The sequence below is a fragment of the Argiope bruennichi genome, chromosome 6 (genome assembly GCF_947563725.1).
Source record: "Argiope bruennichi chromosome 6, qqArgBrue1.1, whole genome shotgun sequence".
In the NCBI taxonomy this organism is placed as follows: Eukaryota; Metazoa; Arthropoda; class Arachnida; order Araneae; family Araneidae; genus Argiope; species Argiope bruennichi.
In genome coordinates this window covers 52,261,040-52,333,128 of record NC_079156.1, presented here as the reverse complement: position 1 = coordinate 52,333,128, position 72,089 = coordinate 52,261,040, and the positions used below count along the sequence as shown (strand labels likewise).

Genomic DNA, 72,089 nt, shown 5'->3' with positions numbered 1-72,089 from the left:
AGATGAACAAAAAGTTTTCTCCGGAAATTATAAGTTCTTTTCCAGTCAAAGCTTTGAATAGAATATATCAGAGATAATATGTTAATTGGGGTGGCCAGTTTATAGCCTTGGCGAGTAAATAACAACGAACAGAAAAGAGATAAAGGGGCGCTAATTGTAAATATAATCTGAATGTATACAGGGTATAAGGAGAGTTTTATTTACTGTGTACGGCACATATTATTATCTTTTAACTTATAAATGTTGTGTGCCGTCTATATGTAATTTAGTATCCAAGAAAAATGTTTGGAAAATTAATTTATCTCATATTTTAAGAACCCAAAATAAGTCAAGTTGGCAAGAATGTTTTTTTTTTTAAATCTAGAAGGTTTGTACTTTTATTTTAAACTCATTTAATAAACCGATTTAATTTTAATTAGAATAAGACAATACCAGAAAATACACGACGATTTTTAAAAAGATATTTCTATTTTTAAATCAAAAAAGGGTGTTATCAATCATTTGAGAGAACAATTGTAGAAATACAACCCAAAACTGATTCTTTGCTTTATAAAAAACAACTCATTCTTCTGTTCTGTTTTCCATTCTCAAAAATTTTATAAATAAAATGAAAACTTCAATAGTTTTTCTAAATGACTTCATACATTCTTACACGTTCTAAACAAAATCGATAGTTTCTATTTCTTCCTTAATTGCAAAACTAAATTAATTGCTGAAAAAGTTCATACTTTCCTTTTATTCAAACCTTAATTAAATTAAAAGACGTCTTTAAGCAACCTTTAATCCCTAAACTAAATTAAATTTTTCTTCCATTTCCTAACAAAATTTCTTAAATCAAAAGCAGAACAAGAAAGAAAGTATAAATACTTGTGCCGATCAGAGCAACAGTCATAAATTATGATTATGTGAACAATGTGTTGAATATTACGTTACGGGATATTTTTATAAATGGGCCACGGGATAAATTGCTATTAGCTATGTTATTTAAAAAGTTAACATTGATCCTGCAAACACTTCCATACTTTCAGTGTAAAAAACTTCTAAAAGGGTAAATGATTTCATGAATCAAGGTTAAATGCAATCCATATAGAAATAAGCAGGAATGGTCGCCCAACATTTTCTCACATATTCTCTAATAAAGGTGTTATACCAGAGAACGCTTTGCATGGTATTGGCGCACAGCCGTTACACACTATTAACCTTTTTGCGTGAATTGAGTATTTTTGCTGAATCTGTCAATCATCCTTGAAGAGCTATATGGAACCAACGGCCTGGCATCGGTTTATAGCATCCGAAATCGAATCTATGTATTAGATGCATTTTTCTGAATCGATTGAAACAAAAATTTGTTTAAAAAACTACACTTGTAGTCACAAAATCTCATACCAAATTTGATATATTTAAGTCATTGCGTTTTATGAACTATCGTGTTCACATGTTTCTTAAAATACAGACCGACAGAAAGTAAACCCCTCATTAGATTAGCTCAAAATTTGATAAATGTTTACACTATAAATGCTAAATATGTATGATTAATTTTATCATCTAATTTTCTTCGTTTTGTAGCTATCATATTAACTTATATTCGAAAAACTGGACAAACAGATTTTCCCTATCAAAATTTGATAAAAATCTACAAATTTAGTTTAAAAATCTTATATCAAAAATTCATCCGTCTAACTCAAAGCGTTTTTGAATTAGCTTTGTCAGACACAGACGGGCATTTTCCGAAAATGTGGTTTTCGAAAATGTATGTGGTAATTAGTCAAAATCTAAAGTTCAGATTTTTTGACGATTTCTATACTTTCTCTATACCATGTAATGAGAAAGTAAAAAATAAAGGTATAAAAAAAGTTGGATTTTACATTAAGCAAAGTAAATTCTAGTTTTGTTCACAATGCACATGTTGAAAGGAAAGTAGATTCTTTTCTATCAAATATAATTTTTGTCTAAAAATTAGCCACATTCCAGCAGACATGTTTTGATTCTGAAAAATCAATAGCAGGTCATTTTTAAATATGGGATTGAAAACAAAAAACGAAATGGCATTGTTCGGACTGAATTCTAGGTATTCGTGTTACATGAGAAAGACCCAAAACTGTCTCCAAAAATGATTCATTTGAAAACTAAGAATAAAAAATTTTCTATGTAATTTTATTAAAAAGTAGCAATTGGTACAATGAATGTAAAGAATTTCAGATAAATATCAGATAAACAAATTCAGCTTATTAATTTAGTTTTTAATGATGGCTCGTTGATATATAGGGGGTAGGTTGTTTTGGAAGTAGAATGCAAGAATAAAATTTTGAGTTTGGACTTGAACATTGTCAAAGTAAACTTGGATACAATATTTGGTAATAAATCACTTAATAAAATCAGTTTTTATTTGTACATTATTAAAGCAATGAAAGCTGTAGCTAAAAGAAATGTAAATGACATTTGAAACAATACAAACATATCTTAGACGATAAACTCGGGAAAACAATGGTTCTCATTTCTCTGGCAGTCATAGCAATGTGTTCCGTTCTAAAGGCCTTATCTCTAATGATGGGACTAATTCTTAGGAGGGGTTTTGTCTTGGCCTGTGATTACCCTCCAAACTTCAACTATCCACCTCTGCTCTCGAGACAGAAGATTATCATTCAAAGAACGACTCATACTTTGGAAGAGAACTATCTAATTATCTGTTATATTCCAGTACTCACATCCTGTTAAGTTAGGTTCATTTTCCTCTTACAAAATTTAAATGGTACGCTGCACTAATATAAATCGCTTGAAAAGGAATTCCGCTATTTCATGTCATATTAAAGTATAAGCTAAGCCTTTTCTACCTCCCGCACACTTCTGGAATGTTATTATCATCACAAAATATGAAATTCGAAGACAATAAATTTGGCATCATCAAATATTTTTTTATAAATAGATTCTTAATCAGAATATTAATATTTTAGCATCCCTTTAAATTTACTTTTGAGTAGTTTCGATAAAACAACACACCTCTCTTTTGTTTGTAGTTATTCGGGCTGAAAGAATGTTTTAATTTCAATACTGTAACGCTAAGACTTAAAATTTTTGTTTTTTCCAAAAATTGTTTATTTATAAAAATAAAAAAATATATATAAATAAATCGTATTTCTTCATGTATTTTATGAAAAATAATTTAAACAAAGAAGTAAAATCTATTCTTAAATTTTATTTTTTATGAATTTTAATATTAAATTAATTAACTTTTCACGAAAAAAAATTTGTGATTCATCACTGTTAATAAAAATGGCTATTAATCTATCGGCTGAATACCAATTTCAAGAATTCTGCAATAAATATTTTCATGCTGCCATCTGTTGATCATTTGTGAAATCAGACGTCATGTAATCTCGAACAAGTTCTATTCAATTCTTGAATAAAGCAATAAATAATCAAAATTGATTTAAAATCCATCAAAATCCTTTTAATTGCCCTTAAATACAAAGATTTCTTAAATATTTCTGCTTTTTATTTATGTCACATTTTTCTGTGAAATTTGATTGGTAAAGAAATCATAGAACTAAAAAATAAATTTGTACAACTTTCTAATATTTTTAATATAACTAACAAATTACTTGTCATTGTTACTTGTTGTCATTACTAACTCATTGTTAATTATGCTAACAAATTAATTGATAAAAGTACTTATAATCTCTTACGTAGTTAATAAAAGTAAGAATTAGCAAAAACGTGAAAATTCAGGTTTTGATTTCTGATTTAGTATGTATTTATCACCTTTATTTACCAAATTATATTCATCTTAGCCATGCTTTGTTGTCAGTGTCAATAATGTTTGATTACCTCAGCATTTTAATTTTATTTTTAACTTGAGGAAAATGCACATTGAACGTAAAAAAAAGACACATATATTTCGTCATATAATATTACAAATTATATATATATATATATTATTCGTCATATAATATTACAAATATAGTTATTTTTAAATAATAATGTTAGGTTTCAGGGCTTCAAAATGAATAAAAATAAAGAATAAAAATGAGAAATTAAATAATAAAGAATAAAAATAAGAGAAGTTAAATAATAAAGAATAAAAATAATAATAGTGAATTAATAAATTAATAGCAATAATAAAAATGGAAATAATGCTTCGGCACTGGATAAATACTTTACATTGTCTGTTGTTGTTTTTTTAACAAAGTTTAAATGTTAATCCTATTTTATTTAAGTGCTATTTATATGAAAAATTAAAGAAAAGAATTAAGAACTTTGTAATGACTCAGTGTAAAACAACAACTTATTATTTATTTTCATTATTAATAAAAGTTTGAAAAATAACAGTAAAATTAGTTATTTGACGCCAAACTTTCCTATTGCAGTTAATGTTCCTAATTACAGTTAAAGTTCCAAAGATTTTAGGAGAGGTCTCATTTTGCTTCATATTTTCAGCTTCAAGGAATTTTTAGATCTTTCTTCTGGCGTGAATAATTAAACTCATCTATTATTATATAATTGTTACTTTTTGTTTACTCATCTATTATATAATTATTGTGAAGTTTTTTTTTTTCTTTGTTTATTTGTTTGAGAAATTAATGTTTTTCTAGAAAAAAATCATGCACCATTTATTAAAATAAAATATAAATTTAACATGTATAATTTTAATTAATTAAATATTTAATGCTATGATTATTAAGGATTAAGGAGGCTATTAAGGATATTATTTCTATTTAACATGACTCAATTTCTGATATCAAAGAAGATTTTGTAATTTCTTTAAATGTAATAGTTTATGATTTAATTAATCAAAATTAATTAAAAGCAAATTTAGAAAATCTGACATGAATGAGCATATTTTTTATAGAAAATTTCAATGAAATAAATGCTTTAACTACCTTCTTTGTTATATAATTCGTGCATAAAATAAAAATTCCTATTAAAACATCATTCCGCAGGCCATTTAAAATAATTCAAAATTTTTATTTAGTTTTGATTTGACTAAAAGCATTTTCATGTGCTTTATTTTTACAAAATGAATCTCAGAAATATTTCTCAGGTGTCATGTTTAAAATCACAATAATAAATCTGAATTAAAATTATTTTTGTTACCAATTTAGAACAAACCATAAATGTTATTTCTTTTAATAACAGCAATAAATAAGTTCTATTGTCAAATTTTTAAAAATAAAAGTGTAATGTATTGTGTTTTTATTCCAATGATATCAGTTTAATTTCTAAGCCATAAACGTCTTTCAGATCCTGATCCAAGAACAGAGAGAACTCGAAACCTGCAAAAGAACTTTGGAGAGTGAATCCGTTCTAAAACCGGTTCATACCAAAATAAACCGCTTCAGACTCAAATGGAGAATTCTAGTCGCCACTGGCGACAGAAGGTAATAAATAAAGGCTATTAGAATCAGTAGAGGAATCGCGGACGAACCCCTTAAAGAGGGGGATATGGAAGTAGGTCGTTCAAAGGGGTTAAATGGACCAAGGTCATCTGCGTATTTATGCAGAGCAATTGTGAAAAGAAAGTTCGAGGAATGTGGAGATCGACTTGGAAATATCTAAGAATAGAATATTGTCAGCGATGCATAATGTCTGCTGATTCCGTCTTTGTTGCTTCCCTTCTATTGAATACCTTAAAAATATGCAATAAACAACTCTATACTCATGTTTTTATTTCAAAAAAAGTAATCAATTAATACTTTTAATGTTTATAACTAAAAGAAAGAATATGCAAGGCAAAAATGTCTGTAAAGGAAATGCTTTGAATTTCTAGAATGTATATAGAAGCAGTTTTGAGATAGGATAATTTTAAAAAATGAATTATTTCCATTTATTTTGTTGTATGTATAATTTTTTAACTCCTAACATTGTTACTTAATAAAAAGTTTTGATTGGAAATTCAATAAGGTATTATATATATATATAAGTTATCAGATACATTTTATTAAAGCAGAGTGGCATTAAATTTCTACATAAAACAGAGGTATTCTATTTCGATTATGTGTGTGTGTGAGGGAGAGAGAGTACATACTATCTTATGTATTTCCTTTATAAAAAAAAAACAGTTCTTTGTTGAAAATGGAGCATTTACCATTAAGGAACTCAATACCCATTTTTGTAATAGATAAATAAAAGAAATGTGTTCTTTTAAATTATAATTTTAGCAAATGAAAATAGTTAAGGGATAAATCTTTGTTTCTGCAGAAAAATTTAGCAAACTTATTTAGCTATGATATCAGTTATATATCTTCAAAAGAAAATAGTGATATATAAAATACAATGGGCATAAAAAAATTCCTTTTGCAAAAAATACACTATTTAATAAAAAAAGGTGAAAGAGCTATTAATATCTATATTAAAGGATGCATCTCAAAACACAATTTTTAAAGCCTTTGCCACCAAGAAACGGGAAAGATTTAGAACCCTGACACCATTTATATACGCTACAATATTAAATTTAATACTTAATCTAACTTAAAAATCTGTTCAATATATTTACGAGAAATCACTATTTTTATTTTTTTATTTTTACTTTTTAATTATTTTTAATTTGTTTTCATGTTGTAGTTTTTTTTATTCGTTTTTATTTTGTTACAATTATGAAAAACTGAAATTGCTGTTTTATATATTAAAGATAATACTTATGAAATTTATGCTTTGAAAAGTCGTTTTCCCCTTCCCCAATTTCTTTTGTGTAATGAAAACGATTATTACAGGAATTTCAACTTTAAAAGAGTATCTCAAAAATTATTCTAAGCATCGGGGGGGGGGGTAAAGAAAAAAAAAGGGTTTCAGGGATTCTTTTGTTTTTTGCATTCTAGATGGAAAAGCATTTATTTATTTATTCTAAGGAGCAATTATTTTCTTGTACAAGAAGCATACAAATAGAACAAATAATCTTCAAAAAAAATTCGATCTTCAGATTCTCACAAATCATCACGTTTTAGCCTCTCTTTAATCCAAAAAATACATTTTATGAAATGTGTTTATTTATGTGCACGATCATTCAAAATGCTTAGAGCTAGATGGATGAAATTTCATTTGTTTCAAACTCCAAATTTACAGACCTCTATCAAATTATGAAAGAAATCTGGACTCAGTAAGTCTGTCCTTCATCACATTACATAGAAATTAAAATGTTTACTTTTACAGCCTACTTTCAGTTTTCTGAAAGACTGAAATGATTAGAAATAGATCATCAAGACAAAAAGACAGATTAACAAGCAACTTATTAAAGAAAAATTATTATATTTTGTAATTGTTATTTATTTATTTATTTGGACACACAATGTAAACTGCACTATAGCAGTATTTTTAGCATTTTATTATTGCAGAGACATTGATCTAAATCACTTATGTTCAGCTGTAAAAATTCCAGTTTTAAACTATTATTATTATTACTATTTTGCATTTATCGCAAATCTTAATTTTCCAAGTCCTAGTGGGCACTAATAGACCCTTGTCCCCTTTTTCATGTTCCGGAATTGCTGGCCCTTTTGCTTATTTTAAAACATCCTTTCTTTCCTCATCCAGCATTTTCTTGGAACCTGTTTCCTAGGGCTATGGTCAATTCGCCATCTTGAACAAACGTGTCCTTCTCTGGTTGACTGGGGGAGGGGGAGTCAGAGAGATTAAGTACAGACGAGACGGGGGAGATTATCTTTAACACTGGGACAGACCACCCTCCCAGTATTTACTTTTACCCTCTTTGTATTTTCCCCCTATGCCAGGTGTTTCCCTTCTTTGGATTGTCTTTGTGAACAGGAGAACTTAAGGATATCGCTTTCTTCCTTATGTCTTGCTGTTCTGTTATCATCGTTGAAAAATAGTTTTAGCTGTAAAATCCCATCGAATTTTAAACAAGTATAAATCGGCTGTTTTTTAAAAATAAGTTTGCAATTATTGTGACTATTATTTTGCAATTTTTTTTCCTCTGCATATAGTAATTTTATTAGAATAAAATACAATGATTTTTACCTAAAATTATTAGGGTGTGATCTTCGAAAAAGCACTTTGAAAATACAACTTTTCGTCACTTTCATATTTTGAAAATAAAATTGCCTTTTGAATAATAAATGATGGCAAAATTTAATTATTTGGCAATAACGTAGTGAGAAGTGAGAAAGTAAACATAAATGTCCTGATTTTCAGCTTTCTGGAATAAAATGAAACAAACAAACAAAAAAATCATTAAGTCGACAGACGTAGCAAAGACGAAAAATAAGCAAATAAATGAGATGAAATATTAATTTAGAATAAATGAATGAAATTTTAATCTTAGAAATAGAATATTAATACTTTCATTACTCTTCTATCATTTAATAATGATATGCATAATAGAACGATTTTACATAGTACCGCTACTAACATTTCCTTTGTACAAAAATTCAAATAATTAATAAAGTAATATCTGAATACGATAAAGGATATCAAATTATTAAATGAAATAAATTCATGTTTTCGTAAATAGAATGAAATGATTAAAAACATAAATATTTCTGGTAACAACACACAGATAATTAAACTTGATAATTAAATAAATCTTGTTATTTTACTAATTGAATAAAAAGTTAACAAATTTTAAAACTTTTTTATTTAAACAGTAAAATAGATAATAAAGTAATATTTGAATATGATACTAACATATCAAATTGCTTAAGGAAATAAATTCATGATTTCTTAAATAGAATAAAATGATTAAAAAATAAATATTACTAATAACAATAGACAAAGAAAAACAAACTTTTTAATTAAATGAAACCTATTATTTTACTTTTCAACTAAAAAGTTTTAATAATTTTAGAATTTTTTTAATTAAATGGTAAAATTGATGATAAAGTAACGTCTGAATATGATAGGATATCAAATTATTTAATGAAATAAAGTCATAATACCTTAAATAGAACAAAATGATTAAAAAGAACAAAATATTACTGATAACAAAAGACATATGTAGATAAATACACTTTTTATTCAAACACGAAGCAAGAGAAAATGGCAATAGGTATGCTAACTTACGATTTTTTTTTTTTCCCCTTTTTCTCGGCTGATATTATTTATCTCTGATTTTAAATACATAAAAAAAGAACACAAATATTGCCATTAAGCCTTTTCCAGAGCTTTCAGACGATTTGTTCATCTTGTAATTATTCCGGGATTTTTATTCAAATAAATAGAAAACGATTAATTTAAATTTTACTCCTTTTCCTCTGGTGTATTGAAAATTACTCTTCTTTCATGACCAACTGGTTCACTCCATATTACTTTCCTAGCTCTTAAACTATGGATATGAAATACGTAACCTTTAAGATTGCACTTTTGTTGTTCAATAATGTGAATTTAATTACAATTATAAATTTAATTAAATTGAAATTTATGTTAAAAAATGTTTTTTTTTTTTTTTTTTTTTTTTTTTTTTGTATGATTGATCACGAAATAAAGTATAAAGCACAAAAATAACTCTTAGATTTTAAATCGTGTTAAATTTAGAGTAGGAATTTTTTGAATTACTGTTTGAAAATAAATTCAAATACGGTAGCCGATCATGTTTTTAATTCTAACCAAGCTATTTAAATAATACTAACCGTCAAAAATTTCTAAATAATAAATTCTGAGATAAATAAAATGGTGCTTTCATTCTAAATCAGAATATGTAAAAGAAAGGAAATCTGCATTACAAAAATGGCGATATTAAAATAAAACCAAAAATTATTATATAATAATGTAATAGGAACGAAGCAAAAAAGCAAATGCACGCTAAGGCATAGTAAGGATTATTGATTTCGTTGCCGGAGCAGGAAACTATATAAAACTTATCAAATAATTTTTTTTAAATCCCTTTTTTATTTGAGCTTAACTTAAAGAAGAAATTTCATAAAAGTATCATCCTCTTTCTCTGCATAAAATTGTGGAGCTTCCGTAGGGCCCGAATACCTTGGGTGGGTGAACAATGGGTGTGAAATATAGATCTTTGGCGTGAATCTGGCACTTTTTCTATATATAGTGCATGCATACGTATTTTGGAAGTATTTTTGCCAGCTACCTTGACAATTAATTACCTAATTGAATCCCAGCATAAAGATTAGGAACCATTGGCAGGGCTGTCAACGCTACGAGCACTCAGATTTTTATTTTCAGAGTTCGGCACATTTAGAATTTTGTTTTCTGTATTGTTGGGGGGAAAAAACGGAAGATGCATTTTGGAACACCCTTTTATCGGCCGACTTAAAAGAAAATAATAATAATAATTCATTAATAAAAAGTCACAGGAAACAATTTTATTCAAAAGATTGCTCTAAAATTCATATATTTGAATTATTGCATTTTTGAGTTATCATGTTTACGTGCACTCGAAAATACAAATCGACAAACCGTTAGCCTTTTTACAGATTAATTTCAAAATCTGATGAGAATCTATATTTTCAGCACTGAAACTTTGTACTAAATACCATTAAAATAAATTTATACTACATTTTAAAATTATTATGTTTAAATACATACGATGTACAGACTAGCAGAAGCTCACTTCTTGATAGTTTTTGTTCAATTTTTTTATTCGAATTTTAGATCTAAAACTGCGGACCAAATTTTATTTTGCTCAATCTTTGTGGTTTAGAGCTATCACGTTTACAAACACGCGGAAATAAAAATTGGTATATTGTAGATCCCTAGATTTTTTGTATTGAAAATCTGATGCAAGTTTACATTTTAAATTTTAAATCTGTGAAACCAAATTTTAACTATCTAACTATTTAAATTTTGTAATTCTCATATTCACACATGCATTTGGACAACTAGACAGACAGATCTCCAGAGAATAGATTTCATTCAAAGTTTGAATAAAATATACGAATTTGGGTGTTAAGATTATATACCAAATTTTATCCATCTAGTTCAAAGCATTTTTGAGTAATCATGTACATAGACAGAGCGGAAAGTAGACATAATTGCAAGAATAGGTTTTTCGGATTTTTAGGATTGCATGATTTGCATATGATTTCTCATTACATAAACTGTATTCGAAAAAATAAAAATTTTAGTAAAGCAAAAAAAAAAAAAAAAAAAAAAAAAAAGGAAAAAGAAATTAAGGTGGCAATAATTACTATGAAACATATAATTTTGTGTCACACGATATTGTGAGAAATATGTCATAAAAACGTTCATATTGCCAAAAAGTAGAACACAAAATAAAATATCAAAGGGGGAAAAATAAATTAATAGAAATATAATGAGTTAAAATACGGAAGTGTATATTTGTCTTATCTCTCCTGCAACAGTAATTATTATGAAAGTTTCGTCTACTGCAACCTGGATGATATGATGGATAATATGGTCACTACAAAACTATGAAATTAAATTAATATTCCTTCGAAAGTATTAATATCATAAAAACTATATTTTTAAATACGTTAAAAGAAAGGAAAAAGTTATAAGACAGTTAAATTAATGTTGTTTTAAATGTAATAATTTATTTTAATTTGATACTGTAAAAATCATTCGTGTGAGATAACATTTTTAAAAGATATAACGAAAATATACCAAACTCTTATTTAAGTTTTAATTAACTGATATTGAATTAACTTTTGGATTTTGGCAATTTGAAAGTAATTTTTCTCTCCTTTTAAGAACATATGTGCCAAATTTAATAGAGATTGAACAACTGTGGATTGATTTAAGAAATGCACTTTGTTTAAGAAATACACACTACTTTATATAGATATATTTGCCAATTTAATTTCAGTTATGTTTCCTGGAGGTAATTTTTGCTTTAGTCATTTTTCAAAGCTCTGTTCAAGGTATTGAACAAAATTCGAAATAAAAAATACATGTCGTAAGTCGCTGTGGTACTTTTAAGTTGAAAATGTTACGCAGGATTAAATATAAAACTTTCTACAATTGTTTGTTTGTTTCTTATGGCACTTGCCACTGACAAGCCCGCTGTTACGAAGACAGCGATTTAAGCCTGAGGGGAACGTCTCTTATTTTTTATAGCAGCGCCAACTAGGGCCAAGAGTACGACTTTGCCACTCACGCATCATTCATTCGCTTGCACAACCCCTTTTTACAGGAGGGCACATTCACACATCTCACAGATAGAACAACAGAAGAACAACCATGCCCAAACCGGGACTCGAACCCGGGACGCCCAGATCACGGGGAAGACGCGCTACCCCTATGCCAGGACGCCGGCTTCTACAGTTCTAATCCCTATCTATTATCAATATATATCTACCTTGGGCAAAGATAGTATATAAATTTTTAGACAATAATTAATTAGTTAGAATAGAAAAACTATAAAAGAAATGGATATGATAAAGATTTTTGTCTTACACCACTTACTGTTAAATAAAGATAAATTTCTTACAGAAGAATTTACTAACCGACTTTTTTGACAACTCGAATATATAACACTAATTTAGTAAAGTCAACTTATCTTGATGTACTATAGATTATCCCACCAATCCAAAATGCTGCTTTAAACTATATTTGCATAACAAGCTAGGAGCAATTTGATTGGTTATCTATGCAAAAAAAGGGGCAAAATCAGTTCATTAATTGAGAGTGAAAGAACTTTGACCTGCCTTTTTTTTTTTTTTTTAATAAAGAATTTGCAGTGAAAAAGTGTTTTTGAAATTTCTCTCGGAAATTGCAGTCGGAGGCCAAGTGACCATTAAGTACCCATCTAAACTTTTTGTGTATTCAAAGGAATTAAAAATTGAGAAAATCGGAACAGTAGTTCAGACTGGGGAATTGTTTATTTGGTTTCCGAATTATTTTAAATATATAGATGAAAGTAAGTTTTAATATTTTAGAATGGTATTGATGGTAGGTTGAAAAGAGAATTCTGTTATTATCCCATGAAAATACATTCCATGTTTTACCTTTAAACTCATTTCGAGATTCATTTACTTTTTACTGTCTCAAATGCATAAAAATATGGCCTTTAAATTTCATTCGACTTATTTTTAGAACTCACTTAGTCCGAAATAGTCTCTGAAATTGTATGTGAACATAACATGTACATGTGAATGTGAATATTTCTTGGGAACTAAACACTGGGGGTTCCGCGTTAAGCTGACCACCTAACCGGAACATATGCCTCGCATCCCAAGGCTCTCAATCATGAAAGAAGATATGGCCACTATAGACCTTGGCTCTCATAGGGCTGTCGTGCCACTGAGTTTAGTTATTAATTCATTCAAATACTCATTCTTTTAACTTTCCTTAGCACGAAATTCCCAACAGCATTGCTTCATAATGCTGACCGATAAGCAGAATATTGGACAACATATTTTGTGTTATATTAGATAAACCCGAGTTCTGTTCACAGTAATATCCGAAGTATTCTCATTATTTTTGTAATATGCTCTGATAAATAATTTTACTTAGTCTAATTTCATATGAAGCGGTACTACGTATGAATAAGGCCTTTCTTGGATATCTGAAAGCTTCGCTTTGAATATTTTTATTTCCAAGTTTCTATTCACATCCTCCTATTTCATATCAAAGTAAGCAAAGTACACTTTTCTGGCCAAATCTAAAATACCCCTTTTTTTCCTACATAATTAGCAAAAATGTTGCAAAAAAGCAATCCGATAAATAAATTAGTCTGGTCGTGTACTCGCCTAAGGTACACGGGTTCTTTTACTGTGATTGAAAAATTACTCTCTTTGAAAAAATGAACTATAACATTTATTACTACGACAAGACAAGTTATTCTATATACATATTAAATTTAAATGACTGTATTTCCGAAAGAAAATAGTTCAGAATCTTTTCAGCTGCTGATTACAACGTTTTCAGTTTTTCAAGTTTTTAATACCAAATTTTTAAAATTCCAATACGGAGTTGAGTTGTTACTCGCTTCGTCAAAGATCGCGGATTCACACGACAAGTCTTTTGGAACCCATCCGCAACACAAATAAAAGCAAAAAGCAAAGTTGTTCGAAGATCGAAAATATATACCAGCACGATGTTGAATTATGAAATGACATTGATAATGCGTTAGGATAATGGTAGAAAGTGGAAGAGGAATATTGAAGGGAGTAGATGTCGGCACATGTGCATCAACAGGACAGCAATCCAGTTTTATCTTACTTTCGCTGTTTCGCCACAAGCACTTTACAAAGGCCAAATACGGTTATAGATCCACAAGAACAGAAAAAATATTCTCTAAAATTGCATTTGTAGTGGAATCTCTGAACCGAGCTCGAGATACAGCAACATTAAGTACAAAAAAAAAAAAAAAAAAAAATCGCCGACAAGCCATAATGGCTAGGGAAATAAGAACAAGTCTTTCTATGAAATTTGAAAGCTCATCCTAAGATTGGATGCAGATATTCCATACTATAACAGTTTTTCAACAATTAGGTTTTCTTTACTTTTTAATAAAAATATTTATGATAAAAAGAATAAACTTAAATAAACCTCTATCCTCAATCCACAGTAACTAATGAATCCCATAATAATCACAACTATAGATCTATTCTTCGATTTTTATTTTAAATATTAATGCTACACTTATACTTATTCTCGTAACTATCAGCCACAATTAAGGGTAAGAATTTTTAAGAGGAAATCGAAAATAAACACATAAAAAAATCATTGTTAGACAATCATAAATATAATAATCACGTGATCGTTCATTTACGTCATAGCATTTCAATCGATGCTGTTGCTGTCTTTCCGGAAATACGGTTCGAGGTTAAAATTCGAAGTCGTGCATTTGTTGTGAAACAACGTATAACGTGCAGTAGAAAGTAGATGGATACCATCATCAGGTCGACGAATGGTTTATGTCAGTGATGAGTGGTCATTGACTATTCACTTATGTGATCATAAGAATTTTATTTTTCGTCCAAGTTTATTTTCGTATTGAATTTTATTGTACATAATGTCTTATTTAAGCTCTGATTACAGAGGCAAAGTGAATAATTTGTCCTTTAACCAGGATAATGGTAATACTTTTTTTTCTCTCTTATAATGTTCTTTGTTTTGAGCGAACTACGCGCTATTATTTGTCGATGCATTTGAATTAACTGTTGATTATATTAGCCTTCCTTTGTTTCTGCACTATTGTTTACTTTATAATTAATTATATTATACCATTGGATATATTTAAGCAGTCTCTTATTTCAATTTCTAAATAAGAGTTCGTCGTTCATCAAAGCATTCAACTTGTATGGTTTCAAGTATCATTTGGGAACAAAACGTAATTTTTTCACGATGAAATGTATGATGTTTATTCACTATTAAAAAAAAAGAAGAATTATTAGGGAAATTGCTAAAAATTTTCAAAAAAAAGTATCGATTTATATATAAATATAATAACGGAACAGTACAATTTTCATTATAACTGATTATTTATTGAACTTCAGGAAGAAATTTTTCTTTCCAGATTACTGAAAATTTAATCTATTGTTTGATATTTTGCTATAGAATAAATTTCCTAATATAATAATCTGTATTAAAAAAGTGTGTTGGTGATTGCTTGTCTTATGAAATCGATCCTTTGTTAATGAGATTTCTCGAATTATTTAAATGATATACACTCGTAATTGTTAGATTAAGCTGTCATGGAAACTGAAGTCATTGATTAATTAATATAAAATAAAGCATGACTTTGCATTATCATATAAATATAATTCAGTTAATTTTTATTTTAATTGTATCTGAATTAAAGACTAACCGAAATTGCGTCTGATTTGAATGATCACCAAAAGTGATTTTCAAAGCACAACATTTTTTTGAAGTTGTGGGAAAAAAAAGAAAAGTAATTATTGCAAAAAATATCCTTGAAAAGTAAGAAAATTTAGAAATAATTTACTATACATAATAGAGCAAATATCCCTTCAAGAATCATTATGCGTAATGTTCATGTTATAATTACAGTTTAGAAAACTTTGGAATTCTTTCTAGGCACTGAAAATATTAGTATAAAAATGGCGAAATTTAGTTATTATGCATACTTATTCTTTATTTGTGAATAGTCTAATTAATGCTTCATCTGTGCTAGTCTAATTCATAGTTTCTAGCATCATAGTTTAAAAAAGTTTTTTTTTAATGAGGTTCAAAGTTTTTAAAAAAGAAAAATGTAAAAGCAAAGCATTTTTTAGAGGATTTATTTATTGTAATAACCATTGTGATAAAAATTAATGAAATGAGCCAAGAAAGAAAGGAATATTTTCTTAATTTTTTCTGTCCACTCTAATAGGATTTTAAAAATTTCATTCACCATATCTTCACTGAGTTATTGTACTAAAATATGAGACATTTTTTTTTTTTAAATTTTTGATATGGGGTCAAACTTATTCATTGATAAATTTATTTCTTAAAACATTGTCTCAATATTACCTATTTTTTTTTATTGCAAATATGTAATTATCTAAAAGGCAAGAATTTCTGTGGATTAATTCTTAAAGGACACTTTTCCCCCCTGGCATCATATTCCAGCGCAGTTGTAAATAATTTAAGATTATAATCAAAAATACTTTTAAAAGTACTGAATACTGATATCTTCTTTTTAAATATTTATGCATATTGTTTTTATTGAAAATGTTTGATAGAGTCTAACTATTTCGCATGTTACTGAGGTTTTGATTAATATAGGTTAGAATTAATTTCAAGTGGGATTAATATATATATATATCAAGTGGGGTTATATATATGTGTGTGTGTATTTGTATGTAATACCAGTAATGTATGGTTAATGTTGAAATATCCAAAATTGAATTTTTGTATAACTGGTACATTTTCCAAATATGGTAGTTTTATGACTTAATTGACTGTATTTTGAATTATGTTCAAAGTATTTGAATATAGTAATTCTTCTTTTTTTTTTTTTTTTTTACTGTAATGCTTTATGCATATTGCATGCAAAAAATACTACTGCTTTGAAGTAATCTGAATACATTTCTTAGAAAATTTGAAAGCCTTACTTAGTTATTTTTCTTTTATGTAAAATAATGTAACATTAATTGCAAACTAAATGTTCTATTTTTATAGGCTGTTTTTCATGTGCAATGGATGATGGAGCCAGAATATATAATGTTGAACCCTTAAGGGAAAAGTTGCATTTAGGTATATTTTATTTTTGTCCAGTTGGAGATATTGGATCAATTTTATTTTGTTTGTTTACTATTTCAGAAATTCATCTCCAGCTGCAATGGTTTGATTATTGGAAATATTTTCACTTTTTTTTATTTGTTGCCAGACTGTAACTTCTATTTTTTTATTTTAAATAAAAATTATTCTTGATTAAGTAATATTCAATTTGTTTTTACACTTGAAACTATGTGTTTGTTTGTTAAAAACACTAGTTTTTCTAAAATGATACATTCATATGGTTTTTGCTTAATTTTTTAAAATTGACATAATTTCTATTTTAAAGTTAATTATTGATTCAAATGAAAAATAATTTTGCAAAACTTGTAAAAGTGCTGATTTTTTATTATGGGTTATGAATAAAATATAGTAAAGAGTGTAAAATTCAGTAATTTACATATAAAAGCAAGAATTGACATTAGCAGGGTAAAATAAATATCCTTTACAGAATTTATTTACATATTTTAAAAGAAGTGTTACTTGCCTAATTTCTAAATAATTTTTACCAATATTTTTTTAATTGAACAAAAATTTTAGTTATTAATGTCCTTATAGCCCTGGAATATCTACTACTTTTATGACTGATAGTTTAACATTCCATTACATTAGAATGTTATGTTATTTAGTTCAATATTATATATCTAGTGTTTTCATTTATTTTTTAGATGCTGCAACCGTGGGCAGTGTTTCGCTGTGCGAAATGCTTAATCGAACGAATATTGTAGCCATTGTTGGGGGCAGTGGTCCTAAGCAGAAGTATGCTGACAATACAGGTAAAAATAATTAAGTTTCATTTTTTATATTGAATATGTTAAAGTTCACTAAATGTATATTTAAATATTTCATACTTCTTTTTTTATCTCATCAAATTATTTTTATGTTCATTGCTGTTGTTGAAATTAAATTCTGATTACTGGCTAAGTTTAAATATAAAACATATAATTATTTTTAATAAATATAATTTTTTCAAAGAATATTATTATATGCTTATCTTTCTGTATTTTGTCATAAAATATAGTAGAAAAATGTATAAAATTTCACAGTTCAGTGATGCGGGTGTTATTCTGATATAAAATATTTTCATTTATCATAATTATGATGGCTAAAATTGTATTTATCCCATTTTCGGAATGAAAGATCATAGACTTGAAATAATTTGCCTTACAAAATTTGATGTGCAAGGCACAAAGTTGTTTGAGTTTTATCAATTTCTATAAAATCAAATGCTCTTTTTCTTACATCAATGACTTGTGATATGAAAACTTAGATATAGGCTGTTGGCTCTTGTGTATTCCATCATTTGTCCTTTGATGAAAAATGTAATGTCTAGTCCCTAAACAATTTGGTGTGATTGAAAAATAAGAATATTAATATAAAAAGTTAGTTTGCATTGTCATATATGCAGATTTCAAATATTTAATGTAGTATTATCTATATAGTTTGCATAAAAGTTATATTCATATTATGTATATTCTATGGCTGTGATAAAGCTATTATCACTGTTGATATTAGCTTTGCAGGCAGCCTATAGTAACTTCTAGGTTAAAGTGCTGGTAGCATTTGTACAATGTGCCAGTCTCGACCACTAGATACATATTTAGAAATAATATATTATTTTTTAGCAGTGTTTAATAATTTTTGTTTACATGAACTTATCTTTCAGGATTTGGTAAGTATATTTACACAATTTCAAATTGTCCTCATCCTGTTTGCTAGATAATGCATTGGTTTCTGTTATGTGGTCGGTGGTCTTATGTGGTCTTTTCTCTAATCATAGGCCAATTGCTATTTTTCAGATTATTAGATATTCATGTATTCCCATTGGAGAAAAATGTTTTAAATGAAACAAAGAATTTTCTTATTATAATTATTTTGTTTGATAATAAATGTATTGGTGAAAAGATTATGCAATTTAAATTCTTATATAAATATAAATATTTTAATTATAATTTATATTTTTATGGTCCTTTCTCTCATATTTCATAAAATACTGTGGCCACAGTCATATTTTAAACCAAGTTTTCCCTCTTCTGAAGTCAAAATTGATGGAATTATGAAGCATTGAATTTCAATGTTTTAAATTGAACGACTGTTCAACTACAAATCTCAAAGAAATAAGTTGATGGATTGAAAGAGTTTCCTTGAAACAATAATTGAAATCTTCTGTAATTTTTTTTTAAATGTTTGGTTTGTTTTATTAAATATGGTAGATAGAAACAGAAGATGGTTATTTTGAACCCTGTTTTATTATTGCTATTTAGAATTTTCTTTATATATTGATTTATTAATAGATTACTTACATTTTTTTTATTTCAGTTAGTTTTTTGTATCAGTGTCTTTTGAAATGAAATATTGAACTATAATTTTTTTGCATAAAAGAATTCTTAAATTTGAATTAGATATAACTTTGTATCCTTATTTGTCTTCTTGTCTTCCATTGTAAGCATATTTTATCTTTGGCATTAGAAAAAAAATAGCCTTGGTTAGATTTATTGAGAATGTTAGATGTTCAGATAACTTTTTTTTAGTTTTGATTTTAATAATTTCTGGCATTAATTGTTATAATTATGCACATTTTTTTGTCTTCATTTATTTCATCACAACTGTAGTTCTACTTTGGGACAATTTGGCTAATAAATTTGTTGCTGAAGTTACATTTTCAACACCAGTTCTGAGTGTTCGGCTAAAGAAAGATAGGTAAATCTTTATTTCCAGTAAAATTACTGTATCAAATAGTTTGAATAAATTAGTTTGTATTAAACTGACAGATTATTTTCTTTCCAAAGGTTATTTGTAGCTGTATATTCTAAAGTACATGTGTTCAGCTTTCCTTGTGATCCAAGAAAACTTTTTTCCTTTAATACAGGAGCTAATCCTAGAGGTATGGATTTTGATTTTTATGATGAACTTACATGTTTACTAAATGAATAATTATACAATAGATTACAATGTTACACAAGGTACAGTGTTCTAGTGAATATCATTTTAAAGTGATAGCAACAAATCCAAATTATTAAAAATGTTTTTAGTCACCTTGTTTTCTGAAAATCTATGAGTTTTAGAAGAATTTGCAAGATTATTTAAATTTCTTTAAGTAAATCACTTTTCTTTTACATTTAAAAGTAAAATTTTATGTTTGTAATTATATTTGCATTATTTGTGAGTTTTGTTTATTATACCATGAATAATATTTTAGTATTAAATTAGTTGAGTTAAAATGGATGATGTGAATTAACATTATAAAGCTTTTTTTTGTTGTTGTTGTTAAAAACTGTATTAGATATAGTATAGTGTTGCAGAATGTTGTTACACAATTTGTCAAATTAACTCATTTCAAATAAGCACATGCTTCAAAAAGTAAATTTTTTTTTCTCTTAATAACTCTGCATTTTTCATTTAAGATTTTTATTTAAAAATAGGAATGATAGCATAAATAAGTTAGTTTTTTTTACATTCTTTTTTCTTTGTATGGATTTGCATATCTTTTTATGGTTTGCTTGCAATATTTCTTTAGATTATTATTAGTTTCCTTTTATTAATATTTCCTTATGTAAACAGTTATTTAAGTATAAAATATAGACTGAAAGAGAGATAAGCTTAGTATCTGTAGGTATAGTGTTGCCGCTGCAATCTGTATTTTCCACTTATATTTAAAGCAATTATATAGAAGCTTATCAAATGTGGCATTTTATTTTAAGCCTGTTTAAGAAATCGTTAGATTGCAAATTTTAATTCAAATGAATTTTAATAAAACCACACTTTTTGCGAACAAAAGTTTTAAATGCTGGAATATGATCTAAATTGATAATTTTAGCAACTAATTCAGTTTCTCTCTCTGTGTGTAACGTTCTTTTGTTTATCTTTTGTTCTCAAACTTTTAGCTTAAGGCCAGTGGGTGGATGGATTTGAAATCCAGTTTCATCAAAAGTCTGCAGTGTATGAATATTTTGGTGTAGAATAAATCATTTAGTCAAATTTTGTTTATAGAAGTTGTGCTGCCTCAAATGTCTTTTTCATTCTGTCGTTTAAAACTGCAAATCTGTCCTTATTTTTAGGGATGTTTTATTTAAATATGTAATTTGTGTTAAAAATTTTTGGATTAATTGCAGGATTACTTCAAGTTAGTCCTTTTCCAAGCTCTGAACGCCAAGTATTAGTGTTTCCTGGTAGTTATGCTGGTAGCATTCAAATTGTGGTAAGTCTGATTATCTTATTTTCTCATACAATGATTTGTAAATATATTTTGGGAATTAACATGAACATATATTTTAGGATTTATCAAAGATAAATTCCACCACTTCTGGTGCTCCCATAGTTATAGATGCTCATACTACAGAAATTGCTTATATTGCTCTTAATCGACAAGGCACTCTTGTTGCTACAGCATCAATAAAGGTACGATTCTATGAATCTTTTTTGTGATTACTTTTACTTATTAGATAGAATTTGAACTAATGTGCCTTCTTTTCTAGGGTACTCTTATTAGAGTATTTGATACATTATCAAGACAAAAAATTATTGAATTGCGACGAGGGTCTGATTCAGCTGCATTTTACTGGTATGGCACTTTTATATGAATTTTATAGTTAGGAAAATTTCAATGCTAATGGACTTATACTGATTTGAAGAATATTTCTTTGGTATAAGAAATTAAGAGACAGTATTTTTAAAAGTTTTGAATTTAAGTAAAAATTTTGTCCTTAGTGTATTTTTTGTATTTATAATTAAAATTTATCATTGCTTAGCTATTGCAACATTTCAGCTAATAAATTTGATCTATGAGTAAGATCATTGTTCAAAAAAAAATTTTTGATATAAAAATTTTTAATTTAAATTAAAAATTTGTTGTTATTGTCACGTTGAAAAATATAGTAATTTATTTTATAAATCATTTATTAAAGTATTCAGAACGAATTAATAATCAAAAATGGTAACAAAATGCATATAACTATTGTTTAGAGTAGAAATAAATGAGATTTGATACATTATCTAGTATGTATATTAAGTATACTAGATAAATTTAAATGAATATCTAGTTTCTAAACCATTGCAGATAAGTATATAACCTCAGATTTTTTTTTTTTTTTTTGAAATGAAGTAAAGAATTTTTTTATATTGTTACAATCAATAAATGTAAATGTGAAAAAAAAGTTAGACTGAATTTTTATATAGTTGCTTTTTATAACTTGGTTAGTTTTGATATCAAAAGATAACTTTTTTTTGTTTAAAAAATATGTATTTTTTTAAACAATACTGATATGAATTTTTTTGAACAACAATGATTCACATACTGATATGTAGAACGTTTTGTTAAATATGTGCAAGAGGACTGTAGGAATGTTGTTTAAAACGATAAATGTTAAAATTATACATTAAAATAATTCTTTACTTCACTTGAAGCATTTTTCCAATGGAAGTTGTTGATGATTTAGAAATAGCTATTGGGCCACAATTAGAGTAGATATTGCATACTTTTTAAAATGTAAGAAAACTAAGAGTTCACAATCACAAAGAAAACTGAATTAAAAAAAAAAATGTACCTTCAATTAAATTTTGAAGTAATTATTTGTGCTTTCAAATTTTCTAATTCAAACAATATTTTCAAAATTTATTTTTAAATGGTTACATAGTTGTCAAATCTCAAATTTAAATAAATTAAAAACCCTCTGCCTTTTGGCAATTAACTTCGACATACCTTACAGTTTATTATATTGTCTGGAACAAAGATATTTTTTTCATTGTTTAAATCCATTTAAAAATTAAGAGAATTAGATATTACTCTTTAGTGCAAATAAATAAAATGTTTTAGTTATTATGTACTTGGAATATTTGATTAATATAATGACATTTATAAAACTAAAAATTGCTGAAAATAAAGCAGAATTGAGATGCATAACAGTTATTGCGTGATTAGATAAATGTTTTAATGAATGCAACTATTTTAATATCACTTTTATATTTTTATTTGTAATTCATCATTATAATTATGATTTCTTAAATATATTATTACATATTATCAATGTGATCTTTGATAATTTACAGATTTTTTTCAATTAATGTATGATTTTAAAGGTATTGCATGGTTTTATCTAAGTATCTTGAAAAATTTAAAGATGATTGTTATATCATTTATTAAATTAAACTATGTAAAAATATATTTCTGAATTAAAAAAAATTTCTTTGTAATGTTTTTGATTTTTTAATTGTATCTAAACATTACATAATTGAATCAGTGTTGTGAAATTTAATCTCTTGTTGCCTTACAAACCAATATTTTATTAATAATAATACATAATGGAATTTTGTAAAATTTGCAGCTCAAAGTCTTGATATAGGTGCAATATTCTTTCTTTACAGTATAAATTTTAGTTGTGACTCAGACTATTTATGTGCGTCCAGTGATAAGGGTACTGTTCACATTTTTGCTTTGAGACAAGCCTCTTTGAACAAAAGACTTTTACCGTAAGTATTTGGTTTCATGTCCTTCTTTAAAAAAATAATATTGTTTCGCAGTATGTTATTAAAGATTCAAATTTCAGTTTTGACATCAATTTTCTTTCACTTTTAATGATTTTTTTTAAAAATTATTTCCTTCTAAATCAGAAATTTCAAAGAATTTAGTATTGAAACACTTTTATTTGTATGCATATTGTCTGTTTTTAAAAGTGGTATATTTTTTAACAGTAAATGTATGCATTTTTATATTGTTTTAAAAATTTGTTTAGAAAAATATATTCATATTCAATTTTTAATTACTTCATATCTTACTAAATAGATATGCTTAGTAGGTTAAAAATCATTGCTTTAGTTCATTCAGGATGAATGATGTATATGAGCGTTAGCACTGGATTCTCCTTAAGGCTGAATGCTACATTTCTGCAAATGTTCCTGTATTGAATGATCGAGACATTTATGCCCCAGACTTTTCGATGTTTACTACTTTAAATGTTTACTATCAGATGAGGTTACTTGTCCGTGCTTCTTTCAAAAGTTGGTTCTATGCATTAGTTTTCTGTCTGCACAATTAGATTAGGTTCAGCCCAGTGTCTGTGAATCATTGTGTGCAAATATATAAAGAATATATATTTATTTAGATTGGGATTTTATGAGAAATATTCTATCACATATTTGAAATATCAATCTAGGATTATTGTAGGCACTTTTAATTATAGTTAAATACACTGTTATTACTTATTAGTATTAAATGGTGTTTTAATTAACACTTTTTGTTATGATTGAAAAAATATATTTTTATTGCATATTTAAAATTAGATTCATAGTTATTTTATATAAAAAGTTTCTCTTTTTACAATATTATATGAAATTTCATGTGCATTAAGTTTTGCAAGAATTATTGCATGTCAGGTTCCATGCAACCCTCTTTTTCTGTAAACATCCGTTCCTGATTTTGTTGGCAAGAATTGGAACCAAGTTATTTAAAGGAATAGCTTTGTTTTTAGAAAATGCTGTTTTTTTTTTTTAATTGGTTGTGTTTAATATGGAATATGAATATTTTTTCCCCTGCAGTTTTACCGGAAAATTATCAGCTGCATGGGTGGGCTCGTATGTTTCTGAATCACAATGGGCCTTTGCAAACTTCACAGTTCAACAGGAAAATAAATGTATATGTGCTTTTGGGCCCAATTCAACTGTCTATGGTATGTAATAAATTTTGCTTATTGACTTTATGCTAAAATTTTATTGAAAATTGCCTATAGTGACTATCTGGTTTGTCAAAATTAATATTTACTAAAAAAATCCAATTAAATGAATATTTTATGTAATTTGATTACAATGGCTTTCTCACAAAGTATTGTTCATTTTCAGATTTTTGTAAACTTGGAACTTTAACTATTTAAGAAGCCTAAAACTATTTTATTCATTGTGCTAAATAAGAGATTAGATACTCTAATTCTCTGTCATTGCACCTGAAACTTGAATTTAGAAAAGACTAGATAATCTATCTTCTGCGAGCTAATAATCTTCTAAGAGCTAGATAATCATTTCAGAAGCTGTCACAGCTTCTGAAATGATTATTTTTTATTTGCAAGTTTAAAATATTTCAAAAATTTATTTAAGCATGCTTTAAATATTTGAAATTTATTATGCTCCATCTTCTCTTCTTAATAATGTTATTGCCTTCTATTTATTTTCCTTATAATATGCTTCCATAAATATTATTTCTAATTTCTACAGTATCAGTTTTATACCCTTAGTTATTTTACAAAGGTTTGGTTATAATAATTTTAATGCAAGACTATTTCAAATCTTTATTTTTATAAATACTCTTTATTTTAAAAATATTTATGGTTTATTCTGAATTATTAAAATGTGTAGAAATTATTTAGAATGATAACCAGTAAATTTTCATTTAATTTAAATATTTTTCTGATCATGTTTAATTAAACTTAAATTGCTCTGGAATAGAGATTTCTTCAGATTTGTCTTGCATCTTATTTCAAATATCATGTAAATGGAGGATAAAATAATACAAATACAAATGCAGAAGCTAGTTTAATTTTAACAATCATTCAATACCAGCAGCTTGTTTATTTAAAAAGTGGGACTTGCATGACTTACATAAATTATATAATATGTAGATTTGCAGCATGTCTTTTATTCTAAGTAAACTATATGAATTGAAATTGTATTTTGCAATCTCATCTTAAGTTTATTTTTAAATTTGCAATTTTTTTAGACCTGGGGGGAGGGAGAAAAGGAAGGAATAAATATTTAACTATTTACCTCTTGCACTATTTTGTTTTGTAACTTATAAAAATTATTAATGATGCATTAATCTACAAGATCATACCTCTTCCCTATTTGATTTTTTTAAAAATAAAAAATTAATTTTTCTCCTAAATTGTTTGAGGCACTGTAAAATTGTTTAACAGATATTCATGGCTGGAAGTTTGATTAAACAAATATGTAAGTATTTTGTCAGCAAATTGTATAAGAATTTAATGCTATTCAACTTTCATTAATGAAAACTTAATCTTTATACCACTAATATATCTACCCTATGTTTTTATGTATTATTATTGATGCATTTTTTAAAACATTACTTTCCTTTAAATATAAAAGTACAGTTTAAATATATTAGATTAATTTCTAATATAAGTGAAAAATGTTTAATACTTGGTTGCATTTTGTACTGTATTTTTGAAGCTTATTTCTGTAATTGTTTTAATTTTGCTTTCTTTCAGCTGTGTGCAAGGATGGGTCCTTTTACAAATATGTTTATACGAGTGATGGCAGTTGTAATCGAGAAGCATACGATCTATACTTAGATTTGTGCAATGATTACAATTTTGGATAAAAAAAAAGTCCAAATTATTATTGGTAAGCATATTGTTTTTAATTTATATTTTCACTTTTTTTATACATTCATTTAGAATCAATCTGTTTGTTACTTAGAAATTTAGCAAACCCTTCTGTTAATTTTTTCCAGTATAAATTACCAGATGGAATATCTATATAAAAATTCTGACAAATTACTTAAAAAAATTGTTTTATTAAATCATAGGATAATTTGAATATTTTAATTCTCCTTAGTCTAGTATATACTTGTATCCTTTCATCTATTTGAAATTAGACATCACATCATACATTTGTTGATACTATTTGACTGAAAAATAAAAATATTTGTTGCTTAGTTAGAAATCTCATCAGATTGCTTTGAATTTTCAATGCTTTTGTGTTACTGTACCTCTGTGCTAACAGAGGATGGGGGGACAAAATTTTTTTATTTACTTATTTAATTGTTGTTGGAGAAAATTTATAGTGCCTTAATTTTTTGTATGATGCAGGGGGGGAAATAGTATTCAGCTGTTCTTTAATAAATTTCGTATCATGATTAACACTGAAAATAACTTTGGAATATTAAATGAATTTTTAACAATGAAACAGATTCCATAGTTTTTGAAAAAAAAAAATATTTCATAAAATGCTATAATATAAAATAATCTAGTAGGTTCTTTCAGTACTTGTGAGTAGATGTGCATGGATTATATCTGTTCAAGATCATAACAACAAATGAATCAATGACAAAGAAATAAGTATTGTTCATATTATCCTGCAACAATGCTTGATAAAAATCCAAGTGCTCAATCTGTGATAATCTTTGTGCATGAACTGATTATCTCCCCCTTTCCCCTGTTGATTAAAAATAATTCCTATACACTTTGAAAACATGGAAATTCAAAGAACATTTTATACAATTAAAGTCTAGCAAATGATTATTGAAGATATCGTAATATTTATTGCTTGGTGTTGTGAATAACATTGTGATTCCAATAATTATTGTGCTTTTGAAACCATTTATATACTTACTATTGTTATGAAATATTTCATGATTTTTATAATTGAGTAGAGTTTTGAATTAAACGTAATTTTTAAACTTGTAGGGGGGGGGACATGGAGAAATTTTGTTTATTGGAATTACTAGATATGCAGCGTATATTAATATACATAATATAGACATGGAGAAATTTTGTTTATTGGAATTACTAGATATGCAGCGTATATTAATATACATAATATAAAGCAATTTATAATTAACTATGCTCTAAAGATAATTTCCTCATTCCTCAAATTCTGTCTACACCGTAATTTGAGAGCTGCACAAGTTTTTCCTACTGAATCAAAATGTTGATGTTTGCAAATTCCTTCTAAAACTACATAAGATTGAAGTTCTTTTTAATTCAATACTTGGTTTGCAGTTCTGCTTTTGCTTGGTGGAAAAAAAAAAAAAAAACTTGATGAAAGTTAAAAATTGGGCTGTATCTCTGAAGTTCTAAAGAATAACAAATTCATCTACTGCTTCTTCAAGTCTTATATTTAAGTATATATATTTACACTTAAAAATTAATGTCACGTGACATAATACATGTTCCGTCAGCAAATTTGGAAGGAAAATGCCATGAAGAATGAATAAAATTCATTATTTATATATAAATAATAATTATTCATTTATTATTATTTGTTATTTATGTTTTAAACTAGGTAATTACTTGATTTATTGACTGTTTTTAAAGGCAGTAAGTTTAGAAATAAGTGTCATGTTTTTTTAAAAAAATAACACCATTTTGATTTAATTTTTAATACTTTGTTTCTATAATAAATTAATGTTCATGAAAGAAGTAGAATTATAAGAAAAAAATGAATTACTTGTGTAATTTAAAGGAGAAAATTACTTTGATTGGAATGAATATATATATATATATATATATATATATATATATATATATATATATATATATATATATATATATATATATATATATATATATATATATTAGAGCATATAAGTATCATAGATTTTGTGGTTTCAATTATTTGTGTACAAAATATGAGCTTGCATTAAATTTACAATATTTCTAGATTTATTGATTGTGCTAATTACTAGTCTTGAAAATTTGTGCTTCTATTATTTGTAATTTTTAAGAAATATTACTAGATATGAAATCTTTTTTTTTTTTTTTTTTTTTTTTTTTTTGCAGGGTGGTTTTTTATGCGGAAGAAAAGAACAAGAAAATTTAGTCTTCGCACCATAAAATTATTCTGCAATTGAACTTTCACCATGATCAATTCAGCTCTTAAAAAATGGTAATAATGAATATAAATGAAAAGTAAGAGCTTGTATTTCAAATCATCACATATGTCTTTCAAAAGTGGTTATCAGAATTTTCAAAAGTGGCTGGAAGTTGAAAAATACTCTTTATTTAATAAAAATTGAGATTCAGTACATGTAATGGGAAAACTAACTCATTTTTAAACAGTTATTTAAAAATCTGAACTGTCAAAATAATATAAATGAATTGTATGCTTTAAAAAAAATTGAATACCAATTTCCCAGACTTTTTCTCTGGCTATTAGTGTGCTCAGGACCATAAAAACAACCAAAATGATGAATATGAACATCTGTAATTTTGAAAAGAAGCAGATTTCATTATTCTTTTTCTAAAAAAAACCTAGTCTTTGAATTTTGGATTCCTGGACTGAAAAGGAAGCATGCTAGAGAAGCCGTTGTTTGCAAATGAATGTGTGGTCATTGCACAATAGAGTGTTGTGAGCTGTTTTATTGGACATGCAAATTATGAATATATATCTGGAATGATATATAATATTGAATGTTTTTCAAAGATATTGTATGTTAAAAGTCCAAAGATCATAGAGGATTTATAGAAACCTTTATGTAAAGCACTGTACAACTGAATTAATGTGTAAACTGTTTGTAAAAATTGACATTTATTCACATGAAGCCCTGGTAACAAAAATGCTTTACATTTTTTGTTTTTGACCATTGATTTTTTTTATTGTAAATACCATATTATATGGGTTTTTTTCTTTATTAATTTTTAGTTCTCCATTAGCCTTTTTGAAGTAGTATTTGATTTATATTGCAATATATAACTCCAAGCTTCTTCAGTTATGAGTTTTTCAACACTTAATGGAACAGTATTAGAGTATCAAGAAAGCACTTTACAGCATCTTCTTTAAAATCCATTACATTGGTAACAAAAAAAAAAAAAAAAAAAAAAAAAAAAAAAGATTATAAGAAGCTTAATCAAACATTTTCTCATCAAAATCTTTAATTTTTAAAAAAATAAATTGCTCATTTTGTTATAAGGTGTGTTTTTTAAATATATATATATATCTACTTAATTTTTAAAAATGATTCTTGGATTTAAATTATAAAACTTTGAACTTCTTCAATTGTGGGTTGCGATGCTAATAGATAAATTAGCATTGCAATACACATTGCAATTTAAAATAGTATTAGAAGTAGCAGAAAGCTTTTCACAACATGCTCTTTAAAACTAATAAATGGTGGTAATCCAAAAAACATTGAAAATAATTGGTTAAAATAGTTCCATCAAGATCTGCCAAATTATTAAAAATAGTAATTTGACAGACTGAATTTGCTTCATTTTTTTCTTACTTCCCATTTCTGGAATCACTGAAAATATTTCAAACAAAAATTGTCTGATGAAAATTTTTTCCTTACAATGTAAAGAAAAATAATAAGCTCTGCATCATTTTATTCAAAATTTGCTACTTTTTAAATTTTTACTAGTTTACACCAAAACTTTCCTAATAATCTTGAGTATTGCTTTAATTCTTTTATTTAAACCCTTTCGCCCATAATATTAAAACTTGGGACATGAAAAAAAACTGCTGAACTGTTCTTTGAATACCATTTAGTGGGCTCTGCTAATAAATGAAATATTTTGTGTGTGTATTTAGCAATTTCTAATGAATTCAGTGGTAAATGTATATCTGTAAAGTATTGATTTTGTGAATGAGAGATTGTACAGTGCCATTGTTTGTTCCTGCATGCAACATTTTTGCTTATTAAGGCAACTAAGTCATGATAATTGTATATATAGAGTTGCATGATACGAGATTTTATTAAACCTGTCCTTGAATGCGCAAAACTTTTTGATGAATGTGATTCTGTACAGTAAACTATGTCGAATAGGGAAAATACTGTTTTCTTGCCTTCCCCCCTCATAAAAATTATTATATAGAAAATGTGATCTTCTATTGGCTATTATTTTAATGATGTTTCTGTTACTTTAAATCGAAATTTATCTGAACTTTCTCGTGGTTCATTTTTTTAAACTGAGTATGAAATTTATTGTTCATGAATGATCAATTTCAGTATTAAATTAGCTGTAAGTTCTTTTTTAATGAAATTTGTTTGATTTTAGCTCTGCCCTTCCTCTCCTTTTTCAGAAAATACTATGCTTATAGTATATTGCATGTAAGTGCAATTGCTTTTTTTTTTTTTTTTTTTTTTTTTTTAGAGAGGGGTTTTTAAAGTGGTTGTTTTTTTAAGGGGAGGGGAGTTTAATGATACAATTTGTTGCATCTAATTCAGTTATTAAGAATTAATATGTATCATTCACTTGATGGAAAAGTATGCAAGATTTTCCATGTTTTTGTATGAAGAACTTCAAGTCATGTATTTTTGTCCTTGAAATAATGTTATAATTTCATTTAAATATATGTCACTGGTGATTCATATTTCACTAAGGCAAGTAACAGTGATAAACCAAAATTGGCAAGTTTCAAAGACATCTTTTATTAATTCCAATTTATTGTTTTCTTCCACATGGATAAAGCCATTTCTTGTTCATAAGCAACTTTTTCACAGTTTAAATTGAATTCATAATCCTTGTTTATTCATTTCACACATAAATTTTGAAGAAATAAGAAATGAAGCTGTGTCTTCTGATCCAACTATTTTATTTCTTGTATCAGTAATGTAGTGTTATTACTTACTTTTGGAAAAACAATGTTTATATTATTGTTTTTATATACACTTTTGTCTTATAAGAATCTGCTTAGATGACTTCCATGAATCATAGATATCTCAAATTTTTAGTAAGTTGATTCAAGAATGGAAAACATGCTTTGGATTTGTTAAGACCTGTTAAAAGTTAAATTTTTGAGGCTGAACAGGAATACTTACACAAGTATTAATGTAATACTTTGGATCTTAGCTTTGTTTTCCTTCTGTTATTGCTCATACTAGTGTGTATTTGCTGATGAGACTAATTATTATCTGTGATTTTATTTATTTCTTAGTGATATTTTATTTTGTGATACTTATATCAAATAGAGAATATCACATTGATGCCTCATAGAAAAATGGCAAATTTTGTCATTGTGTTATTTATGTATATAAATTTTAAAATGCTTGAAAGAATGGTTGATTTTCCCAATAATATTCTTAGCATTTTTTAAATATGTATAAAAGAGTGATAATTCTTCTTATTAAATATTTTAGTATGTTTTTCCCATTAGATTGGCAATCAGGAATAAATTTTTTTCTTCTTATTGTGGCATATTTTTTAGAGCTAAAAATTTGTCAAAAGCAAATCTTTAATTCTATATTGATTGCTATAAATTGAAGCCTTATGTAAATAATATGCCAATATATATGTGTGCATTTTAAATAGTGTATGTCTTGACGTAAATATCTGTACATGATATATCTATAAACTATTTAAGAGCTATAAATGCATTGTCCATTGTACTTTCATTTGAAGTTAAATGGGAAATCATTCATTCTTGTTTATCTTTAAAAAATTGTACAAAGTATATTTTAAACTGAATTGTTATGTGAATAAGCACAAATATGTATAATTCACAGTTGCCAACAATCTGTTAGATGTGCACTGTACAGGTGTTTATATATATTTTTAATAAATGAGTGTCATTTATATTGATTTTTGCTTGGTTTCTTCACATTTGTACATAAACATCAATGCTTTCATCTGATAAATTCTTTTTGATTTTTGTGTGAGTGAATTTTATTTGAATTATTCCTTTTATAAGTATTTGAAGTATGTTTTTCTCCATGTTAGATATTTCCTAAATGGCATACCTGCTTTTATCATTTCCTGTCTTGAGCATATATTGCAGTCATCTTACTTTTTTTCATTTCATCATTATATTAATTTGTTTGGTATGACTTTATTTAGTATAACAAGAGCCCTGTTGATAACAGGGAGGAAAAAAGTATACAAGTAACTAAGTTTTAAGTACAGTGATTAAAATGTATGCACTGGTTATCGTTAAAGTTAACTTTGAAGATTATTTGCTTTTTAGTTTTTCTTAGATCCTTTCTATTTCAGTTACATATGTTCTTTATCTAATTCTAATTTTTTTTGATTAAAAAATTATGTTTATATTTCTTAACAACTAAAAGCTGTATGTTAAATTTGTAAAGTTATAAATATTTCTAAAGCATTCGGTCAGTCATGAGCATGGAAATTAAATTATAAGATTTTGAAATATACAATTTAATTTCCAAATATACAATTAAAACATTTTTAGTGAAAGATATTTTTGCCATTTTTCTAAGTATATGAAAAATGACAATACTTAAATATCAGATTTCTAATTTTAATTGTATTTATGTTAGTTATATATTTTTTTGTATATGCTTATAGTACATCGTTTTTAAAGTAGTTTTTTAAACCTGTTTTCGATCGATTATTTTAAACGATTCATTTTATTTTCTTAAAGTTTGATGCATTTAAAATTAAACATTGTTCATGAATCGATCTGTTCATGATGAATCTGAGAAAATTTTGTTGACAAATTCTTGAGATATTACATAATTTAAGAAAGATATTCTTTAGTGCCCATAAAGTTTAAACGCTCAGTGACTCTATTATCAGTAATCATATTATTAAAAAAAATGCTTTGTTTCAGTAAAAAATATTATATTAATTGTAGTTTAGTCATTTCCATTTTAATTTTAAGCATAAATTCTACAGAAACTAACAGAAAATTAGAGAGATACATATTATGTTATGGCTGAAGGACTTTATATTATCATGAGTGAATTACATGATTATCAAAATTTGAAGCTTTAAAATATTTGATGAAGAACCTATTAAAGTAGGAATTACATAAAATATTTAATTATTAAAATTTTAACGAGCATTAAGATTGGTGAACCGGCTGGTCGCCAAAGGCGGCTAGTTATTAAATATATCTCTAATTTGCTAAAAATGCTAAATGGTCTTCTATTATTTAATACATACATAGATATGCAATGAGGAACTCCACTATTCTGTCTTCCTTGCTCCACCAGTGCTGGACAAAGTCTTCCAACGGCCCTTTAGCACTGTAAATCTTGGTCCTCTTTCAAATCCAAATATTTTTTTTAAATTTATATAAGTAGTTTTAAGTAGAAATTTTAACAACCTGACTTTAAGTATATCATATAAAAACATTTTACAAATAAAATTTAAGTGATTTTAAACTAAATAGTTTTAAAAAATTTAGAATAACTCTATTCAAGTAATGCTAAAAGGCAAATGATTATTTTTTCATTATAAAACACCATCTCTCTTCTCTCTCTTTTTAGAATTATAAAGTAACATAAAATTTACAAACAGTAATTAATAAGTAATGTTGCTAGAATGTTTCAAAATTAAAATTATATTCATTTTAATTTGATTTTGATCACATAGCCTGTATAATTAAATGGAAGCATTAAATTAAATTACTTTCAGAACTCTTCAAATAAATATTGGGGCTCCCTTTAAAAGTTATGGGGACTTCTAGGCAATTGCCTATTTAATAATGACCTGACTAAATCTGGGTCAAGCATTTATACAATTGGCTAAATCAATGCAGTTTATAGTACAGACAGAAGGGTAGTACAAGTTATAGTTATGTGTTATGATAAGTTATTTGCAAATGTTAATAATTGCATTTTATTTTCATTCTAGTATTTATTGTTTGAACAGAGATCAACTGATGAAAACCTCCAATAATAAGGTTGATTGATTAGATTTATTTCTGTCAGAAATGGCCTACAGAACTTGATCATTAGAACATTGTCAAACTAGTATCGCTGTTGTTTCTATTACCTAGTATTATGGGTTAACAGTGGCATATCTACTTCGTTAGATTACTGAATTTTACCTTGCTTTCATGAAATCTTGCTAAAGTTATTTGCTTCTCATGAAACTTTTTCTTAATGGATTCACTTCCTCTCCATTACCTTTAAATGTAGATTAACATATAGTAGATTCTAAAGATGAAAGTTAAATTAATTAATTATATTGCATAATAAACGAGCCTTCCAAATAGGAAGCGGTGAAATAATTGGTGAATAAAATTGGGCTAATTGTTGAGACTTGGTGCTGGTTCAAGGATTTATTTAGCCATATTTCTCGAAAGTGGTTTGTTGAGGGGCACGCGTTTATTGATTGCATTTTTAAACATCGTAACTTTCAAATAAAATCAAAATTGGCGAAATCAATATTGCGGATGGGGCTAGGGCTTATTTTCTATTTGTCTTTTCCACATAAAAACCTTTTTTCAGTGAATTTTTTAAGTTTGTGGTGAACAGCCGATCATTCACGATATACATAGAGATCATGAGCCCATATTTTTACTTAAAATAAAATTGATTGTGTGTGTGTTAGCGTCCTACCGGTTAGACTTTTTGACCTGTAGCTATCAAATTTGGCACATACGTACTTTGGAGAGTAAAAATGAGCTTCTCAGAGCGATTTTTGAAAATTTTTTATCAAAAATTAAGTAACACTTTGCCGTTTCTCTGCAATAATTTCCCAACATTTTGCATTACAAAAATTGATTTTTAAAATTCAAAAAAAAAAAAAATGATAATTTTAATTATATGAATTTTTCTGGCATATAAATACTTGTTCCTCTATTTAATCAATTTTTAAAAAGATTATTCCAATCAGATGTTTCAACAAGAATTCAAAAATTCAGAAGTATTCTAAACGAATATTAAACATATGACGAATGGTAATGAAAAAACAGGAATTCTGGAAGAGCAAAGCTATTAATAAAATTCAGGATTAAAACTGCAGATATTTTTTCGTTTTTGTTTTACTATCCTTTTCTTAGCACAAATCGTTATTGGCAAAGCCTACTTCAGGAAAACAAGCGATATATTTACTTAATTCTGAAAATAATCTGTAAAATATTTAAATGTATACTTAAAATACTAAAAATAAATTCTACGTTATCTGATTGAAAATAAGGTAAATGCATCCAAAAAAAGAAAAAAAATGTTCAGAGCGGCGGAATTCTAAAATGATAGGAATTAAATGCCCATCAAAAGTTTGAAGCTTAAAAATATTTTCTGAAAAATCCAGTAAGACCAAATTATTTAAAATATTTAATTAAAATTTATAGCAAACTTTAATCCAGACAGACTAGGTGGCTAGTATAGAATAAAAATTGATGGAATTAAATTAATGATTGGAACTAGATTACTAATTTTTTAGTTTTCCTGATCATTTAAAAAAAAATAAGAAGAAATTTGTAATCCTTCACAAACTTTTCAGATTAAAAAAAAAAGAAAGGTTTTTTTTTTTTTTTGCTTTTAAAATTGTCTTAAAACTACAAATCTTTGTTTAACTACAAATTCAAAATTTTGGATGTTCTGTGTGATATTAATTGGATACCTTAAGCTCTGGACCTTCCCAAAAATGACTGGCATTTAACAAGAATTCGAGTCCAGATCGAGTTGGAGTTCACAGTGGTCTAGTGTCAGATTCAGGAATACTCAAATCCACCGAAAAATCGTTGAATACAGCATTTGGGTCCTGGCATTATTTTTTCGCCTCCTCAAAATATTTCACTTTAAAAAAAATATGTACCAATATTTATCCTCATACTCTAACCCCCCCCCCTCCCCTTTAAAAAAACTGGCACTTGGAGTATATATATATGCCCCTATCCAACCGGTCTTTGTGCTTGTCGCCAAATATGGCCATAATGTAAAATAATTAGTAGTATCGACCCGTTAGTGTTGGTGCATGCTAATAGAAAAGTGCCCGAGATATATGTCATGATCTTCCAAAAGAAATAAAAATTGGCGAAATCGTTATGGTAGCTGGAACTTTTATAACAAAGTAATTATAAGAACAAATTGATATTTGGATGATGCTCAGGACAATTACTAAAGCACTTTTATATCGATTCTTATGGGTCAAATGACTTTATGTTGGTGTGGCGCGGAAATTAGAAAACAGAATGTTGACTTAGATGTCTTTGTTTCTACTCATCATGACTCGAAATTACGAGGTCCTTCCAAAATTAACTCTCATTTTGTTCAAAACGGGTCGCAAATTTAAATTGCAACAGGTATTTTAATTTAGATAACATGTAATTTCATTTACATACTAGCTGCCTTTGGCAACCAGATGGTTCACAGAAATTAATGATGGCTAAAAATTTTAATTAAATATTTTGAGTAATTTGGTCTTGATGTTTTCTTTAGCAAAATATTTTTAAACTTCAAATTTGATAGATATATAATTCATATTAAAACAGAAGCCTTACGCCGTTCTGAACATTACTGTGCATTTCTCTTATTTTCAATCAGATCTCCTAAAATACGCAAAAACAATTTGGTATTTCTAGCCTTTTAGCAATGTAACCTAAAACAATGAAAAAATTGACATTTTTCTACCTGTTAATAGTATTTTAAATAAAAATTGGAGATTCGATTCTTTCCATAATTAAAATGCGTGACTATCCTAAAATTCCTATTCAGCCGAAAATTTTCGAAATTCGTTTTATTTGCCATACATTGAACATTTGAAAATTCTTTTTTTTAAGGTTTTATCTATTTTACGATGTTTAAAAACAAAGTTATAGAATAAATAATAAAGAAACTGACATTAAAAAAGCTTTAAGATTGCAAAATAATAATAATTTCACAACCATTTTCTTATTTTCAAACAATATATTTCTTAAAAATACAGGTTTTCATTTTATTTCCTTTACGATTTTTTTTATTGTTTTATTTGCTTCAGGTAACTATTTTTTTGAAATTTAAATGAAACATTACATCGCGAAAAGGACGTTATCCCAATTATTTCCATTGATAATTTGGAAATTCTAAATTAAGGAGCATTGGTGAAATACTACAAAATATGTGAAATGAATATTATAAGCAGGCCATTGTCTTCAAATTGCAGAGAGCAGTCACAAAGGACGACAATTCTTCGGAACATTTAAAATTTTTGAAAGATCGCTGATAAAACAAACTACAATGCAGATCAAATTATGGAGATAATCTATTTTAAAACTCTTATGATAATAAAAAATATTTGAAAGAAGGCCACTATCCTAAAGTAAGAATATATAATAGTATATATATAGAGAGAAAAAGAAATTCATGATAAAATTAAATGATAATATGTAGAAGAAAAGGTAAAGTCAACAATAAAATTATACAAAATTATATGATTATTTTTCGTAAAAATGGTTTGGGAGTCTCGAAAACATGAAATTTACTGAATAGCGCTTTTTGTTGTTGTTGCTATGGGAATCAAGCTTCATATACGAGGGCAAAATAGCCGTTATAAATAGTGTAACATGATGAATAACAGTTTAAAAAAAACTTCGTAGGGCAACCCAGATTCAGTTATAAAAGAAATAATTACGTAGTAAAGATTTTCTCAGAAATGCCGTGATCTTCGGAAAAGCTTATCTAGTCTTGGAGAACTTTATCTAGCCTTACTTTTACAGAACAAAAACTTCAGGTTTTGTTCTGTAAAGAAAAAAAACTAAGGTGCGTATATTGCAGCGTTATTATTTAATTAATTCTGTTTAAATTTACAACTCATACTCAAGAATTTAGAAATATCATTTGATCCACTAATGCTTGAAAACTACATAGAAATTCATAAACAGCGAATTTAGATATAGAGACGACAACCATTGCCTACTACAATATTATACACACACACACACACACACAAAGTAAAATTTTAAGAGAAAGAAAATTAGTTTAAAATCAAGATGATCGTTTGTCTGCAAATTTGATTCATTTTAACATTCTAAAGTGATTGCATTTTTTTAAATTAAAAATTTTAAATGCGTTTTTCGAAAAACTTAAAAAAAAAAAAAAAAAAAAAAAAACTACGGGAAGCTGCAGGAATTGTTTCTAGACATAAAATAAAACTTTGCTTGAACATTTTACTTGGTTTTGGCTATGTTATGAACTAGAATCTAAATTCCTGGTTCGTAATTATTTATTTTATTGCACATTTAGCGAAAAAAATTCAATAATTTTTAATAAAAATTTTGAGTTTTCTTACAAAATCAAAAATACTTCCAACTTTTAAAATTACTGAAAATCTTTTAATTCATAGCACAAATAAATATGTTAGTTATGTAAGGTGTAGAAATAGGTATATTCAATTAGAATTTACTACAAAACTTTTGGAGTGATTGAAATTTTCAGCTAAAAATTATTTAATATTTCAGTTAATAAAACTTTCTCGGAAATTTCATTGGAATTCTTAGCTTTATTCTCCATCGAATTAAAAAAATATATATTTCATATTTCTTTTTCTAAAAAAGAAATATTGAAAAAAAAAATGTTTAAAAAAAAAGTGCTCCGAAGATAGGCACATACCTTAAGTAAATAAATATATCACTTGCTTTCCTGAAATCTGCTTTCCCAATAATGATGTGTGTTAAGGGAAAAAAAAAAAAAAAAAAAAAAAAATAGAAAAATGAAAAAAAAAAAAAAAAAAACATCATCGTTGTTTTGGAGGTTTCTTGCAGTTCATTGGCCTCCGGCAAAGATATTCAGCTGCATCTTGAGAAGAGTTATGTCTTAAGATTGTGAAATTCCATGCAGTGAAGAAAAACATGTGCAATGTGGAATGCAGAAGTTCAAGTGAAATAAAACAAATAATGATAAAAAAAAGAAAATTTATTTTATAAATGAAACAAGACGCAAAACTGTGAATTAAGAATATTTAAATTGAAAGAAGAGTGATGTTTAAGAGTCCGACGAAAGCGAAACTATAGCAAGGATCGAACGTAGGAAGAAATCTTGAAAAGACGATGGACGAATCGGCTGCGTCATGAAGGCTGAAACTTCTAATCTAAAACAATGTAAAATTCGACATTTTTTTTCATCTTACTAATATTTTAAATATAAATTTAAATATTCTACAGATTCTTTTCAGTATTCAGTGAATGTATCGTTTGCTTTACTGAAATCTGCTTTGGCATTAATGATTTGTGCTAAGAACAGGATAGTAATTCGAACTGTAAAACAAAAATGAAAAACGTCTGCAACTTTAAGAATGATTTTTGTAAATAACTTTGGTTTCTTCCAGAATTCTTATGCTTTTATATTATTAAATCTGATTCGTTTAATATTCGTTCAAAATTCTTGGGAATATGCTTAAAATATTTTTTTAATTGATTAAATATTTAACCAAAAAAATTTATATAGATGAAAAAATAATTTTTTGATTTTAAGATGACGTAAAAATAATTTTTGTACTGTTATACTTCCAGAAGTTATTGCGCCAAAAATTTGTTTCATTTTTTTTTTATAAATTAAAAAAAATCGCTTCGTGATGCACATTAGTATATATCAAAGCACTATATATTAGCACCAAAGTATATATCAAGTATAGTAGCTCCAATTCAAACGGTCTAGCTTGCAGAGCGCCCACATACAGGTAGATTCGCATTCATTTTTATTATAAATAAAGATAAAAAGTGAATGCTTAAAAAAAAGAGTGAAACACTGTTTTTTTTTTTTTTGTAAATTAATTATAGTATTTTTTATGTTTTCTTTCATTTATTTACATATATTTTAGCATAAGAGTTCGTACATTTTTTCCAACTCGCGGCTCCTATTTTATGTAGAAAAAAAGGTTCGTAACAAGGTATAAAAAAAAATAAAATAAGGAGATAAGGAAAATATTAATCAGTGATTGGTTGATTTAGTTTGGTTCAAGTAAGCAAAATATTGATTTAAATATGTTATACAGGAGGTCTGAATAGTTATTGCACGATTTTTAATATGAAGATGTTTAGAGGCATGCATAATATCTGTTAATTCTGAAACGCGACATGCAAGATGTCCAAAATGCTGGAAAAGTCAGACTATTAAACATAAAACTATGTAGTTAGTTTCTAAATTTTAAGCACTCACTAAAATTTTAAAAAAAAATTAACTAAGAAATAACTGAAATGTTACCTTTTTTTTTCTCTTTATAATAAAGATGAACATGTGTGTATATCAGATATACACACAGACTGTCTCTGTGTGTACTTTCTCTGTACAGGCCAAGTCATTTGACCGATAACTACCAAATTCGGCACCTAACGAATTACTTTAAAGGGCAGAAATGCGCATTTTGAGTGATTTTTTTGGAATTTTTAATTAGAGTTTTATTAATTAAAAATTAAACGACATTTTGGCGTTTTCTCGCGAAAAGTTTTGAAAATATAACAATAGAAAAATAATTTTTACAGCATCCTAAAATTTTAAAAAATTATCTTCTCGATGATACGAAATGTTTTGCCATATAATTTTTCTTTTTATTTATAATATTATTTTTTTTAAAAAATATGGTTTGGTTTGGTTCCTTGGTTGAAGTGAAACCCAAGTCGTTCATATTGTTGTTAATATTTTATGTTGGCTCCCTCCCCCCGCAACATTAAGATGGATGAGGATTCTGCTTATTTTTTCATGTTGAGTAGGTTTCAGTAAAAAAAAAAAAAAAAAAAAAAAAAATACATTTTTGATATTTTGTTGAATTTAAAATTAAACTTTAAAAGTTCAGAATAAAGCAATGGTGTTAACTTTTTAAATACCACTATTTATAATACTACAGCTTTTTCCTGCGATACAAAGGAAAATCTAAAGATGTGGACAAAAAATTAGGAAAATGCGAAGCACAATGAACAGAATGACGCAAGGTTTTTGAAATAATATATTAAAAAGCTTGAAAATAATTTTCTGAGGAAACAATTGATATTTTTAATAACCATAAATCCCGCTTAGCCCACTGGTCCCCAAAGCGGCTAGTCCTGAATAAGTAGAATATATTATTGCACAAAAAAAAACTTCTAAATTAATTTTACCCTTTCCAGAGCCATAGGAAATATGCTTCCCACCAATTCATCAGCTTTTTATGAAATTATGTAAATTGACATAAATTCTGACATATTTTTCTGTAAGACAGAAACTTAGATGCTTCATTTCTTTATCTCACACAAAATGGTGTATTTTGATTTGTTGCTTAATTACTAATTAACCAAATTAATCTTATTAGCTAGAGGAATTACTTTTCTTAGGTCAATCTCAATCCTAAAAATATTTTAATATACCCTGGCTAAAAAAAAAAATAAAAAAAAAATGTCCTTTTAAAGGATTAAAATATAAAAACAAAGCTTTTCATTGATACCAGTTTTACTATTGTACAATTTTTCTCTCTTATTTTAATAATTTTTCAAAACATTTTTAAGTAGATTTTGCAACATCTGTCATTGTTTTTGTTACTAAATTTATTCATATGTATATTACGACAATATTAAATACTTTTTTAATGCGGACGTTACCACTGCTATATAATACAAGAGCAAATTTTAAAAATAAAATAAGAACAGATGAAAGTTTATGTTCCCCAATGCTTCGTTCTAGAGAATCAAATCTCTTTACAATATTTTTGAATTTAAAATTAATGCATTTAAATTATCAGTAAGTTTAGATTATTTTAAAATAAAAAAACAAAACAGCGATATTTTTCAGTAAAATGTTTCGGATATTTATCTGGATTATTATTTTTTTTATATACATCAGCCGGAAATATTTAGTAACGCCTCATCTTAAATTGTATTTCAACATACTTAGGAGAGAAAGGCGAGTCTTCTCTCTTTCGTCACATTTCAAACGTAAATCCTCACGAACCATACGTCTCACATTCAGCAACGGTATTTCGACAGTCAAAACAGGATAACATTTAACAAATTACTAATTTGGGAGTAAAACAGGTGGCTCAGTAAGCACACGACCGTTCATTTTATACGTGGCTTTCTTATCTGTTCGTGACGATTATGTTGATACATGCATTCTAGAAGAAAAATAGATAAAAAGATTGGAGCAAAAGAAAAAAAAAAAAAATTAAAAATAATCTCTTTTGGTTTTTAATTCACATTTCTTTATAATTTCTTTTATAAATTTCACATTTCTTTATAATTTCTTTTATAAATTTCACATTTCTTTAAAATTACTAAATTATTAAAATACCAAAAATTAAAATTACTAAAATATCCAAGACTTTTTCACTCATACTACTATAGTAACAAGTGTTTTTTAAAAATAAATTTTCCTACAATTTTTATTATAGTCTTGTACAAAAAAAAAAAAAAAATCAAAAAAAAAAAAAAAATCGAACACTTAATTTGAAACATTGTTGCCTGATAATTTTTAAAGTTCAATTCCTCTATCTATATCTATTCTAAATTATACTAAAACAAAAACGTGCACACAAAATTTTTTTTTAATATAGTCACAACACGCATAAGTTACAAATCAGGCAATTAAAAATGAGAAATATTATTGTAAAATATACATAGAAATTTGCTTAATTAGAGGAGAAAATCGTACGGAAATATTGGTTTCATTATAGTTGTTTTTAAAAATGATTAAATATGATTTTGTGCAATAATATGTTCCAAAGTTAAAGGGGGAAAAAAAAAACGGTCAATTTTTTAAATTAAATTTGTTTAATTTAAAAAAAAATTCTATAGATATTGCTTGTTTATATTTTTTCGTAGTTAAGAATTGAAAGTTCAGAACCAATTAGACTTCTTGATGTAAACAATATAAGAATAGAAGATAAAGTAGGTATATGACAGAAATTGCCAGCAAAAAGAGAATAATTCTTGGAATATATTAATTAGATTTTGTTCGGCTATTCAATATTCATTCAAATAATTTTTAAAATAAAGTTTTAAAATTAATTTTTCATGCTAAAACATTTTTATAAAACGAATAAATAATATTTCAATAAGTATTAAAATAAGTTGTTATTTTTGAAAGAATATTTTGCATTTAATCATAATATAATTCATTTAATCAAACGTCCGCTGATATATCAATTCTAACATATTTGAAAAATAATGAATTTATATTCTGCAATTCCAAAATTATGGTTAAATTAAAACCACATCCCATCCCCTCAAATAACACAAAAGGTTTCACTACATTATGTAAGGGATTTTAATTAACTGCATCAATAACATGCTTAAAATTAACCATGTTCGAGCCTAAATTAGATATTGTATCGATTTTTAGATCCAAGACATTTTTATTTTCGGATCTTACTATTTCAGAAAGGGAATTAAAACAAACTGATAGCGAAAGGGAACACCTAAAAATAAGTAAATGCTGATTTATCCCAAATGCCAATACATCATGGAAAACAACAACCAAAAAAGCAGTCAATGACAAACTTTAAAAGCATGGTCCTGATCATTGACATTTTCAGATTATTAGAGTTTAATTAAATCAAAATTCCGTTTCAAAGTCACACGATGGTTATTTTGAACCTTCGCGAATCATTACATGACAGTTACGTCAGCACATCTTTTCCAAATTTTCGCAGAAATAGGTTTGTCTTCAAAGGAATTAGTGAAATCCAGGGACGGAATTGGAACTCGAACCCACCAATGGCGGATCATGAGGCTCAGATGAAATTCTGAAAAAATATTGCGAAAAAGTAACAATAGGTTAAATATTTTTTTTTAACTTTATTTTTGAACAATACATATACATCCACTCTTGGCACAAAAGCTAAAGATATCAAACGCATATAACAACAGAAGCAGATACAGCACTTCGTCACACAATTCAGAAAACACAAACCAGCATGTTTAATCTGAACAACAAAATAGGTAACCCTTTTATCATTTTTTTTCAATGATCATCAGTTGTTTATTTACTGGAAAATAAAAATAACTCTAAATGAATAGATATGATTGTCACTTCTCACTTTCGGACTTCAATGTGACCAATGAACAGCTTATATAAATGACAGTGGCATTCAATAAGAAATACATATTTTTAAAGCTCAGCAACTAGTAAGTGCACTTGTTGAAAATTGCAATAATATTTTGTGAGCTTTTTCCTTCATACAAAATATAAAACAAAATTGTACATTTCAAAAAGCAAAAAGAAGGGGGGGGGGTGAGGGAAAACCATTCTTGGAAATTCTACTTAAGAAATCAAAATCAGTAATTTGCTCTTCGATAGATAATTAAGTACATATTAAATTCAGATCAACATTTTTATAACTAAAAATGACTAGAGACCTTTCTGTGCAATAACAATTAAAAGAATTGATTCACAGCATTAGCTTTCCAATAAAGAAATATTTCAAATCAGAATGAGAAGCATAAATAAGTAAAACAGGAAAGAAAATAAGATCATCATTTGTATATTTAAAAGCAAGTACGGTAAGGGGTGATTGATCACTTCAAGAAACTGCCAAAAGGACAATCTTGAGAATTTCTAATAATTCAGGATATAAATGCTATATTTCTATATATTGGGACATCCCAAACTTTTAAGCATTGCAATCCAATTTTTCCAAACCGTATTTTTAAAAACCTACTTCATATTTCGGAGCACTGATTTTTTTCTTTAAAGAGATAATATAGCCCGCTCATTTCAGAAGAGATTTTACGGGTACAAGAAAACTTTTGTAAAAAAATATATTTATAATGGTATTTAATAAAGATGATCATCGTAATGAGCTGCATTAAAATTAATGTGTGCGTAAAGGAAATTGCCATAGCGAAAAAAAGCTTATGAGCAATGGGCTATATCATGTGCAAAGAAGACAGCTTTTTATATACATCATCCATACGTTTAAAATACAAATATATATTTTATTTCTTATCATTGCAATATTTTTTGTGATTTAATAAAGAATTTATGTCATAACAAGTTTTTTTTTTGTTGCAAATTTTGAATTTGATTTATCAAAAAATTGACTCTTGCTCTACAGTTTGAGAACCCAGGCGATATACTAGGAAACAGATAAAAAGTGCTAAAATCATTACAAATCAATTTTTGTTTTCATGCATCATTTTACACATTTGCTTACCTAACAGATTTCTCAAGAATTTTTAAAATAAAGTTTAGTTAAAAAATATATTTTTTTTGTAACAGAAGTTAGAAGCAAGATAATTTATTTTTTTTTGATGATAATACCTTTTCATTTTATCCTTCGAGGATTAAATACGAAACTAAATATACATAAGAAATGTCAAAAATAAATAAATAAATAAATAAAAATAAAGATAACAATCTATGGAACAGAAAGAATTCAGATTAGTCATCTGGATATTCAATTAATTATCACTAAGATATTTGTTAATTGGTAAATTCTCCAAGAATAATTTTTAAAGCATTACTTTCTTAAAAGGAACTGTCACTTTTTATCTTTTCTGTAGCATAAAAACAACATCTGAGAAAACTATCCGGAATTTCCAGAATTGTGAAAGTAAAAAATAGATCACAATCACCCCTTTAAAAGTATATCTAATAACTGCGATTTAAAATAACAAAAATAAATTACTATAAACACTTAAATAAAAATGCATTATTAGTTCGAGATCATCAGTCATCTTCCACCTAAGAAGGAAAACTGTATTTTAGAAACTAATTTGAAACACATTTTTCACAACAAATTTATGAATTTCCAAAAATGATTTTTAAAATACTGTAGAACATAGATAAATAAGAAAAATGGCATGCAAGAAATGGTGGTAATTCACTACTCAATTTAAAAAAAGAAAAATATCATGTAAATGATTTTTTTTTTAAAGAACATCGCTTCTCTCATTAAATGTCCAGTACATTAGGCACATTTAGCACATATTTTTAAGTACCATTTATAAATTTTTCAGTAAAAATGTTATTGTACATTAATATATTTTAATAAAATACAAAATTAGCAGAATATCTGAAAATATGCACATTTGCCAAATTCCAATTTGCATATATTCCCGATACCCCTAAAATATATTTACACATAACAGGTTATAAAATCTTAGTAAAACACAGTAAAGTTTTATTAAAAATGCACAGTTGCATTTTTCCAAAATGATGTCCTTGCTAATGATCACCAAAAAAATAAGCTCCAATATTAAAAGTACTGGAATTTTGATGTATAAATAATTTGATTTAAAACAATGAGCAACAATACTTTAATATTTTTTTTAGTTTCAAGTTCATTGACTGCAAAAAAAACTTTCATTAGAATAAAAAAAAAATTGACAATTTTTAAAATGTACTTTCAAAAGGCAAGAAAAAACAGATTTACTTTATCAGATATATACTAATTTTAAACAGTAGAGATTACATTAACATATTTAGTAATTACTATTGAATGAACTTTTTCTTTGATATGTAGAAATAAAGCATTTATTGCACTACTTATAACAAAAAAAAAAAAAAAAACTTATACTGCAGAATACAAAGTACATATTCATTTAAAAAAAAACTTGGCAACATCTTGAATCAAAAACCTCCTCAACAGCTTTAACAATATTCAAATATATTTTAGAAAATTCTCAAATAAAGAAATTTTTAAAAATGCATATATTCATTGCAAAACACTGCAATGCTCAAAAATTCACTAACAGGATTTTTTTTTAAAAATTTATACATAACATTATATAATTGTACAAATTTATGTATTTTATTTTCATGAAAAGTTTTCTTTTCATAATCAACAGCAAACTTTTCAAATTGCATTTGCTTTCATATTTAACTAAGAGAATAAAATCAACAGAAACACAGAATAGAAAAACAAAAATAAAAACTAACTGGCATCTCATACTAATAAATTCAGTGGTACAGCTGCTTATTTGTAGCATTATGAAAAAGTCGCTAAAGATTTTTTCACCTTTAAGCTACATTATTAACAACGCAATAAATTTTCTCTTCCAAGATGTGGCACAAATATTTAGCTGCAAATCAGTAAAGTAACACAAATAACAAAGAAAACATTTATATCCAACATTGAAAGCAGTCAAATGCAAATTGCAGACAAGCATCTATAAAGGGAATAAACAAGTGGAAAACATTCATAGATATATAATTTATATAGAAAGTTTATTAAATGAACAAAGCCCTTTGAATTTCAAAGAAGTCAAACATAAACATTTGGTTTTTTTAAATAAAAAGGGATTCATAAAATAAGATTCAAATAATTTTTGAAATTGTACAATAGACTTCCAAATAATATAACCAATAAAAAAAAATTTTACAATTGAAAGTAAAGAAATTACACACAATCAATAATTTTATATGAACCATGTTCAATAAGTAAAAATATAAAATCATACTCCAAAAGTTGGTCCCTAAAAATTAAAATATCAAAAGATTCACCACATTCAAATTAGGAACAAGGCCATATATAAATATTGTTTTACTAAAAAGTTAAAAAAATGACTACATTATACTAATATTGCTTGACATGTTCAGTATAAAACTGATGAAAAAATAAATGCACAACTCAAAAATACAGTACATGCAGTAATCAGATAAAAGAAACCTTGTCAAAATTAAAAATTCACCTACAGTGGTTTGAGCAAACAGTTTAATAAAAAATACTGGCTGGAGCAAGATTCATTTAGCTCGGTCAATACAAAAACAATTTTAATATCGATATATGAAAAGACTAGGGATGATGCATTAGCTTATTCTTTTTTAGGTTTTGGGAGAGCAGATGGGACAACTTTGGATACAACTGTCTGAGTAGCAGAAACAACACCAGTGCCAACAGTGTATGTTGTTGAGGCAGCCCACTTCACGCTACCTACACCAAGCCCAACAGCACCAGATCCAATGTTATAGAGACGGGATGACATTCGCCAAATCAATCCTCCATTAGAATCATCATTTTGGTTATCTAAATAATAATAAAAAACTGAATCAAGAATAATAAAGATTTGTTAGTTTTAAATTTATAACAAAGCCAGTACAAGCTTGTACAATACATAAAAATTACACCACAATCAATATATATACAAATATCACTTTTAGAATCCACTCTACATCTTGTAAAAAATAAATAAATAAAATAGCATTCTAAAGCAACTGTTTAGTTAAATCAGATGTACAGCAATGATCATAGTCATCTATGATAGATACTATGTTAACCAATTCCATTTAATTAATAAATTAACTACAATTAATTCAGTTTTGTTTGTAAAGTTTAGGCCTTTGAACCTAAAGAATTAAAATGAAAAAAAAAGTTTGCAACATACATGTTAAAAGGAAATGCCTCCATTTTTTTCTTTTTTTTTTTTACACAAGAACAGCAACAATTAATTTTACCTTGCTCTCCTTACATTCATTTATTATATTAACTTAGATAAGCAGTAAGATATTTGATCAACATTAATGTTTCTATAATTAATTCTGTATCTTAAAAGAAAGTGGAATGAACTCAAAATCCACAAATTATACGACACATAAATTTTTATCAGCTAACAATATTTTTAGACATGAGACCTTTTATAATATTACTTGCAAGTAATAGTGATATTCAAATTAAATATATACAAAAAATAGAGACTAATCTCTTTATTGCTAACAAGAATTGGATTTTAAGATTCTAGAAAAAAAAAATTTAAAAATTAAAGGGAATTAAATTAATATCAAAATTAACATTAATATTTTTAAAATGTTCAATTTTATCTTTCTGAAGTACGAACAAAATATAAACGATATTTAAAGCACGAATTACCCTTGTTACCCACTGCCCTGCTAGATGGAGAAACCTTAAAGATCGAATGATTGTAAGCAAATAGGTTTCCAGATTTCCTGAAAAGTAATTTGTAAAAGATAATTCAAAGGCTCAATGAAAATAACAATTTTATGGAATTTATTTTGCTCTACTCTCGGTACCCATGTTATTTGTAAGAGTCATCATTTAAATATAGCAAAGGCCCTACTGGGAGGTCGGGTGATCTCTAAGTAGTATGCCATCACCAAACAGTTTGTATTTGATTTTTAAATATGCGGCAACAAATAAGATTCAACATAGCTGGGATAGAAAGTATAAATTTCCTCCTGCATTAATTCACTAAATTTAAAAAAGTTAGTTACAGTCTTATAAAGCTAAGCATTCCAGGATGATTACAAAAATATTATGAAATTGACGATAGATCAAAGCCATGTTCTAAATAAGTTTTTTAAATACATAAGTAGCAGCATCCACTTACAAAACATGAAAAGTTAAACATACAGTAATCAGATAAAATTCAAAATAAATTTTTAAATATATCAAACTCTAAAATTTTTTAATGTTAAAGAAGTTTATTAAAAAAAATTTCAAACGTTTTTGAGCTGCAAAAAGTATGGTATAGTACGTATTTCTTACTGCCCCTTCAGGATATCTCTTTCAATACTTCAATAAATGACAATGCACATTGTTGAAGAAAGATGGAAGAAAGAATAGGAAAAAAAAAAGCCTTTTAAGTGTTATTTTAATATGTGTGGATCCTCTCTTTCCCTTCCTTCCTTCCTTCAAACTACCGTATTCAACGTGTGGTGAAACAAAAAGCTGTCATTGTTCTTCGAGAAAATTAAGCACTTTAAGGACCTTTTCTCAAAATTAAGGTGCTTAAAAATTGTTTTCAAATTTAAGCACTTTTCACGACACTATGCACCTTGTACTATGGTATGCCGTATCTATTTCTAAAATCTATTTCATAAATAATATATTACAGCTCAATACAAAGACATACAATTTCAATTTTTTTTTTACAATCGACACATCTTGTTTTTGACAAAACTACTATAATTCTACACATATGATCATAGTCATTATTATGTACATTTTTTAAAAACTAATGAGAACTACAGAATGTATTAATAATTTACTTTGGTCATTTTCCTTTTTTTCATCTTCAGAAATACGATCCTCATGCTCTTCAGATACTTCACCCTATGGAAAAAACAAATTATTTATTTCAATTAAAAAAATCAATTATATAATATTAAAAATGCATGCATGAATTAGTGAAGAAAATTTATCAATTTGAAAGTCATGCATTTCATTTCATAGTACACAACAAAAATATCTGTATACAAATATTATAATCATATAAATAAAATGACATTTTAAAATTTTAATTGGAATTTTAATGCAGAACGAATATTCTGGATCTAAGTAGACGCAATTGAAGCCTATCATACATTCACTCTCGTTAAATTATAAACGAATGAAGAAATTAATAAAGTTACGAAAGAAGAATTAAAAGAAATGCTTACTTTTTTAAAGCATGCTGATATTGGTTGCAAAACTTTCGCCATTGTTAAACAGAATTATCGTATTGAAGAACAACAGTTTAAAAGCCGCATAGACAGGAGCAAACACGTTTTAAAAAATAATAAAACTGGTATTGTTATTATTTTTTAACTATTAATATGAATGTAACAAACATATAAAACTTTCAAACAATCGATAGGATTTGTGAATACTGCAGAATAAACCAAGATAATACGCTTTAAATATGATACGTGTAATCGTAAACAGTTAATCGTCACCAATTGCTGTCTTCTCTTGAATAAAAAAATACAGCGCCAAGATCAATAAAGTAGACAAATATTTTGAAATAAATTAGATGCTAGTAAAAATTTAACTAACTAACACGAAATGCGGAAGAATTTAATACGAAAGGAAGATACATATGCAATGAATGGTAATATATGATCTAAAAATTTTAAAAGCAAATGCGCATATTATTCCAAAAGTAATTGTGATGCCAAAATAGCGAAACAAGAGTCTTATGGCAACCTTTTGACATAACCAAACTCAGCTGGTTCAAACCTGCTAGCTTCCGAGATAAACAAAAAACGAGAAATCAAAACTAAGTACATTTGAACTCATTTTCTGTTTCATTATCTACGAAATCGAAAAAAAATTCAAATATAATGCTTCAATATATTTCTGTACTTTAATGTTAGTGTTTTTAAGATTAAATATAGGATAAAATATATTATTTATACAAAGAATTTAAAGAGATTTTACATTTTAATTGAACCAGCAATAAGAAAACTTAAACTCCAGGAAAACAATATCTCTTCCTATTTCTTATTTTCTATAAAATATATTATATTTCATTCAAAATATTACATTTAGAGTTGTCATAACAAAAAATTTCTAATCATAGATTTTAAGCCTATGTAGCAATTTTTATACAAATTTCATCAGAATTTCTTTTGCGGTGAGCATTTTTTTCCTTGTAGATCTAAAATACAATCTCCATTATATTTTAAACAAAATTAACATATGATAATTTATATTCTTAAGTTGCGTAGAATTTAGGTGCTATAATTATCAGATTATTGAATATTATTGACAGACATAGGCGCATCTTATGAAAGATCGCAGAACGTAACAGAGTAAATACTTGGTTCAGGACCCCTATTTTAAGCTATATTCAACATTTTTATTTTTATATGTAATAAATATTTACATTTTCATTATTTTAATGATTAGTCCATTGTGAAATATATTCTTTCCGTGGTCAAATGAAACATGCTCAATTTTTCATACAGAAAAGAATCTGGCTGCTTTTTGTATCTATGCAATATTTCAGATAGCATGTTGACGTCATATAATTTCTCGCATTAGCTGTTATGGGAATCGTCTGTTTTCAGGATTTGATATGAAAGAAAATTTTTTCAGAGTTGTGTTTGTTATTTTTTAAATGTGTATTTGAATGTGGTTGCTCAAAAATAGGTAACGCTTAAAATGGACATCGACAGAGATTTAGATGCTGGCTTATTACAGCAATTTAGTTGTCTTGGAACTACGGATAGGGATGTCCTCATATCGCAGCTACAAAAACTTTTGGGAAATCAACTTAATCCTGCGGGATGTGCATTTTTCTTGGATATGAATAATTGGTATATTGATGTCGCTCCTTAAAAAATTTAATTTCCTTTCTGTTTTTTTTTTAAGGACATTGCAAATTTTTGCTCAGTACATTGATGACATACTTGTTTACGAAATAAAGAAATCAACTCATATTTAATGTTATGTCCTCTATTACTTACAGTTTGAAAAAAAAAAAATAATCATAACTCTTCAGAAATAATTATTTTCAACAGGAAATAAAATGGGTGGCATTGTATAGAATTTAAAAAGAACATTTATAAATAGTCCAATTTATACGTAAAGCATTCAGAATGATTAAAATATATTGTATTTGAACTATTTTGTATCTCTGAAATTTATCTTTAATAGTCTAATCACAAGGATGAATTAATTTATGAAATTTTTATCACATACTAAAAAATAACAAATTGATTTATAAAAGTCTTGCTTGCTGACCTGCTTTACTACTATATTCTGAAAAATTTGTATGCAGTTTTATTTGAAATATTACATTACATGCACAACTCTTGAATAAGATAGCTGATTTCTAGTTGTAAGATAGCTATAAGATAGCTAGAATAAGATAGCTATTTTCTATTATGTCTCTGTGTATATTTTTCGTAATGTGGTTGTTTAAATTTCCAGGACTATCACTAATAAGTGTTCTTTGTAATACCAGAACATGAAATTGGTATAAATTATAAAGTTTTTTCCAGATAAATTTGCTCAGTAAAAACTAATGCATTTAAAAATGAACAAACTGTAGCTATTTAATAATTTTTTTTTTTTTGTATGAAAATTCTTATTATAATTTTTACTATGAATTGACATTCAGTAAATTGAAGTTGTTTTTTTCTGATATTGTTAGATCTATGTATGTTCAGTATTTTTGTATGTTATTTTGGCAGTTGTAAAAGAACGGAACTAATTTATATTACATTATAGTCTCGTTACTAAAATGTATTTAACATCCAATTATACATTGAGTATTGCTATGGCATTGCATTTTTTTTTTTTATCCTTTAATATGTGCAAGCAATTCCATAAACTGTGTTTTTATTATATATTTTGTGTGTATTGCATGAACATGAAGTGATTCTTTTAAATATATTTAAGCCACAGAATATTTGATTACTATGTTCCAAAGTATTTTGAATGACTGATAATTTTATCTTGTTAGGTCAAGTTGATAATTCATATTGATTGAACTATTTGATATCTTAATACCATGATAATTTTACATGGATTTTCATACTAGGAATTTAATTCCTTATAAAACATTAAATTTTAAAAACTGTTTGCTTTGTTTTTTCTGTTTTATTAGGAATTTCCTATTTCTGGTATAGTTTTATTTCATATGCAATTATTTAATCTTAAGACAAAGTTTTGACAGTGACAATTAAAAAAAGAGTAATTTTTAATGCTGCAGTATTTTTTCATTCTATCTTTATAAAAATTGGTTCTTTTCATTAATTTGATTGAATTGGAATTTTCTTGCTCTAAAATGCATTATTAGCATATTATGTACTTATTGGTTGTGATTTAAAATTTGCTTTTTACAAAATACATAATTGAAGCCCATTTTAAGTAAATTTTGATGCTTGTTTTAATGGAATCATCGAAAATTTTCATTCTTTACAGATTATATAATGTTCTATAACTGCTTCTAATTTTTAATAAAGAAATTAGTTATCATTGATTTCCTTCAGTCTTTGAAGTAAGAGCAAAGAAAAATTATTTTAATTTTGCAAAATAAATTTCAGTTAATGAACCTGAATAGAGAATTTCATGGATAAAATTTGTATTTAAACTATAAGTGAATGGTTATGTAACTGTGTGTTGTGACTTATGCCACTTTACAAGTCTGCTGACTGTTATCTTTCAGGGATTTAAGTCAAGTGACTGTCTCTTGTTTTTTCAGTAGCGCCAACTAGGGCCAAGAGTACAACTTGGCGACTTCATGCATCACATTCGCTTGCACAACCCCTTCCTATTGGGGGCACATTCACACACCTCACAGATAGTAGAGTTTCCACTTTAGGATTAAAAGATTACCAGTTTGCGATTAGATACCATCTTTATGCCATTATGTAAATGAGCGCAGTTCAGGTTTAACTTGTTGGAGTTTAGTGCTTTCTGGCTGGTTTGGTGTAGAATTTTTTTTAAAGGGGGGGGGGGAAGATGCTGTTATCCTGAAAATCTGACTGTTTAAAAATTAGGAGTTTTGTTGAAAAGTAACTGTATTACATTGTCAAAGTGGTTTGCTAATCTAATTGATCAATTCAATACCTAAAAATGTATCAATTTTATAGTATAATTAAAATTTTTATTAAAAAAATTCCTACTTTTCAGGAATTTGCAAGCTGCAGTATGCTCGTACTTTGATTTTGATTCCCCTAAAGACAAGTTACCAAAAATGGCTTTTGTTAGAGATGTAACCATAGGTGAAGGTGAAGCTGTACCACCAAATATGAAGTTTATAAAAACATGGAAGATACAAAATCCAAGTAATTATTTCAACTTTTTCCTTCTACAATGCATTTTTTATATCTATAGTTTCTGTTTTTGAATTTATAAATTTAAAACAAAAGAGTGAAAAAAAAAAGAAAGATTATAAAGAAATAGGAATCTATATTTTATAAAAAGAATAGGATATTGCTCATTACAAAAGTACTTTGATAGCAGTTGTTATTGAGTGTTATTATGAATGTAAAATATTACTTTATACCTCATTTATTAATTTTTATGCCTTTAGTAATTTTATGTCTCTGTAGCAATTTGGCTTCCTTGGTATGAAATAGATGTGCTTGGCTTGTTTTATACACTTTTTTTGGTTGTTATTATATGAAAGGCAGACAATTTGAGTGCTGTTGTTCAGATAATGTAACTAAATACTAACAGTTAAATATAAAACATCATAAAATATGTGTTAATGTTTATTTATTTTAATTTTGCTGTTTTGTAATATGATGATTGGATTATGAAGTCTTTTTATAATTTTAAAACAATACTACATTTTTTTTTTGTCTTCCCGATTTTTGCAAGATTTTTTTTTAATCCTTACAGTATTAACTAACAACTTCCAATATTCCAGTTTTAGAGTTTGTAACTAAGAAAAACTAAGTTCTTATATATTTACTTTTTGTTGAAAAAAAATTGTAATTTAGATATTTTCTCAAAGAACATTGAAATTCTGAGACTATAGATGTTTGTAAAGTTTCATTATTTTTTTATAGACTCTTAATATACCAAGTGGCTAATAGTTTTTAATTATTTAATTTCCCTTGGGAGATGCATGTTTTTAAAACAAATATTTTAAACTTCTTTGAATGTATTCTAAAACATTTTTCATTAGTATTGTTTTTAAATATGTATATATAAATATGAATTAACTATTTTGGAACCAATAAAAAAGAAAGCTTTGCTTGGAGAGTTAATTAATTTAAGTATGGATCACATCTATTTTGAAATCACAGTTGCTATCCAAAAAATTATTCTGCATTTTATGTAATATATATATATTTCAGTTTTCAAATAATTGCAACTTTAAGCAGTTTTTTTTCCCCCTAACTTCAGTGTAAAATTTGCTGTTTGTGTCCATATATTGTATTAGTGCACAATTTGGCCACTACAAGATTAATCAAAAAATGTTATTTGGCATTCATGATTTGCTTGACAATCTTTCCTGTTACCATAGCAGAAAATTATTGATAAACTCAAAAGGAGAAGTATTACTCTATTATAGATATTTTTAATTTAATATAATTAAGTATTTCGCTTGAAGTATTTTCAAAAGTACACAAGCTCACAGATTTTTTAATTCATTCTGCCATGGTGCTTATCATATAAAATTTTTGTATGAAAATTCTACTTATTATTGTAAATTGTCTATTAGCATTGTTAAATATAATTTTTTCCCCTTCTTGGTAGTAAATTCTAAAATTTATTTTACATACATTTAGGTGATGAAAGGTGGCCTCCCGGATGCTGCTTACGATTTACTGCAGGTGATCAATTAGGCCATGTAGAACGTGTTATTGTAGATGCATTAGAACCTTATGAAATGACCGATGTGTCAATAGAAATGATTAGTCCTGAAGCTCCAGGTATTTATCAAGGTCAGTGGAGAATGAGTACAGCTACTGGACAGTTTTTTGGTGGTAAATATATCCTTTTCTTGTTATTCTTTTTCTTTTCCATTTGTTTATAGTATTAGCACACATACACATATATAACTAAAAATGTAATGATTTAGAGATTAAAAAAAATTATTTGTTATCTTTATGTCAAAACAAATTCAGATTTTTGTGAAATTTTGGACTAAATATGCTCATAAGGAAGCTATCTGTGTCAACATGTATATTAATAATATAAATGACCATCTTGAGAGGAACTATAAAAATGTACTTGATCCATATAGAAATCCTGTTTTTTAAAATTTCAGAATTTCTCATTGATAAAAAAAATTATTATATTTCTGAAAAGCTGATTTCTTGTTGTTTCCATAATGTTTTTTTCATATTGTAGTATCCTTTGTAGCATTTATGATCATACTGTAATCCACAGATTCTGTACATGCTATGATTTTTTTTTGTCTGTATAGTTTTTATTTGCATATTTAAAAATTAAGATTTTTACCCCAAACCTGCCTTGTATGAGGGAATTATGGGACTTGCATGACAGAGGAATTAGATAAGTTTTGAAGAATATAAAATTAATAAATATTGTATTTTGATACCTCTTTCACGTAATGATTTATGTTTTTGGACATGCTAAACAAAAGCTAATTTTGAAATCTTCATTAATGCTACCACATCTTGAAAGCTTTTTTTTTTTCTTTTAGAATTATTTCTACTGACTGCAATTTATTATTTATTTTTCTCTTTCTGAATGCCTTTTCTTCCACAATCATAGCATTTTTTTAATGTGTAAAAAAAAAAAATAAGAAGAAAAAAAATTAGCAATCCTTTTGCATTTAGAGCAACAAAAGTTTAAATAACTAACTTTCATAATTTAATATTTATTATATTACATATTACTTTATTATAGCTGCTCTAGAATATCTCTTAACTGAAATTAAATGATAAACATGCTTTTAAATGGAAATTTTTTTTTAAATGCGAGATAATACAAAACGATTTACAGTATAAATTCATACTTTATGTGACATTATTTATAAAAATAATGTATAATAAAATATATTTATAAACACTGTTATTCATAAATAAATTTTTGGAAAATTGGAATTTTATTTTAAGTCATTTGTTTTGGATAATGTTAGTCCTACTTTTTTTTATTGTTGTGTGTTATTGGTTTATATTATATATATATATCATGTAGCATAATAATGTGCACTAACTTATATAATTTTAAAAATTTAAATCATCATCTTGCTATTGCATTGTAACACCCCAACAAATAATTTTAATAAGCAATACATTAAGAAAAATTAAAAACTTGAATTGTTAGCATATGTATTTATTTAGCAAATGTATTGAAATGTAATGGGACATACCCATTCTTTCCTAATTAATGCTGCCCCATTCCTCCCATTGCATATTCTTTGAAAATGCATATTTTATAAAACATGCTACATTGAAGCTTTATTTGCTTGTTAATTTACAAACACTACATCTTTATGATATATTTATAGTTTTATTTTATATGTAATAAGACTGAAAAAAAAATCATTGATAAAATCAGAATTTCTATTTATTTTTCAGGTATAAAAATAAGGTTTTCTGTTTTTAAACACAAACCATTCTAATGCAGATGTAATAATTAGAATCAAGCAAGATGTTGTAGTTGCTCTGTCTAATGAAGAAACTAGAAATAGTTTCTAATATTTTATTTAGTCATACATGTAGCTTTCCAAATGCCCTCAGCTCTTCTCTATTATATGCATGGATATTTCCAAATCAATTATTTCTTTCCTAAACTAATTTTAAATATCTGTATAATTTTCATCGCTGTTTGCATTATTCTTTAACAGTTTTTTTGGCTCTAAAATCAAAAGGGCAACTTAGTTCACTTGGATGTTGAATGAATGTGTGTGTGTGTGGGGGGGATATCTAGATCATACTATGATGCAATCCTGTATAGTTTATGTTGTAAATAAAAATGCTTTTATATGAATTAACATCTATATTAATTGTAACTTTTGCATAAAACAGGATGGAAATGTGTAACTAGGCAGTTTCCTGTCTTGAAAAATCTATTTTTAAAAATTCATTTTAATCATTTGTGTCAGAATATTAGATTTTTTTTTTTTTTTTTTTTTTTTTTTTTTGTTTCTGGAGTAGAAATTAAAAAGAATGTTTCCCCCTAACTTTATTTATTTTCTTTTTCTGTGGTTGATTTTAATTTTCTGTGAGTAAAATGTCAAATGTGTTATGAACTAGCTTTCTTTAGCACCTATTTGGTGTATCCACTTTATTAGTTATTCTTATTCAACTACATCAATAAAATGTAATATTTGCAAGTTGCTTGAATTAAAGCTATTTATCAAATGAAGTCAATATTTTATCAAGCTTAAATTAATTGTTTTTTTTTTAAATTTGTTTAATAATTTGCTGCTCTATGAAAAGTATTAAAGTTATCCAAAGAAATAATTTTCTGTTAAGGTATTTGAATATATCTAATACTGATCTGAATGTATCTAAATCCTTTGCATAAAAGAATATTCAAATGTTATTTTAGCCTGTGATGTAAAGGTTAAACATTGTGGGAGATAATGATTACAAAGTAATAAATAAATATTTTTAATTATGTATGCTTTAAGAATGCCTGTATTCTTGAGAAAATTTATAAAATTACTTTATAATTATTTTATATGTTGTACAAATGATTGACTATTTTTTTCCTTTCAATTTCTTTATTTTTATTCAGCTATTAATAAATTATAATAGTATAATTATTAAAATGTTTAATGTATTTAAAAATAATACAGTAACTTTCTACTTAACCATTCTTAATGATGGCATTGTTGAATGTACTGTTTTATGAATTATTTAAAAATGATTTATCTAAAATATTTTATTTGAAATTTTATTTCATTTTTTATTTTTTAATATTTTAACAAATTAGCATGTACATAATTTTGTATTGCTATTGTTTTTCTGAATACATTAAATCTTATTTCTGGGGTACTTGAAATATATACTTGCATTATAATAATTGCAAGTATATTACATTTTGTGAATCTTACATTCTTTCTTTTTGACATTACATTTTATACACCATCTTTTTATTTATGCTATTTATATTTTATAGTTTTAAATGAAATTGCTTTATATACCTAAAGTGTCTCGCTTTAATCAGACAAAATAATTAAATTTTAAAGGGACTCTGAGTTATATCTATGTTTTTTATTATTTCATTGGGAAACTAAGATTGTTCAAAATATAATAGCTTTATTTCAGTTTTACACTGAATTCACATGAAATATGCCTAGTATAAATTTTATTTTGGAGATTACATTTGTACTGCTTAAATGTCAGATGATTTTATTAAGGTAGCATTTATTATAATTTGAGACTTAAATGCTGTAGAATAAATTTTTCTAATGACAATGTTCCTTACATTCCTCTATATATTTACTATATAAATTTATGAAATCAATTTATCTCTTTAAGGGTGGTGATTAGGTGGTTATTTCATATATATATATATAATGTGTGTGTGTGTGATATATGCTCCATCTTTGGCTGCTTTATTTAAAATTATCCTTGATTCCCGCTCCTATCAAGAATTAGAAAATAAGAATGACAATAAAAAATGATTTTGTAAGTAATAATTATGAATGAAAACACAGGAATATGTCCTTGGTAAAAGTTTTCTTTTTCAAAATAGGTGAAAAACTCTTTGATATAATAATCATGGATACACATTTCATTTATAAAAACAAATCCTTATTTCATTTTATTAAATTTTATGACTCATTTTTCTCATAAGATATCTTTAAATAAAAGATTTTATTTAGGCATCTGATTTTTTTTTTCAACTGCAATATTGAATAACTATTCTCAAAGAGTGGATAATTTCTGTAAAAAGTTGATCTAATTATTTAGAGGCTTATTTATGTGTATTCTATTATTTTTTACTTTTTTTTCATTAAGATTGTTATAATAAGAAATCTTCAGAAATAATGAAATACAATGTTTTCTAATATTAGCATATGTCAGCCGTTAACATTTAATCTGTATAAACAAAATCAAAATGCAGTTTGATTCTTTATACCTCTTCAAACCACTGAATAAATTTTTTTCACAAATACTCTGTATTTTCTATAGAAATTTTTAGTAAGAGGTTGTGACAATTTTCTTAATTAGGAACTTTGTTTCCATTATGCTTGACAGTATCGCTGCAGGAAAATGTTACTTAGAATAATATTGAATAAATATGAATAAAAAAAAATGTGGGCATGCCTGTGTTAGGCCTTTTTTTTTTTTTTTTTTTTTTTTTGTGTATGTGTGTGCTGAATTTAAAATATAAATTGTGGAAAATAAAAATATATGAAAACATTTCTTTTGCTTTTTAGTATAGAAAAATGTCTCTTTAACTTGGAAATTGTTTTGAGATTTCTTATTATAAATAATAATTGATATTCTTTTTTTCAGAGGTGATATGGGTGATAGTCACTGTAGCAGAAGGAGGCTTGCTAAGCTTAACTCAACAAATGGATGCTTTTCATCAGTTAGGATCTCCCCCTAAAACCTCACATGTAGTAAATCCCTTTGGTCCATCGAATGCTAAATTTGGTATGTTAATGGCATATTACAAATCGTAGTCATTTTGCAAATCATAGTGATTAAATCGTGTGCTGATTTGATAGATTCATTTTATGTTAATTTCATTATTACTTAACTCTTTGTTTACCAAATTATTTTATTGTTAATTCTTATTCAGAATAAATCCAGGAAGAAGGGGGGGGGGAAACCCCTTTTTTATTTAATTAATAATTAAAAATTTTTAGTGTTATTTTTAGTTTATCTACTACTTTCTATTGGAAAAAACTCATGTTCTTTCAAATACTATTACAAAAAATATGTATATTGTGAAGATATCTAGATTTAAATGCTATTTTAAAGTAATGGCTTTTAATTGGTAAATAAAGGGTTAATGCTTGCCTTTGAATTCTGTGAAAAAGAAAGAATGGTTTAACATATATATGTAATTTCTTTTTAAATATACTCTTAGAGTTTGTTTTTGTGTTCTTTGGAATAAATATGCTTGAAAATTTGTATTTAAAAATATTGACTTCTCCATATGCTATATACAACATAAAATATTATAGATTACTTTTTTAATGCATCTTTCTAATTTTTTTCTAAAGCTAAACGGTAAAAAAAAAAAAAAAATGATAAGCTAGATTTTACTCTAAAAAATTATTCAGTTTTTAAATTTAGGTAAAATTTATCAGCTTGATGAATTTTTGGAATCTGCGAATAGTTTATTAGATAATAATAAGAAAATTGAATTTGATATAAGTACATTATTACTATATATCTTTCTTTGTCTTTATCTAATGGACTTTGATAACTATTTTGAATATAATGTTTAAAGATTCACATTGGATTCTGTTGAAGAATTGTGAAAATTGAATAAAAGCATGCAAAAGCAAGTGTTATTACTCTTTTAGAAAAATATATCAAATATAACTGTCACACATTATGGATTTGAAATGTTATTTAATTTAATGCATTTCATGCAGATATATTTTGTTGTAAACATATGTAGCATCCTTTCTGGTATAAATCTACTAAATACATACTTTTACGTGACCTATGCTGTAATGATAGACTAAGAAAAATGTAAAAATACGTTTCCTGCATGCAATATGTTAATTTAATTAAGTTTTTCTTTTGTAGTCTTTTTTTAATATAGCTTTTTTTAAATTTCTGGATAAACTCTGTTTTTAAAGGAAGTTACTTTCCCACTATTTCAGTGACTGCAATTATTCAGAAAATATAATGCACAGTACTTTTTTTTAAAGATAATTTTAAACATTTTACATAAGCACTCTTTATAATGTGTTTATAAAACAGCACTCTTTATAATGTGTTTAATATAAACAGATTATTTATGTCATAGAATTAAAAATGTAGTGAGATTATTTATTTCATTACAACATGGATTTCTTAAGAATTAAAAAATTAATTTCTTACTGTGGCTTTTAGATTTACTTAATTTTATAATTAGGGAACTCAGTAATATTTCTATTAAGTGTTTCAATTTTTCTGTCTTTCATTTTGTAGATTTATTAAGGTATTTTGAAAGTACCTTTCAGCTGTTCACGTTGGAATGGTTTTGATTGAATTAATTATAGCATAGCATTCAAGTTTGATACCAACCTTTTTTTTTTTTTTGTTATTGTCCCCCCCCCTCCCCGATATGATTTTAAATCTTGGCAAGTGTAAAGTGTATGGCTTGAGCTGCACTAAAATAAAATATTCCACTCTTGGTCAATAATAAGATCAAATGTACATTTATATTCTCAAATTTTGTAATAAATTAAATTAACTTATTTAAATTTTTGAGAATTTCAAATTTCAATTATCAGTTAAGATTATCTATTGTCTAAAATTTTGGCATTGAAAAAATTAAATAACCTTGACTAAATTTGTACTGAATGACATTTATTTATATATTTATATTTATAATATAACGTGGTAGCTTTTTATGGGGACTTCATTTTTACAGCATTACATGAAGAGTTTTTCCAATAATTTCATGATTATGCTAGCTATATCTTTTTATCTTTTTTTTTTATCAATTTAAATACATTAATTGAATTAACACTTCTTGAATAAAATCTTATTCATAAAAGAGTTGAAAATTCATCAATATAATGTAAATTTATTATAAGATACAGCATTTTTATTATTTAGTATTTGTACTTATTACTGTTTTTTGCAGAAGGCCCTGGTACCATGGAAACATCACTTGATTCCCAAACAACACCTCATATATCCACTACAATTGGAGAAAACTCATATTGTCATGAAAATAGTATATCTACTGTCATAGAAAACCATCAGGTATATTTTTTTTGTGTTTTAAAGATTTTGCTTTACTCTTTTGATAGCAAATTATTTTAATGTTTCATTATTCTCTTGAAAACTTGCAAGCATCTAATTTATTCTGGTGCAAGTTAAAAAATATTGAATGTTTGTGAAATTATCAGATTTTATAAAATTGTATAAACATTATTCTAAAATTATATTCTTTAATAGTATAAAAGTTGACATGTTAGTTTTGTAAATCTATGGTGTTTTCTACTACTTTTATCAATTTTCCTTCAAGGCTCATACATGTTTCTTTATATAAAATGCTAACATATGTGGCATAGAAATTACTTTTATTACGGAATAGCAACAATCAAATGTAAACATATCAACATGCGAAAGTTTCAGCTGACTGCTTTATTCACCACTTTTTATAGCTGCACTTAATTCAACTCTTCACTAATGAAATTAAATTATTATATTAAAAATACTGGTCACCATATCAAACACTTTATTCAATCTGAAGATGTAAAAGAAATTGAGAGATAAGCATCAATCGGCAAGTTTAATAATCGAGAATGAAAATAGGCTTTATTATCTCTATGAATACTCGCTATGATTTACCTATGGAAATGGAAGGCTTCCAAAGCTATTAATTTCCAAAAAGGTTTTTGCATTATCTTAAAACTAAAAAAAATTACCTCAATTACCTTAATATCATTGATTTCATTTCTCTACAGTTTTTCTTTACTTTTAATAAACTCTTTGAATTTTATTTTATATTATTACTTACTTTTTACTACTTAGTTTATTACTTTTAATAAACTCTTTGAATCCCTGAATATTACGATGCTTTTAATGTTAGGTTTGGTTTTTGAAAAACTTTTCGAAGAGTAATCCTCACTTCAGTTGCTTTTCTAATGTTAAGAAATTCAAATTCATCCATCAAAATAGTTAATCGCATGTTTTTGCAAATGCTAAAATTAAGATTAAAAAAATTGCTTTTTTTTTTCATCATTAATTTCAAAATAAAGTTTTCACTTCTGCTTATATTTCATAGTATATATACTTTTTATTTGTACCCATAATTTCTTGCAGAATGCATATCAATTCAATTTGTTTGATATGACTTAGTTAAAGTCATATCAAACAAATTGAAACTTTTAAAAATGCATTCCATATTACTCATTTAATAGTCTAAAAAGGTCAATCTTGGCAGCAAGCTGGCCACCAAAGGTGGCTAGCAAATCCTTAAAAAAACTCTTGCTGAAACCAATTTAGCCTATGACATATTCAGTATTTGATCTTATATTATTCATTTTTTTTTATTAGTTTACATTTTATTCAGAGGTTTTTCTTATCAAGTATTTAGTAATTTGGAGTATTTTGTGCTAATTCTTTTCAAGTTTCCTCCATCAGAGTTATACATTTTGCATTGAAAGTAATTTTAATTTCAAAAAACATGTGTCTTTGAGATAGTTTAAAAAGTATGAAATTGATAACCAATATCTAATGGTAGAAATGAGTTTCACTTATACTTGAAAAACGTTTCTTGAAAATAAATATTAATATAGAAATTATTATAAGCTACTATATGAAATGCCAAGTATCAACCAGTTATTTTACTATTTAAGTATTTTTTTTTAATGTTTTATTGTCATGATTCTAGAAAAGGTTTTTATATTTTTTCGACACAAGAATATAAGTAACTGAAAATTTTAATACATCAATTTCTTAATGTGTAGTAAGTAATCTAATTGGAAATTTTAGATTTCAGTTAATGAAAATGGCTGATTAAGTGAGGCAAAAAAATTGCATTATGCTGAAAATTCCCCCCCTCCCTCCTTTCCTGCCTTAATTTTCAAAATAAAATGTTTTGAACCTTAATGGTAATGAAATAAGCATTAGTATTTAAAAATTTGCCAAACTAATTTTTTTATTTTAAACAGAAAATTATTTTAAGTTTCATAATATCTTTTTTTTTCTTTTGTAATGGAAAGTTGTTTAATCTTGCTATCCCCCCCCACACACACCTTTAAGAAGCAGTTAATCAAACCAGATGTTTAATTCTGATGTTTTAAAAAATTAAGTTTTAATGTGAAGTTACAAAAATTAAAATTTTTCTTTTTACAGCTTACTATATATATATATATATATATATAAAGTTTTGTGAAAAAGGAGGTTGCCTTATTTAGAGTTGCAACTGATGATAAGTGGTTTTTCTTTTTAGTGATTACAGCACTGTTAATCTAAAATTATATAACTGTATCATAGAATTTTATTTTAAAGTTAATGATCATATCGTAATCTTGTTAATTCTTTATCCTTTGATTCTAATAAATTATCTTTAAACAAATATTTGAACAGCCTTTTGTAATGATAGATATATACTTTACAGGATCTTCAACAACAGTTCCTCATCTCGCCAAATGCTACTACACATAATTTTGTAAATACTGACTCATCCAACGAAGAAATGATTTCTTAAGTTGTTATGTGCTTAAAGATTCATGTTTTGCATTGCCCCTTCATTGAATCAAATACAAATATTGATTGAAAGTTAAATGTTTTATCCTTTTCTTGGAAAGAATTTTATTCCTTTCATTCTATTGAATCACATTAATATGGTTTAAGTGTTTTCAGTTCTTGAACATCTCAATTATTTTTGGAGTAATGAAACTGATTAAATATGTAATGTCTGTACATTGTTTATATGCCAAAATAAAAATGCTGTGTGCAAGTTTGCAATTTGAAAAAATTTATTCTAGGTATAAGTAAAAACTACTATTTTAATTTATGAAATAGTTAATTTTTTTGTATTGTTTAAATTCTGCTGTAATTTCTTCATAAATTTCTAAAGAGCATATAAATACATTATTTAAAACATATAAATTGCTAAGATATTTTTTTTTTATCTATTCCACTTTATTTTGAGACTATATGTCTCATGCTAAAATTTTATTGTGTGCTAAATATTTCAGTTGTTCATAGGAAAAAAAAAAAAGAAAGAAAAAAAGAAATTTTGTAATAATTCATATTGAGATTTGTTAACAATTTATAGGCAAAGAATCTTTTTCTCAGATTAGAATTTTAGATTACCTAGTTAATCCTTTTTTCCCCCTTATTGTAGTTTTAATGGTGTAAAATGAATATTCTCAATATTATAGCATTTAATATTCTTTGAAATTGTGTGCAGACATTAACATTTTTCAGAATGAAAGAATATTTAAATTTACGCTTTTAACTTGACCGAAGTAATACTCATGTATCATAGTGATTGTGATCAAAAAATATTATTAATTTTGATTAAGGAATTGTGATTTTTCCAGCTACTCTGAATTGTTAAAACAGGTTAATGAAATTTTCATTTCTAAAATGTGGTTATCTTACATTGTTTATACTACAAGTCGTCATGGTTCCCATTGAACTTTAAAATTGTAGGAATTCTATTTTCCAGCAATAAACATTTTAAAAAAAAACTTAGAATTTTATTTTTCAGATTATATATTCCTAGACAATTTGATGCAAATTATTATCATTCAGCAATATAAAAAATATCTAGAAGGAATTGGGTAGTAGTTGTTTACTTTCTCTCTCTCTCTCTCTTTTTTTAAATAAAATCTTTGCATTTTAATTTTTCTAACTTATGAATATAACTTTTTTCCTTGGACCTCATTAGTTTTATCTACTTGCACTTCTGCTGAATTATCTGTGATTAAAATGATCAAAGATTAATTTTTTTTATTTACAGCATTGTGTTTTTTAAACATATTTCTATAGATTTTGACTGTTCAATATGTTCTTGTTTTGAAAGCATGACATGACTTTTCTTTATTTTGATATGTACATTTTGTGAGGGAACAATTTGCATTTTAAATGCATCAGTGTCTCATCAACTTATCATAGCCCACTGATTTTTTCTTATCCATCTAGTTGCCTATTTGGTAACATAATTTACATGATCTTCAAAGTTGTTAGCCTTGTTTTATATTATAATAGTTCATTATATTAAGTATATGGTAACAATAATTATAACAATAAAAGAAAAAAATATTTCTGCTGAATGCAAATTGGAATCTGTTGGGCATTTACGCTCATGTAAATACAAAATACCTTTAGTTAAAACAATTTGACCTAATTATATTCATAATTCTGTTGTAAAAAGTATGGAATGGGAACCATGACAGATTTTAGTTATTTTTCTTTCTAAGACTCTACTAAATAGTGATATTTTGTATTTTATTTTCAAAGCTACTTAATGTATTTATAGCTTTGGGTTCATAATATATTTATAAATTTAGAATATTTTTGATTTCTACATTAATTACCCTCTTTTTCCATCTTTTAATTTGTTCAAAATACTAATAATTTGTATTTATAATTATTAAATTAATAGCTGCAGATTTTTATTTTGATTCAATTGAATTATTACAAGTTTATAAAAGCAATTTGGAATTATCTGGAAAAATTTTATATAATTATTTACACTATTATTGTTTTATTAGATTTTAATTTTAGCAATAATTTTGAATTTGTTTGAATATATTCTTGTTAATAGAAGCTGATGAGGAACCACAATTATGCTCTTGTCTTTCAAATGACAGTCATTTCTTATATATATAAGGATATATTTGTACATATATCTAATACTATAACTAGTGGTGCACAACCATTTCAAATTGTAAAAAATACATATATATCTGTAAAATTGATACTGCAGTGCAAGATATGAAGATTTGAATGAATGTTGAAAATTTGTGAGTATTACATCAGTTATATATGTACATATTTTTAAAAAATGTGTGCTTTTTCCTTTAAAAGAATTATGTTTGTATTTTAGAATTTGTGTTAAGTTTAAGTGATTTTTTTATGTTATGTGGATACAATCACCTGAATTTAAACTATTATCCCCCCCCCTATTTTGTGGTTTATTTTTTCTTTGGAAATATTTTTATTAAAGAACACTTACTAATTAAAAAAAAATATGTATATAGAGAATTTTCTATTTTGACATATAAGTATAAAGTGCCATATGTATTTATATAAAATAGTATGTCATTTAAACTTTTTAAAAAATTAACCATCACATCGAAGGGTAGAAGGAATTTCCCATTTCTATTTTTTGAAATTATTAAAAAATTTCAGAGTGCATTATCAATTTATGTGCACAATACTGTTTAGACAATGTAACACACTTAATCCATTAATAATGCAATTAGTTTCTTTTGTCAGTGTTCTAAAAATTGAGTAATTTTTAATTTTGTGAAGTTTATATTTGTCTCCTGTGCAAATTATTTTGCATGTGATACATTTTGTAAAATATTTAATAGCTTTTGTATATAATAGATTATATCTTAACTCTTAGCTTCCATTTTTATCTCAACTAGCATAAAAGGTCTTCATCATTATAAAATGTAAAAAATTTAAAAATACACATAACTGGATATATTTTATTATCTTCCAATGAAATTTTTTTTCAATCGTTCGATAATTTTTTGAAATTTTAAATCCATGCATGAAATACAACATTCTTATGATGCATTTTACTGGTGCCTTAATGTGTGACAAATAAATTATATGTTGAATGATAACTTATTGCAAAAATATAGAAAAAATGTTTTCTTAAGTTCCTAAGTTTATTAAAAAAAAATGTCCTTAATATTTGATTATTAATTTGGGAGAGGTTGTTTTATGTTGTGAACTTTAGCCATGTAACAAACTACATTAGAAAAAAAGTAATTACTTCATTTTTTTGTTTTGTGAAGTGCTTGTATCAAATTTCTTTTCTGATGAAGCAATTTTATTTGTTTGATCTCTTAAAGTTAGATGTGGTTGTGCCCACAGTTGTGTATTTTTAAAATTTGCATACAAGCATGAATGAGTCATATGTCAAACTGTAAAAATATTCCATCAGCTCGCCTATAGAAGAGTGCTTGAAAGCTGATGAATTTTTTAATGCAACTTCTAAATGATGACAAGTGGAATTTTTTATGTGATTTTATTTTTTGTGTGAAGTTTTTATTAGTACAAATATTAGTGCTTGATAATAGATGTGCTTGAATTTCAGTATGCAGAAAGTATTTCGTGAAGGATAAGTTCCCAAATGGCATTCAGTATTTTCCCTTGTAATTGTTTTTCCTAAATATGTGGATAAGCGTTGTTGGATTTTTTTTTTTTGGTTCCTTAATAACTGAAGTTGAAATGTAGATTTTGCTTTACCACCATTTAACGATTAATCATCTCTAAACAATCATGTTTTGTAGAGTTTTAGTAATTTAACAACTTTTAAACTGCCTTTCCCTTAGTAAAAAACTGTTAAAGCTATTTCTGTGAGCAACAGAACTGATTTTCCATGTTTTATGTTAGATTTTAAAAGTTATGACTTTTGAAACTGTTCATTTGTAGCTCTATTAAACTTGAAAATTGTATTGAAAGTGTCATGTACTTTTTTTTTAATCTCCTAATTTTGGATCTGTTGGAAACCTTGGGATTCCAACTTACCAGATAATATTTCATTATAAAGATTTTTGTTACAAATTTCATATTTTTGAATCCATCTTAGTAAAGTTTAAGAATATCTGATTAAAATGTATCAATTTCTTTTCTAATCTTATTTTAATTCCCTTCTTATTTGGATATTTTTTTTAAAAATCCATTGATAATAATTTCACTCTCTTTTAGGTATCAAAATAAACCTTTAAGAAGGGAAATTAATGATGTTTTGATTTCAGTTTAGTTATAATTAAACTTTTAAAAATCCAATCCCTACCTCACAGATGCCTGTGTCTAAAGTTATTAGTTTTTATTCCTCTTTCTTTATTTATTTTTATACACAGATTTTTAATTGTATGACATTACATTTGCTTAGTACAAAATGGATTTAATATAGTCAGCGAAATTTCATCTAAAATTATGAATGATGATCTGAAATTGCACATAGGATTCTTCTCCGGATTTCACTTTGTTCTCTAGTTCTAAGTACATATGTTCACTATGTTCAAAAATATAATCTTAATCAAATGTTAAAGACATTTTGGGAAAAATTTGGGGGATGCTTTTGAAATATACCAAAATAAATACATTTTAGATATTTAAGTTTAAGATTGACATTATGGAAAATAAAAAAAAATATTTATAATCTGTAAGATAGTCTTGTCTAATGTGAGGTTTATAAGAATTATATTTAATGAAAGATTAAGTATGTAACATTAATTGGAAATAATTATTCAATCATAATTTTTTTTTTTTTTTTTTTTTTTTTTTTTGTGGTAAAGAAAATTAAAGGAAATAGTTATTTATTTTGCTTTCAGAAATTTTAAATCTTTAAAAAGCATAACATATTCATAACAATAAAATTAGAAAAAAAATTATCACATTTTTTATTATCCAAATTCAATTTATCTGGTGCAAACCTTCTAATGGTACTTTGATATTAGTGATTTCATCATATGCTGTAGTATAGGTATTTTGAGCTAAATTATGGTCTTACTAAAATTATTCAAAACCACTGGACATTAATCTAAGCACACAGTTTGATTTTTTAAATTTAAAATTGAAGTCCTAAATTCAAATTTGAATAGCAGACTTTAAATTCTGTGTGATAAAAAAATTACTATTTTTCATTAGTTTTAAAACTATTTGCAAAAATCAATATTTTTCTTAATATTACATTTTTTTTTTTACAAATCTTTGATTGTTTTTATCTCATACTCACATATAGATATGAATGGCTTATTTAAATTCACATTCTACATGAAGAAATAAGTATCAATTGAATAAAATTTCAAGCAGGTATGATTGTTTTCCCCCCAGCAAAATAGAATTCAGAATATAATGCATTTCATTTACTAAAGAAGTTCTAACAATGATTTTTAGATCAAAATAACTTTTTAAAAAATTGTATCATTTCAAAGAAATATAATTACGATAGCAAGGTTGATGCTTACATATAGGCACAGAATGTGCAATGTATAAAATGACCTTTTTTAAATTTTCAGCTTGGGCTTTTACCACCTTTCAATATTAGCAATTATAGCTGATATTAAGGAAACATATAAAATAAATATTGTAGGTCTCATATTACTGCAGTATTTTTGATATTTTGGCATAAATTTATTATATCAATCTTTATACTTTTTCATATAAGAGTTAATAAAATAATATATAGGTTGAATCCAAAAGAATTTAATATATAGGTTCAATAAATATAACTCTAAAGCTTTTCTTCTGGTGAATTAGGCAAAAAAAGGCAGGAATATAAAATTTCTATTGAAGAAAAATTCAATATTTATCTTAAACCGAAAGATGGAAAATGCTGAAAAGTTCAGGCACTATTGGTTTCAATTTTTTTCCATCCAAATAGATTATTTCTCATTGAACTCTGTGATAGATTATCAAGCTACTAGTATGGAATGAAAATGAAATGTCTATATGTTGTGTTCTATCATGTTTTATTCTTCCCATTATTTTTAACTATTAAAAAAATGTGTGTGTTGAATTTTGTAAGTTATGAATGTATGACAACATTCATATAAAATGATAAACTATTTAGAAAGCCACTATTAATTTCTTTTTTTCTTATTTGTTAAAATGCCCATCTTTATGTATTGATTTGCAATGTATTCTGTTATCTTTATAATTTTATTCATGTATTGTAAAATTGATTGTTTTATCCTTAGGGCTCTTTTGATTCTTAACAAATTATGGTTTCAAGGTTCTAAAAATTTTATTTTTGTTTGTCCTATTG

The 72,089-nt window shown here is 26.1% G+C and overlaps 3 protein-coding genes across 4 annotated transcripts; 2 read left to right on the top strand and 1 right to left on the bottom strand.

Moving 5' to 3' along the window:
• Window positions 1-14,701: 14,701 nt before the first annotated feature.
• LOC129971621 (WD repeat domain phosphoinositide-interacting protein 4-like) lies at window positions 14,702-32,321 on the top strand. Its single transcript, XM_056085564.1, has 12 exons — window positions 14,702-14,948; window positions 16,996-17,070; window positions 17,760-17,867; window positions 19,704-19,791; window positions 19,881-19,975; window positions 21,204-21,289; window positions 21,367-21,489; window positions 21,567-21,652; window positions 23,452-23,556; window positions 24,622-24,752; window positions 26,301-26,436; window positions 28,596-32,321. The coding sequence occupies exons 1-11, from the start codon at window positions 14,885-14,887 to the stop codon at window positions 26,411-26,413; spliced, it is 1,074 nt and encodes a 357-aa protein (XP_055941539.1). The 5' UTR covers window positions 14,702-14,884; the 3' UTR covers window positions 26,414-26,436; window positions 28,596-32,321.
• Window positions 32,322-44,343: 12,022 nt separating this feature from the next.
• LOC129972332 (uncharacterized) lies at window positions 44,344-51,195 on the bottom strand. Its single transcript, XM_056086433.1, has 3 exons — window positions 50,726-51,195; window positions 50,336-50,399; window positions 44,344-48,356 (listed from the first exon to the last, which is right to left on the bottom strand). The coding sequence occupies exons 1-3, from the start codon at window positions 50,765-50,767 to the stop codon at window positions 48,145-48,147; spliced, it is 318 nt and encodes a 105-aa protein (XP_055942408.1). The 5' UTR covers window positions 50,768-51,195; the 3' UTR covers window positions 44,344-48,144.
• An 865-nt stretch (window positions 51,196-52,060) lies between these two features.
• Window positions 52,061-70,590, top strand: LOC129971508 (protein ILRUN-like). 2 transcript variants are annotated; one of them, XM_056085339.1, is made up of 6 exons: window positions 52,061-52,366; window positions 54,690-54,844; window positions 56,300-56,497; window positions 60,956-61,096; window positions 63,258-63,376; window positions 65,742-70,590. In XM_056085339.1, exons 1-6 carry the CDS (start codon window positions 52,212-52,214, stop codon window positions 65,829-65,831), a joined length of 858 nt encoding a protein of 285 aa, XP_055941314.1. In that variant the 5' UTR covers window positions 52,061-52,211; the 3' UTR covers window positions 65,832-70,590. The 2 variants fall into 2 exon arrangements, with proteins under 2 accessions (XP_055941314.1, XP_055941313.1); XM_056085338.1 differs by having other exon boundaries at window positions 63,255-63,376.
• Window positions 70,591-72,089: the final 1,499 nt, after the last annotated feature.

Coding starts and splice junctions, on each gene's coding strand:
- LOC129971508 (XM_056085338.1), top strand. CDS start 52,212: ATGGACATCGACAGAGATTTAGATGCTGGCTTATTACAGCAATTTAGT. Junction 54,845..56,299: donor ATGGAAGATACAAAATCCAA/GTAATTATTTCA, acceptor ACATACATTTAG/GTGATGAAAGGTGGCCTCCC. Junction 61,097..63,254: donor TCCATCGAATGCTAAATTTG/GTATGTTAATGG, acceptor TGTTTTTTGCAG/AAGGCCCTGGTACCATGGAA.
- LOC129972332 (XM_056086433.1), bottom strand. CDS start 50,767: ATGGCGAAAGTTTTGCAACCAATATCAGCATGCTTTAAAAAA. Junction 50,400..50,725: donor TATCAGCATGCTTTAAAAAA/GTAAGCATTTCT, acceptor TTTTTTCCATAG/GGTGAAGTATCTGAAGAGCA. Junction 48,357..50,335: donor AAAAAAGGAAAATGACCAAA/GTAAATTATTAA, acceptor ATTATTATTTAG/ATAACCAAAATGATGATTCT.
- LOC129971621 (XM_056085564.1), top strand. CDS start 14,885: ATGTCTTATTTAAGCTCTGATTACAGAGGCAAAGTGAATAATTTGTCC. Junction 21,653..23,451: donor GATTCAGCTGCATTTTACTG/GTATGGCACTTT, acceptor CTTTCTTTACAG/TATAAATTTTAGTTGTGACT. Junction 24,753..26,300: donor GCCCAATTCAACTGTCTATG/GTATGTAATAAA, acceptor GCTTTCTTTCAG/CTGTGTGCAAGGATGGGTCC.